The sequence below is a fragment of the Aulonocara stuartgranti genome, assembly GCF_965226115.1.
Source record: "Aulonocara stuartgranti genome assembly, chromosome: 6".
In the NCBI taxonomy this organism is placed as follows: domain Eukaryota; kingdom Metazoa; phylum Chordata; class Actinopteri; order Cichliformes; family Cichlidae; genus Aulonocara; species Aulonocara stuartgranti.
The window spans coordinates 5,543,346-5,611,325 of NC_138944.1; the positions used below are offsets into that span (position 1 = coordinate 5,543,346).

Consider the following 67,980-nt stretch of genomic DNA (forward strand, 5'->3'; position numbering starts at 1 on the left):
CTGCTCCTTTCCCTCAGATGCTCAAAGAAGTTTCTGGCTTCCCAGCTTGAGGCGCAGGATTTGTTTTTGACCTACATGGGCGTCCTAGGCCTCGTGTTCCCTTCCAAAAAGCAAAAAAAAGAAAAGAGCAAAGAACACATCTGAAATTCACACTAGGCTACATTCAGCAAGGTTACAGTATCACCACATTACAGTAGATAAACAACTGCAAGTGTGTGTGTGTTTGACTGTGGATGTGCGTTTGCACCATATAAATATATATATTTCCATTTTTTATAATTGTGAGCCAGGACATGGATGATTATCCACAGTGAGATGTAAGCCTGTGAATGAAAGAGTTCAATAATCCCAGATGGAAATTGAGTCGGAGCATCTTCACTGAAGATTTCCCATTAGAAAGAATCTTAGTCCAGGATTAGCCACAATTAAAACTGTTTTGATGTTCCCACGCATTCACACAAGCGGGCCTTTCATATTTGCGTTGCCATATAGAGACGAATCAATTGCCTGAATACAAGAAGAAGTATTCGAGTGAAGAGACACGTAGCAGCTAGGTTGGATGTTCGCTTTTATTTCTACGCCATGCCATCCAGAAAATGGTTCTATAAACTGTCGTGTAACGGGAGTGAGACGTCCAAATTTTTTGATGGCTTTACTTAGCAGGTCTTAGATGCTATAAAGGAAATAACTCGTTTTAAAAAGACTCAAGAACTCCTCAAGCTACAAATACTGCAGATAAACTGCTATTTTCATTTCTTTCAGATTCTTATTTTTGCTGATTGGTGCGGAGGAATTACAATTGTTCTTCATATCTCATTGCACACTTAAATCAATTTTGCTTTTTTTTTATCTACAAAATGTAAAGCCATCATATAGAAACGTTGATGATGAGTATTTGGCAAAGTCCCTTGAAAAGCAAGTCTCACAACTTGACAGTCATCATCTGTGGACTCTGGGAATTTAACTTGAAATCTGTATCTAAATAAATCTGGTGATAGACATCATTTTAATTTCAGTGGGCACAGCGACATTGAATCTCCTGTCAGATCTGATAACATTTCAAAGGTTTCTGTCAGTTTTACCTAAGAATCTGGTCTTTAAGTGATGGCATATGAACCCTGCTTCTGGGTCCAAACTACTCTGCATTTATTAAGGCTATTGTGTTTTTAACATATTTTAATGCTCTGTATCCTGTACAAGCCCCTAAAGGTCAATGATCACTGTCCGCCTCTATCAGATTTTATTACTACTGTTCATTTTAAAGCTCAGTTTTTAAAACCTTGCGATGTAACCACAGCCCAGCATGCAGCATTATATTAATGACTTGTGGATGGATTATTGTTCTCCTGACTGAAGTTTGGTCCGTTTACAGCATCCTGCCATGCAACTGCATTTGTCCCTAACCGTCGGGAATCCTCGCGATAACTTTTATCAGGTGGAAAAAAGTTAGCGTTCCTCCAGCTTCACTGTGTTTATATTATGCTAACATAGCTGTGTCGGTAGCCATCACGTAGCACATCATTATATACCAGCCAGCCTATGGTGACCAACCATCCTCTTTCCCCCAGACACTTCCCCACTTTTAATGTTCTGTCCGAGGCGTCCAGGCGGATTTTCGAGATTGATGAAAATGTCCGGGTTTTCCTACAGAGGACTCATATGTGTGATGTCATCCCCGAGCTGCTGCTTTGTGAGTTGTTGTTCTGCAGAGGTTTTTCAAGTTAGTTTTTTGCCCTTGTTGACTTGTAAAAGCTTATATGACATTTTTTGTTTCACCATTCATTAACCACACAGAGAAGGCATCATTTAAATATGTTAAAATTTTCTTCTTCATGTTCTTCATGTGTCCTCTTTTTTGAAAATCAAAATATGGTCACCCTAAGCTTGCCAAACTTCAGTAACACTACAAACCTCACTGCTGTTTAGTTTTCTGTCTTCATTTATGTTGGAAGCAAAAGCAGAGCTATACGTTTTAATTTTTTCAGAGCGTGGCATATTATGCTTGGGTGGAAACTAGCGAGCTAACTTCCTGCTAACTTCTAACTCTGTTAAAATCTGTTTTTTAATGGATGCCTGGATGTTAAATGACTGAAACTCTTCCAGAGGTGCGCCTGTGTGCATGCTTCAGGGGAACAAAGAGTTAGTGTATTTTTGTTTCGACCATTTTCTTCTTGATGGTCTTAACGAAATGTTAGCGTTTCAGAACTTTGAGTGCGTGCCTTATCATGTCCTCCATATTAAATGATATATTAAATACATGGATACACAACATAATGAGCCAACATCTTCTTTTAACTGGTACAGTATTTGTCTGTCCCATCCAGTTCTATATCCAAAATCACGACTTTATGTAACTGCTGTTAAAGTTTCCTTACAGGTTGTGTATTAATATGACTTGTTTTGTCTAGAGATGGACCGATCCGATATTACGTATCGGTATCGGTCCGATACTGACCTAAATTACTGGATCGGATATCGGAGAAAAATAAAAAAATGTAATCCGATCCATTAAATATCACGAAAGCACCTCACAAAACTTGCAACACGCCGTAACTCGCCTCAGAACGTTAGCACTCGGAGCAGTATGCATCACGTGATAGAGCAGCTGTGGCATGCGGGACCTGTCGGTGGTCTGGATAGCATGTGGAGCTTCGCTAGCAACCCGGCATTTCATCTCCGATAAAGTTATCCCGAGAGAAGTAAAGCAAGTGTGTAAGTCCATCTCTGAATGTTTGTAAAGCATTCCTGCGTTAAGCTTAACAAACGACTGCCTCTTCTTGCTGCTACTTCAATCATGAAACTGCTTAACGATCAGCTGATCGGCTTTTCTGTCGAGTCTGTGACTCTAGTTTGCTTTTGGCCCACTTTGCACCAGAAAGAGGAAACCAGCGGCTGAACAACAGCAGCACGTTTAAGCTTGATCAGCTATTGTTAGAATGTATTTAATATTACTTTCTACTCCAGGATCTTTTTCTACGTAGCTGACGCTGGTAACTGTGCAGGGGCGGATCTAGCAAAGTTTAGCCAGGGGGGCCGATAGGGCATTAACAGGGAAAGGGGGGCACAAAGACATACTTTTCTTTCTTATTCTCATTTAAAATGTCTAGCTTTTAATAAATAATTATCTGACACCCAAAGTTTTAATTTGATGTAAAATGAATAGAAGTCAATTACTGTATATAGTAACTATTAAGTCTAATATATATACCCTAGTAAGCTATAGTACTTTTTCCTTTGGGAAGGTACCATCTGTGCAGTCTGCAATTTTGTTGAAGAAAGATGTTGAATCTATTTAATATTTCTTGAAAAATAATTGATTTCTGTGCATTTTTTTTTCACACTGCATCAAATTAAGGTTGATTACGTCGATTAAGCATCATGAGGTGGAGCGTGAGGGGTGGTTCCCTATTTTTTATTTATTTATTTTTGTTGTTGCTGGGAGTTGGAACTCTATTAGTTAGGTTGCTTAATATATATGCTAAGTACTCTTTAAAATACCAGAATAGGGAGGATGGTGTAGGTTTAAGTTTATTAGATTGATCAGTATTGCTGAACTATGAAATATTTTTTTTTTGCATACAGGTATAACAGAATAGCTTTAGTGTAGTTGTTGTTTTAAACTTGAGTATGAACTTATACAAAATGCAGCAAGATATTTAAAAAACAGTTTTGGTGATTAAAAAACACTATATCGGATTCATATCGGTATCGGCAGATATCCAAATTTATGATATCGGTATCGGTATCGGACATAAAAAAGTGGTATCGTGCCATCTCTAGTTTTGTCTACTGCTCTGTGCAGACCTTCTTGCCGATCTTGTTGTCATCATTGTCAGCCCAGCGTGGCTATGTGGCCCTTAAGCCATCAAACAACAACAGATGTGCAGGGGGAAGGTTGTTGGCTTAAAGAAGACCCCAGTCCAAATGCGTGTGCAAATACTGTAGCATTACTGCGTATAGCAGACAAAGCTGTGTCTCTAATTACTAAGACAATTAAGTGTGAGCATGAAGCCGAGGAGGGGAACTGCGGTTTAGAGTGAGTGGGTGGTTCGATGTGTCTTCTTTTCCCAGACCCAGTTCAACTAATATGAGGAGTTAGCCATGAAAACAGGTGTCAGAGCAACAACAGATTGTTTCATCCCACAGCATGACTGTGGAGGCAACCAGTAGAGTGAAGTCTCAACATAAAGACAAGCTTGTCTAAATGTTTTTGCTCAGTTCCACAGTGTTTCCTCCTCCAACAACAGCAGCTCTAAAAATACACATTCGAATGCACCTCAAAACACACTCTGATGCCTTTCTTGGTAGTTTCCCCTTCTTCTTCCCTGCAGCAGTAGAGACCAGATGCATAATTACACATTTTAAATGATCAAAACTGTGCAGTCTGGTGAGTCTGCTAAATACAGCCAGTGTTTCATAATGCCAAGGAACTCGTATTAGGAAGACTTTTTTTTATTGTGAATATCACTTCACCAAATGCAGTAATATCCTGACTTTGAGTCCCCTCAGACTGGACTTGTGTTATTTTACAGAAATAACCTGCGACACAGACCCAAAAAAGAAAAGGAAACTGATCATTGTGGTGACTGTGTACAATGTTAGTAATTGGCATTAAGGATCATTTGTGCTAAATCCAAATTAAATACCCGATATTCTCCACAATTGTCTGTTTTTCATGGTTATTTGCTGGTGGAAAGAAAAAAAATGTGTGACAGTAATTTGTATAACAGCACTCAGAAATATCAAAACATTTTTGTCATCACACAAGTGCCCAAATAGCAATTAGCTTATGCAAACTGCTGATTGAAGCTTGGTCCACATACTGACTCCTGTTGCCTAGGTAACGCTCTAACGCTAAGGGTGCAACCCTCCACAACAGTCCCAGTTTCTCATATGACCCCTTGGGTAAATTAATTGCCCAGCCCTGATGGAGCCCTGCAATGTATTTACCACCTCCTCAAATGTAGCCTCTCCTGTAATTGGCAGTGCTTCAATTGCCCACCTTGAAGTTGAGAAAAGTTTCAAAACTTCACATCGCCAGCGGTTACTTCTCCTGTTGCTGCTTGAAGTCTCTGAATGTCATTGATTTTCTATGGTCTCTGGGCCCACGTCGCTTCTGGTTGCTTGATATGTGGACACCCACTTTAGCTTGCCTCGTGTGTGGTGTCACACGTCAAGCATGCCCGCCACAAAGAATTGAAACAACTCATAGATGTGCACCCTCTAAAAGCTCTGGATGTTCAATATCACACAGCAAACATTACTATTTCATGTTTTTTCCTTTTTTACTAGCACCATACTGCTCCGTAGAAGCTTTTTCAAAATCAGAACGCAAGATTTTAACAAAGGCTGACACAAAAATTTGTCTAAGCCTGAGTTTTGGATAAACCTTGATGACATCACTACAACACAGTTTGAGTAAAGAGAGTAAAGAGAAGTGCAGGGAAGAAATGGTATTGGAAATGAGGAGTGGATTCGCCATTTTAAATGTCAGAAATAAATCTTTGATTTTTGAATACGTTTACATATTTCTCTTTTTTAAATTGTACTCTTTTAAAAAACAGGTTTTGAAAATCTATTTGGGGTATTGAACTGAGGTTTTGAACATGCAGTTGGTGGGGATAGGCTAATTGGTAACTCTAAGTCTACGTCTATGCTAATCAGGATAAGTGAAACGCTCCACGTCCACACTATCGTTTTTGATCGTTTTCATCCACACTGAAAACACTATGTTCCTGTACTGCGCATGCGTAAAACGTAAGACCATTTACCTGCATCATTTCCGTCTGCGGTTTATTTACTTTCCGGCTCTTTGAAACGTCGCAGCAAAATGTTGAGGAAAAGTGCCAAGTTTTGAGAGCAAACAAAACAACTGCTGTACAATGCCGTCCACCATCTCAGTTGAATTGGTCACATGACTGCATCATTTGGCTAATATGCATCATCGTTTTCGAGAGCCTCCGTTTTCGCAGTCCACACTGCAACGCGAAAACAGCATTTTCTCAGGTGTGAATCTGAGTGCGAATGTTTGTCTGTGGCTACGTCCACACTAATGCGTTTTCCTTTGAAAACGCATCGTTTTCTCTGCGCTTTGGCCTCCCGTCCACACTGAGACGGCGCTTTCCTCAAGGAAAAACGCGGCTGTCTCGTTGCAGCGTGGACACACAAAAACGCAGACTTTCTAAAACGATGATGTATTTTAGTCATGTGATGCAGTCATGTGACCAAATATACAAAGATAGTGCAGTGCATTATACAGCGGTTGTTTTGATTGCTCTCAATTTTGACTGCCCTAAAAAAGATGAATATCAGTTTGTACATGCTCCAGATAGCTTTTTTTCAAATTCTTTAAGTTTCACTCACTTTTGCGCATGCGCAGGACGTAAGCGTTTTCATCTGTTTCATTGTGGACACACGACTCTGTGAAAACGACTGAAAACGCTAGTGTGGATGCGGAGCGTTTTCAGATGAAAACGCCGTTTTCAAATCTATCCGGGCTAGTATGGACGTAGCCTGTGTCTATATGTCAGCCCTGCAATAGAGGGGCAGCCTGTGGAGGATGTATCCTGCCTCTTGCCCTAAGACAGCTGGGATAGGCTCCAGCTCCCCAGCGACCTTGGAAAGGATAAGTGGAAGAGAATGGATGGGATGGATGGGTTTTCATTTTAAATTAAATAATAAATTACTTTAGTAATGTTTAAATAAATAAAATGATTAAAAATGAATTTACTGTTTTAATACATTATTGAAGCACAAAATGCTTTTGGTCCTCCAAACTTTGGAGTCCAAATCTAAGGCGAGGCTCCTAACAGAGGGATTTCAAATGCTTTTTATGCTCCTCAGGAGTATCTGGCACTTTTATTTCACCCGTGCTCTGCCTTTGGTTTAAAGTCTATAAAGCTATAAAATGAAACTCTCAGAATCATGATGTAATAGGATTATGAGCTCATCCTGCCTCCTAGAACCAGCTGAATTTGCATTATTAAAGATTTGGCTATAGATTATATAGTGAAGAAATATTTGAGTATAGTGACTGTTGCTCTACTCCTCTGAAGTGAAGAGTGTGGGATATACTATTGAAAGCTGTGCTCTGAGATAATATGCACAAATATCAGAGCACACACGATTGCTTTATCAAATGGCATCACTGCACTGCTGCAGTTAAAGTTCTTCTGGTCTGGGACTGCACGCATGACTGTTTTCTTTATTCAGAGAGTGTATTTCTTTCAGCAGTACCAGGAACACTCACACAAAAAACACTCTCTCCATTCACATTCTGCACCCCCTCGACCCCACAGCCCCGTGTCACTGTTTACCATTTTGCTGTCCGCCCTCTCTCTTGACCCCGTCACCCTCTGCTTGGTGTCTGGCAGCATCAGCGTCTGATGTTCCTGACATCATCTGTCACAATGACTCCGCTGCCACCTCCAGCTCTACTGTCCATTGTCCGCCTGACAGTGAGCGGCCTTGTTCGGGCCGAGGACGGCGCTGGTGTGGCACGCTCCCTCTGTAAATGATAAAAGAGAGCGAGGGAGTTGAGCTGAAAGCGCAGGCCTTGTTTGGCCGATCGCGCTGGACGCACGATGGTGAGCTGATCGGAAGGCGCCTCTCTCCCCTGACAGTAACTTCTCTGATCAGTCAGATAAAAAAGAAGAAAGAATTTGTTTGATGTTGCGATTTGAATAAATACCATGATGTTAATCGTTTTACAGTGTTAATCACATTTGGTGATAACACATCTGTGGTTTGTGTGTGTGTGACTACATTTGTGCCAGCATGAGCACATCAAATCTGTAAATATGAGAGAGGTTATATGCATCAGCTTCAATCTGATGTTTACATTTTTTGACACTCTTTGTCTCTTTTGAGTAACAAAAGTACATTACTAAGTCACATGTGATTGAGATCCATGTATAGGCTTGGAATTGTCTAAAAAGTTTGCATTCAAGAGGCCAGTATGGTGCATCTCTGTCAATATTCACTGATGATTGAATCTTACCCAGCTGATTTTGAAGCATACAGTTTGAAACGTGCAGATGAACAGCTTAGTATTTGTTTCCTGGAATTCCGCAGGGATCCACATCTGGAATTGATTTTTTTTCTTTTACTTTTACTGCACTATGAAAACTCGGGAGTCTGAGCTGAAAGTCGAAATGAGCAGCGGCAACTCAGACGTTGTGATTTTACCCAAACCCTCTGACTGTCAGGTAGCCTGGAGAGAAGCTTCAAGGTGGTAAACTTGCAAGCATCTGGCTAAGCCTCTAAACAGCTCTGAAAAAGTATAGGAAAAGAATGTTTCTGAGCCCCAACTGAGTGTTTTTAAACCAGATGTCTTGTCCTTCTTTCATGATCTGTTCTATTCGATATCAATGTTTGATATATTTGATCTGACGTGTCCATTTGATCATGCGTTACACCTTAACCGGCTGAGACAGTTTGGGGTCTTTTGTAATGTAAATTCGACATCCTATGGCCCATGTCCTTTGAAGGATGGAAGAGACTCAGACAGACCTAGACAGAGAATTTTCTCAGGAATTCACTGTAGGTGTCACACAGACAAAGCGTGCCCCCCTCCCTCCTCAAAAAAAAAAGAAGAATCCTGCTTTCTGCCACACCATATGGAGAATTGTCCCAATTTCTGTTCCTTTAAATCAAATGCAGCACTTCTCAAGTTAGACCTTTTGTAGCAGATACCACATGCGATTTGGGCTCTTGTGTGGCGACGCAAACTTTGTGACTTTTTGATATCTTGGTGAGTGCTGTCTGACAAGTTTCTGTCACTCACGCTCTCTCCTTTCTCTCTCCCAACCAGCAAGCATATTTTCTACACCATCGATTGATTAGCATACATCAAGCCCCTGTCGTCATAGAAAAACTTCATTTGAATCTTCAGTACTTTCTCTGTGTCTTTCAAGCAGCAGCTGTCAGCCACATCAACACTAGACATGCTCTGCGCCAGACAAAGTTAAATTGAAGCACACTCTAACACTATATATAGATAAAATGTCACTTCTTTCAAGAGACAAGGCACCTTCGAAGTCGTCAATACAGACTGCTTTATCATGGGCAAAATAACTTTGAAAGCGGAGAAGAGAGAAAAGATGAAACGATTATTCTCTCTTCCCACTTTGTGCTTGAAAGAGGGAAAAGGCGCGATTATTCTAAAGTGGGTAGAAGCGTTTAAGGGGCTTGCTTTTTGATCTGCCTGTCCATCAACGAAAACGAAGAGCACCTCCTGATGCTTCTGATCGTTAGGTGTCCTCAAAGTGTCTCAAAGTCTCTTTGTTATGGCTGAGTGCGTCGATTAAAGGGAGGAATATCATTTATTCATTTTGCCATTGAGCAAAAGAAAGAAAGGATTCAAGAGCTTAGCGTTCATTTTCGTCAAACTCTTGAGGTGCGGTGATGAAGTCAGCTTTCTTTTCAGAGACGAGCGGAGTTGAGGTAAAAAGATGTGGAGCGAAAGTTTTTGCTCGGCAAATTTTGAAAGGCCCCACTGATCTTTGAGATAAAGTAAATGGTGTTCAAACTTTATTAAACTTTTCTTTTAGCGGCACGCTGCAGGATGACACATCTGAGGAGGATTGTGTCTAACAAGGTGTAACTGACGGTTGTGGCTAATGCATAAACATATGCCCATCACCCCACCCACACAATCTCTCTCCTTCTATTATGTCTGTATCCGTCTCATGCTGCACACGCGTACACAAAGGCACATGCCGACCGAGGAAATATCGGAAGATTAAGTATATGTTTATTGGGATGTGTCAAATGGATTTTAAGCATGTGGGTACACAGAGCGTGCTAGGGTGTGTCTGGTTCGTCTTTTCACCAGAAGACAATGCTATATTCATCTTTGCTCCATTTTTCAGTTGTGGTATCTGATTTTTAACATGCCTCTCGGTCTGGAAGTCCCTTCCATTCCTACTGTTTCGTTCTTTTTCTTCATTTCTTCTTTTTTTTTTTTCCAAATGCTCAATCCTGTTGCGAGGTATCTCTTAGAAGTTGAAAAGTTCTTTTCAAGCCCAAAGTTTTTGCCGTCTTCACTTTTCAACTGGCAAGATGAATATCGGTGGGACAAAGCGTAGAAAGGAAAGGCTTTTGACAAGACTTCTGAAGGCCCACGAGCTCGTCCTGTCTCTCCCTTTTGCAGTTTTCCCATAACTGGCTTTCTCGCACGGCTGCTGAAAAGACACAGAATCAAATGCAAACTGAGAAGTCGCAGTCTTTTAAGATACATCAGTGAGGCCCTTGTGGAGATGCTGCTCTGCTTAGGTTTTTCACAAGTTTTGAAAAATGAGAAATTGGTGCATTCTCTCTTGTGATATCAGAGTGGCTGACAGTAAGTTCATGTTCTGTACGTGCAGGAAGACAATGCAATGAATACATGACCTGGAGCAAAACCGAGTGCTGAGGTGCAACCTGGATTTATATGTCAGCTCTTTTAAGTGAAACAACAATTTTGCTGTCATGAAATCACAGAAGCAGTGCTTACTTTAAATGAAACAGACCTTTCCCTCATTCATAGGACTGTGTGTGATACGAGAGCAATGAATCAGCGCACTTATCACGTAAAGCAACATAAGTACTCGATACTTTCTTTTCTTTTCTGACAGCCGTGCGTTGCTCTATGCAGCTTGTGCTGTCTGGTCAGTCTGTGTTAGATATTTGAAGTCTAAACACTCAATTTTTTATGTTCACAGAAGATGGGTGTGGGTGGGTTGGGGTGGATTGGGGGACTGTGGTTTAACACTTTCAAGAATCACTTTGTGGGGCGACATCGCCGGGCAGCCTCGAGAAAAACCTGAAATAGCTGAAACTAGACCTCTGTGCAAATAATCACCCTGGGCCTCTGTAAACCATCATGTTTATGCATTGTAAATTGTGAAAAGGAATGCTTTAACATTGTGTGGCGTATGTATTTCAAGGCTTTGAACATTGGATGGTATCCGAATTTCACCCACACAACCACAGGCTTTTGCTCTCGCCTTTGACTGAAATATCATTCAGATTCCAAAGAGACTAAAAAAGAGCAAGATTTTTTTTTGTTGGTTTTTTTTTTGAGGCTGCCTAAAGAATGTGTCTGAAATTATTCCCAAGCTGCTTTCATGCATTTAGCTACCACTGCTGCAGGTTCAGAAACCCTCCACAGGCTTCTCGGTATTCTAAGTTTTTCTTTGGTGACCATGCATTTTTGAAATTACACAACATGCTTGGGAAGATTTGTGCCTCTGCTTCAAAAATGTTCTGAATCCAGAGAAGACATAATCGTTCAGTCCACCAGTTCCATTAAACTAGACTTACATAGTGAGAACGAGGTGCTCGTATATGCACACAAAATGAGATATATTTAGATACTAAGAAAGGTTGCAGTCATTGCACCGGTCATCTACGTCCTATCTTACTTAATTTGCAACACACCTCCTCATCTAATGTATGTTTAGGAACCCTCATGGACACTTTTTGGAAACAGAAACCTAAATGTCTGTCAACCAGTGACTGAGAGATTTATAGGTTTTATCTTCATAACTTCTCTTAAAATTTAGATTCATTGGTATTTAAGCAAATTCAGAAGTCGATTGACTGAACCCAAAAACCTTATTCTTTTTAAAAATAATACATTTAACATTTTCTCTGACTAAATATGTCCATATTTTGAAACATTTTTGTTTTATTTACAACATTTTACACCCTTTAGTAGCTATCTTGGCTAATGTCTGATAATACCATCAGATTTGCTGTGTTGGAGTTTACAGTGCCCCACCTGTCGCGTTTTGATTTCTGAGGCCAAAGGAAAGCTGCCTCTTCACTTGGTAAATACTCGGCTACATTCAAGTCAAGTCAAGTGGCTTTATTGTCATTTCAACCATGAGCAGTGGTACAGTACACAGTGAAACGTACGACAACGTTCCTCTAAGACCATGATGCTACATATAACAGACAATCAACACAGGACTACATAGTGCAAGTGTGAAAAAATTGCAAAAAACAAAAACAGTGCAACATCAGACAGAACAGAACGATACAGAAACAAGACAGTGCGATAGAAAAGTGCAACAATGACTAGCTAGTTGTCTGGTTTGATTGGGTGTCATTTGGTTTCAGTGGTCATAAAAACAGTTAAGGTGAACCCTATGAAAATGACCTAAATTTGCATCTAATTAGTAATGCATTTATTTAATTTTATTTATTTAATTTTTTTCATCAATATGCCACAGATGGTATGAGCCATAAACTCTTCCGAAGTAATAGCAGCCTAGTTGATCACATGGTGATATTGTATTTAAGGCCCAGAAATCCAAAGCTTTAGCTCTGACACAATAATGTCCTTTACACAGTGAACATATAAAGGTTTTGCAAATATTTTGTGCATCAAATATGTTTGTGGCTCACCTACTCTTAATGCAGTCATTCACGCCAACTGCATAACTTTGCTGGACAAATGAATTTAGTTAGTTATTTTGCTCCAAGCTCAATTTTGTTTTTGTTTTTTAATGCGAATAAACAGATCGGTCCAATCAGATCACTACATCTGGCAACAAGTGGGCTCGTATCTCAGAATGTGCACTGGTATGCACTGAATATACAATGATGTGGACCGAGTAAAATAATGCTATTTTACCTCAGACTCAAAGCTAGACACTGCTCTGGGTCAGTCGGCCCTCTGAAATTATTTCTCTGCCTCAGATATGATCCCATCTCTTCTAACAAGCGTTCAAACTGCCCAATGACATCTTGAAAAATGTATGAAAGAGTTCATGATACAACTCCTGGATCAAAGCATTAAATTCTCTCTGCTGCTGAACTTCTCATGAGATGAACCCAGAATCTCAGTTTATTACTTTTCTTGTTTAGAAGCATTAGGACCAGATCTTCATCACTTGATGTTGATATCATTTTGTTTGCATTTTTTTAGGATGAATTTTTCGCAAAACACAATCTTCTCTCTGTTTATATACATTTCAGGACAAGTATGTGTCTGAAAAAGTCAGAGTTTTGTTTCGTTTTTTCCCAATGTGCTTGGTGAGTAATGTAATGATGTCTAAATCTGCACGTATGTGGGTATTTTTTAATGGAAATTTCCATTTTTCTGTTTTCTGCAAAAAAAAAAAAAAGTGAAGCGTTGTTAAGAGCATGCCAAATCAACAGCAAAACCCTTGGCGTGTAGCAATTTTAGCTCCTAGCTTTTTCTGATTAACTTAATACCAAAATGACACTCTTTAAAACCTGGTGGACAGAATTTCACCAGTGCTTATGCACATGAGATTTGTTAAAGTATTAATTAATATCAAAAGTGCCTATTGATTGGTGCATGTTGGCATGGTCTATTGAGTCCATGACTGTGTGCTGTCTGCACATTGTCCTCAATTTCCATTTGTCACAACAGGAGACTGTTCACGAGAAAAACACTGGAAATAATCATTTGTTCACAGTTACCTTTAACTGCTATGTTCTCACATTGACTTAATTACACATAATGCAGTCTGTACTCATATGCTGGGAGGTTAAAGTCCATTTAATGTCAGAGCCAACTGATTCATACATTTCACATTTATAGCTCCACGGGATAATGCATGTCAGACTTGGTATAGCACAAACCCTGGCAAAATATATTCTGTTAAGATCATGAATTTGTACATCTTGCAAAAAGTATGCTCAGTACTGTCCCAGTTTAATTTTAGTTGATTCAACTGCGTTCCGCTGTCGAGGAAAAAATGGCCGAACCCACAAGTGCTTTTGTAACTTTGTCTTTTATTAACTATAATGCTCTAAGTAAATACTCACCATTCAGACAGACACCAGAGAATGTACTGAACTTTTGTTCGCGTTAGATCTTAAAACTCAGTCATGCCTGCACTGCTTTGATCTCGTCACACTGATAGATGTACACATTCATGCATTCCCATGAATGCACATGTATACACTTACACACGCCCAGGTCAAATCCTCTTTTTTGTGAAAGAGCAAAGAGATTTTTATCAGGTAGAAAAGCACGTAGCGACTTTTTGGAACTTTGAAACTCGAAAGGGGGCACCGAAAGGAAATATGATAAGTTATGTCTGTGGAATGTCTCTGCAACAATGTGCAAACATTTTGAACTCTCACCTCATTTGCTGGCTGCTGAACTCTTTTTGTAATCGCTCAGGCATTCCTGTGCATTTGAAAACTTGAATCTAGATTTTCTTCAAACCCTCAAGTCTGTATAGTATCACAGATTATCTCACAGCTCAGTGTCTTACAGAAGCATCTACACAAGGCCTTCTATATGGGACTACCTTTGATAAAACATGCTGTAAGCAAAAGAGCATTTTTAATTTGTTCTTGACTGTGTTTGTTTTTTATAGGTGTCGGCTAAATTTGGGGGAAGACGTCATAAGAACTGAACTTAAATGCTTCAATAGGTAAGTCCATGTCTATGGTTTTTCTCTGGGATTTGAAGTTGTTGTCACATTAAGATGCCACTGGCATTCAGTCTTTGAGACAATTAATTTGCATCATGGGCCCTTTTAAAAAGCTTATTTCTGGAACATGAATTGTCATCCACGTTATATGCATCCGTTGTCACGCTGACAAATGAATCCCCTTCATTCTCGCCAAACTGCACATAACTGTTTAACCCCTTTGATTTCAATTTTGGAACTACAGTCATTCTTCGTTGTGCTGCTGGTTTGCAATGAAGGGACGACGTGAACTGAAGGGGAGAGAAAGATGGTGGATGACTCAAAACCTTGAGTTTTATAATCAGCATTTTAAACCCCAAGGCTGCCAAGGATGCAGTACAGTCATTTGACTGAAATGCACATTATTAATATGCTTTTCACAAATTCTAACACAGATGAATTTGACATATACTTTTTTGAAGACTACCACATTCCCCTGTTGTTATATCACAGTGCTTCAAGTCAAGCTACAAACTTTAAGTATCGTACAAACTGAACATTTCAAGGTTTTTATCTTGATGTATGAGTCCATTTTATCTTATGTTGGATATTGTTGGGTATTATCATATTTTTAATTGTATCTTGCTTAATTGGGAAAAGTTGGTAAAACCATTATAAGAAATCCACTTGTTCATACAATAGACCTATTGTTTCTGGCCTCCACTTTCAACTCATAGAGAGTTCAGTGTAGCTCTTCCCAACAATTAATTGGAGCACCTGGGCTTCCATTGAAAAAAAAAAAAATAGTTACACGTTAGCTTAAAGCTACTTTTGGGAACTTTAGGAACCACAAGTAGGCCTGAGGCCTCTGAGGGCAAAGTACTCCATTAGGATAACATACATATGAGGTCTGAGATGATGACATGTACTACCAACTTGTCAATCACAAGGTAGGCCCACTCTAACCACAGCCCTTTTGACTTAAATGCAGACCATTGTTTATAAAATGAAGATTTTGATAAAGGAAAGAAAGGCTTGCTTCCCCATAAGCTTCTATACAACTAGACTTATTTTTGCAACCACAGGAATTGTCAACTGAAACCATTTTAAGTAATCTTACCCAAAAGCTACATCCATGTTTCAATAGATTAGTTCGCAACAGTAACCAACTAAGACTGGAAATATATAGAGTGCAGTGTGATTTGATGATGTCGGTTGAGCTTCAGGTTCTCAAATATTGGCATTTGATTCATTTCTTTGTCATATTTTGAAATGATGCTCAGTCCAAAAGAAACCTTTTCAAGCTTTTATTTGATGAATAACTGGCAGATTTGAGGTAGTAGTGTCATGTATTACTAATATTAAATTATGATATAACTGTTTTGTTGACTACAAAGTAATAACCATGAGACATGATGGCCAAAAATATGGCTCAAAGGTTACAGCTGTGCTAAACAAGAAATGCTTTCTAATAAATGATAAGTCTGGAATTTTGTGATGGAAAATGTGCAGGGACCCTGATTAAGAGGATTCTTACAGGCGTGAGTGCACACACACACACACACACACACACACACACACACACACACACACACACACCATTAGTCCCCAGAGCTCCAGCTGCCCAGGGCTCTAAAGTCACGTTGTCCCAGTGTGATTGAAGGTCCAGCTGGTAGACCAGCCCTTTTGATCCCTTTCCCTTTTATGAGAAAGACAAACAGCTCCTCGTAGTCACCCACACTGGAGTGATTGATACACAAGCACACACACACACACACACACACACACACCCATGCACACACGCACACACACAGAAGCACACACACACACAGGCACATACACACACAGGCACACACCATGGTTACATAGAGGCAGACACATATGCAGACAGGCACATGTGCACACAGGGAAAGGGACATGCAAATGCACACACACACACGGGTGGCTGTAGCTCAGGTGGTAGAGCAGGTCATCTACTGATCGGAAGGTTGGTGGTTTGATTCCCGGCTTCCCCTAGTCTGCATGCCAAATATCCTTGGGCAAGATACTAACCCGAAATTGCTCTCCGATGCATTCATCGGAGTATGAATGTGTGTGAATGTCAGATGGGTGAATGCACAAGTTGTGTAAAGCGCTTTGAGTGCTCAGAAGAGTGGAAAAGCGCTATATAAGAACCAGTCCATTTACCATTTACACAGATATATATGCACATTTTCTTAATGGATGGCCTCTCTTCCACTGTAATCACTCTGCTAATGACCTGCTTGAACTCTGAATGAAACCCAGAGGGTGAGAACAAAAGGTGGGGAGAGCTACAGTTGAAGTCATGCAGCATGTGAACACAGCTGGCTGGAAAGATTTATTGTGGTTTGTTGTTAGATTTTAATAATCTGAGAGTTTTGGTGGTACTGGCTTTGTAATTGGTTTAGATATTTTACTCCATCGTGTATAATCAAGTCCCTGCCAGTTGACAATTTGGCTAAAGTTTGAATGAATTTCCAACACTGGAAACCAGAGACAGAGGTTTTATCTTTTAAAATACTACAAGATGAACACTGAACTGTTGAATCACCAGCTGAACTGTAGCATGCTTCAACCTGGACTCAGCTTAAAAACAATACAAACTGGTCAACTTTTAAACAAAATCAGATGATTGCTGTTTACATGGGCGTGATTAAGTGCGTGTAGAATGTCCAGCCTATTCGGTTAGGGAGTGTTATCATCACAACAAGATTCCTTGTCTAATCCCAATCAAACAGAATATGGTAGTAATAACTAAAGGGATGAATCATCTGAATAATAAGAGATGAATTTGAAAAAGTCATGCTGATTCATTCATGTCACCACCACAACCCCCACTTCTGAACAAGAGGTTTTGTTCGTATGTAAATCTGTGCAGGCTACCCATTAAGCATCGTATAAGGAAATGTAGAAGCCTAACCAGTATTACTTAGAAAGTTACAGCCATATTCCAAAAAGTGTATCATGTGATTGCAAAATCATTCATTAAAATGTTCTTATTTCTTGTCTGAAAGCCCAGGAATCTTTTTCTATTTTACTTTAACTAGAAAGATCTGTTGCATGTATTTTAGAAGTCATCAGTTGCTTGTGTTCATTGAGCTGTCCAGATTTTGTTGTGTGGGGCCAGAAAATACCTGATCTTGATATAACCGTTTTTTTACTTCTAGCATTATTTATCTGGTCTGCTGCTTGTGGGTTTTGTCTTGAATGAGTAACTTTAGCCTGTTGGTAGGTGGGTTCTATGCAATGTGATGGCATCATTAAACATCATGCATAATTTAACTTTTGTGGATACAAATGAGATGTTGTTGTGAAATTAAGACAATGCATAAATGCTAGTCGACACGATGATAATATACTGTCTGATATAAATGAGAACCTTTAGGGACCCGTGTACCAAGTTTGGTTGCCCAACTACTGATGAGAGACACATTTGATGTTTCATATTGAGTAACAGAGTAAAGGCGCCATAGCCAGCACCTTTTTCCTGTATTTATTTTAGTTGTTCCAACCCCCAAAAATGGACTGAACTTTTCTAATGTAGTTAAACTGATTTGGGCTAGCGTAAATTAATAATAGGATATAAAAGGTTTTATACTGAGCAGCAACTTTAGAACCACAGCACCAGAAAGATGCTTCTAATCATAGTTAAACTATTTTAAATTTACATTTACTTATAATGTGAAGCCACTGAAAGAGGAGGGCAAAACGTGCTCCATGGAAACAATGTTGTGTAATAAATTTAAGAAAAAAAAAAACATTTATTTTGATAGAAAGTCAACATATGAACCACTTAACACATTGGCAACCTTTTACCTGGTTTCAAGATAAAACAATCTTGTGAGCCAAATGACTTGTTAGGATCATTTCAGGCTACTTTAACAGATGAAGCGTTTAGCATACGGGTCTGGAGCTTTTGGCTATGATATAAACACAGTTAAGCATTAATATAACTGTTTATTTTATGTGGACAGCATGGATCCCTGTATTCCTAACCATGAGTCATTCTGTGATTTGCAAGGTAATATCCAACCTGAATGTTTAAAGTGGGGTTTTCCAGTAACTGCCTTCTTTTTTTAAGTTGTGCCCCTTGCGCCTATTTTCCCCTTTGGCAAACTGAGAGAACAATAGAGGGGACAAAAGCTAGACGATAATAAAGAAGAAGAGAATGTGCAGCCGAATCTTCATTTCCTTGGTGTCTACTGCCCCAGAGGCCGTTACAGGGCCTCCTTATATGGGACCAATCCACGCATGGGATTCAGAACTGAAATGAAACTGAACTTTGATGGGATTTCCCTGCAGCTAAAGTAGTGGGCACTGCGCGGTGGATGACAAAGAGCTTCCGCACGGTGTCATCCTTCTCATTTTTGCACCACAGGGCGTCAGGATGTCTGGGTTTGTTTTTAGACGGGCAGTTTGTAATGATAATCTGAGTGAGCAAAGAAGAGACTAATGCGCTGATGGTTATTTCAGAGTGTATATATAGAAGAGTATGAGAACTCAAGGGACGGTGGCGAGTAGATGGACAGGATGAAGGACAAATGCAGACAGAAGCAGAATATAAATAAAGATGGAAAAAATGAGTTGGAAATCCACAGGCAGACAGAACGGCAAAGGAAAATCAACAAAGAGATATGGGAAAGCAGAGAAGGACAAATGAAATAAAAAGGACAGAGATAGAAATAAAAAATCTAGATACTGGGAGTCCTTAGAGGTCAGACTCTTTTTCTCTCTCTCGCTCCGTTTCTCTTACGGTAATCCCTCTAGTAGCAGTTAGTTGTCAGGCTCCTCCATAAATCAACGTTTGTATGAAATACCAGCAGGAGCCAAAGGTCAAAGGAGAAAATTAGCAGCTGTCTTAGCTGGGGGGCTAATCACCAAGTGCCGCATCAGCCTCATTTCCACTTTAAAACAAACTCCCCCGACAAGTCAGGGAGGAGCTGTTTGCCTGCTCTTACATTTTATGGCACCGGGTTTTATTCTGAGATCGAGGAGGGGGGGGATTGGTGGTAGAGGAGTTAAGGGTGAAAGGGTGGGCTCCTATCCCCCAACCCCACCACACTTTCTCACATCTTTTCTCTTACTCCACTTTCACCTATCACATCGTCTTCAGGTGTGGGAGGGCAAACAGCGGAGCATGCTCCTTTCGCACTGCTTTGTTGACACATTTGAGGTGCCGCCGGAGGAGCAGTAATAACTGACAGCCTGCTTTCCCCTCAGCTCAACTCCAAGGTGGTTTTGCTTGTTGATATGGGTCCCGGTGAACCTTGATGACCTTTTCACTCCCACAATCTATTATTCCCCCAGCTTACCGTTAGGGCTTCCCAGTAGTCAAAACGTTTGCATCTTTGGAATAGACGTGGCATTACTGGCTAGCATTAGTAGACTGAAAGTTTCAGAAGTGTTTCCAAAAATGCTGAAGGGTGAAGTATATTAATTTATTTTTGTTCTTCAGGAACTGGAACGCATTGAAAATAATTTTCTTACTGCTGTTTTTCTCTTGCTGTGCCCTTTCCTCTACTGTGTTTATTTTTTGTTGTATGTTTTTCTCTGTACATGAGGTGGACAAAATAATAATGGAAATAGCGGCAAAGTTATATTCAGCCTTTTTTTTAAATAAAGCACACAGTCTCTTGGCTCACATGAGTACAATTATGTTACATTTCTGTGGGATGGTCTATTATCCGATGATAAAGTCATATTAAACACAGCCAAAGTTTCAAGTAATGATGTCTGCTTTTTTACAAGTACTGATTATGAATCATAACTTAATTTTTACTTGTGTGGACTCTAAGGAGAGCCAATAACAGTTTTGCAAGTGACCATTGTCAGTTTCTAGTACCGTATTTATACTTGTCCCAATGTGCCTCTGTTGTTCTAAACTAGTTGGCAGTGGAGTTTGTCATGCTTGACCTGAAAACCAAAACCAAAACAAAAAGCATCCAGACGTGCACAGGAGGGAATAATGGTACAAAACGGGCCAATCACAGTGATTGATAGCTGCATCAGTGCAATGTGTGCGTAAGTAATAGCACAGCGTTTCAGAAGGGTTTGTGGTTATGACATACCTACATAGGTGTAGATTTAATCCAGCAGCATACATCTCCTGTTAGGTTTCAGACTGCTCTAAAAAGTCTGTCTGGATGAGAACAGATATCTCTTATATGGTCATCTGAGGCACACGGCTCTACTGGTCACCCAGAGCCTCCACCCTTCTGCTATTAAAACCTTCTTTTTGTGAGGAGCAGCCAATCAGGAGTAGGCTGGAAAGAAAGTTAAAACAGCTTGTTTAATAAACAGGATGACCTGATGGAGAAAAAAGGAGCAATTTAAACTGTCAGTCATGGAAAGCTCCTTTATTCAGGTTTCAGAATAAATGGAGTAGAATAGAGTAGCATATATATATATATATATATATATATATATATATATATGGGGTGACCAAAAATGCTTAACAAATGTACTAAACATCAGTGTTGTTATTGATCAATCATTTATTCAAAATTCAGGTCCTAGTATCTCAGTCAGTTATTCATCTGCATAGCCTGGCTGGCACACACACACAAACAAAACAGAAAAATGATACCTAAACATGTGAAATGGAGGATCATTTGATTGTTGGATGACTCATTCTACCTCCAGCTGCTCCTAAGTATTTCACACTGCCTGAGCAAAACTGAGATAGATAGATCTATTGATCGATCGATAGATAGATAGATAGAGTCTCATTGAAAGCAAAAAATCACAGGCTTCAATAACATTTGCTTTTATAGCGTTTTACATCAATATCAGTGTTTATATATTTCTCCTTCCTCCTCCCTGCTGTTCTCCTCAAACATCAAGTTTCACTTGTCTTCTGGAATGACATGTACATTGTGATGCCAGATTCGCTGTAGTTAAAGCATATAAACAATACATAATACATGAATAAGAGAAGCAGACACGTTTCTTCTCATTTTTCTCTCATTCTTCCATGCCTTCCTCTTATTTCTTTGGCCCTCTCCCCCCTCTTCCTTTCCTCTGCCTTCACTTTACAGCTTTTTTTTCTTGCTATGCACCCTTTCTCCATCTTTTTTTTTCTCTCTGTGGGAATGTTTTCCCTATCGGTTGTCAGAGCAGTCAGTGAGGTGCATAGCAGCAGCGCTTTGTTGATGTTCCTCTTTGCCTATCTGCTGTGCAGTGTGTTTTGAAACTCACCCTCCCTTTGCACACCTGCTGAGAAGCTGCATGACACTGGGAAACATCTCACAAAAGGGTCAAAACACTTTTATCTTAGTTTTGGTTATCGGTTTAGAAACTCTCTCAGGAATAAATGAACAATATGCAGCTGGCCAGAGTTGAAGTCCCAGACGATCGCACTCTTTTGCTGCATCTGGGACTTCCTTTTTTCACAGTAGGTGGGCTTAACTCTTCATTTAGTAAAAATATTATAACCCCAAAGGAAACATTCAAAGCCCCGAATATTATAGTGAACCCAAACACAGACTTATAGAGAAAACTTCATATGCACATATGTGTGAATATGCACACATATGTGCAAGTGACCATTGTCAGTTTCTAGTATTTGTGTAAACATCACACGGCCTACTTATTGTTAGTGATCTGTAGCATAGACTGTATATAAAAGAAGGACATTGCCACCGGGGTTATTTGGTGGTTTTTGTCGTGTTTTGAAGCCATTGTGGACTCTATGGGAGACCCACATTTAGATCCAACCTCGAGTGGCCATTGGAGGGACTGCAGTTTCACATCTGGTAATCGCTATTTCAACATGTGGATGTTTTTCCTGATTTCTTTCATCACTTTGTGAACAAAGCATTTTTCCTCTCAAACATCCTCCAGAAAACTTGCTTATTATATAATCAGCTTTTCATTATGACTAATAACATGATCGTCATCCTCACAGCCTTCTACTAAGAGCTCTAGCCTTAGTGGATTTGATTTCCACTGTAATCACGAATTTCAAACCAAAAAAAAAGGAAAAGTTGTTTTTCTCATAACATTTTGTTTATGCACATATGACTCACAGTGGCTTCTTACTAAAAATGACTGAATGCTACAAATTAGGCTTTTGGGTGGCTTTGCTTTGTAAGTGCACTTTGTGATTTAACTTTTGGGGACTTTCAGAGTGTGAGGCACAATCTTAAAAGAATGTGAGTCACACTGAAACCATGAAAGCATGCATAAGCACGATAAAAGCTATAGTTGAAGGAATTTTGTTGTTGTCGTTGTTGTGTTCTCTAACTTTAAATTTGATGTTACGGCTGGTGAGTTTATGCAAAGTTTAGCACACAGGCTTATATGTTACAGTGGAAAAAAAATCAGCATGTGTTACAGATGTGCTACTTTCATGCATATTAACACAAACCCTCAGCAACTGCAATGAAAATATGTTTTAATAAAAACAACCTGAAAAGGTTTTAATGAAATCTAATCGCTTTTCTAGCAGATCATGGTGAAAATATATTCTAGGACAACTAAAAGACAAAAACCATCATCACATGATTGGCAGGTAAGTCATTTCATAAGCCAAAATCTCTATTTGACAGCTATAATAAATCACGGATTCTCTCTGGCAAGCGTTTTTGTTTCTTCATGTTTTATTGGTGTAATTTGCATTTGAATGAGAGATAATCAGAGACTTACGTTTCTGAGTTTCTGATCTCTTGTACTGAAATATTTTTTCTGATTTTCTCCTTTTTTTTTAATCTCAAACGACTTTTGTTGAACACTCAAATGCAACAAGGCTGTGTTTTGAACAGCAAAAAACAATTTGGAAATGAATTTGCCCAGTAAAACTAGAGACTACAGGCAGAAAGTAGTACTCCCTTTATGTACTTCAGAGCACAAAGTGTGTTTGAACTCTCCAAGCTGCTGAATGGGTTTACAGCTTTCTTGCAGTAGTTTGCAATCTGACATAAAAATGAAAGTGTTGTAGTTGCCTAACATTATGCAAATGACTGAAGCCATAATTTTCCTTTACTTTTCACTTAAGCCACTTTTGTAGCTTTTAACCTCTGAGGGCCAATGCCTTGTTTATTACAATTTCTATAACTGATATATCAATGAAATCAAAACAAATCAAAACATGACAACCACACAAAAATCCAGAAGTGCACAACAAGTCGAAACACCAAAGCAAGGCTTGTCATCTTCAGTGAAGCTGCAATTTGCAATGGCAACAACTGCTGGCATAAATTGATCTTAAGTCACTGATGACAATTGATGTTTCTTATATATTTGATACACCAGCAATTGTTTTTCTAGTCTAATGTCAAAGTATAACAAACATCCCCTCAAAGAAGTCCCCAAAATATATGTGGTTACAGTTACAAACAACATTAGTATAATAAGTGCCATTAAAAAAAAGTAATTACGTTGCATTTTTTGTGGAAGATTCTAATTTTTCACGAGATCAGATCATGCAGTGTCGGTTAACTTTCACATTAGCTTATCAGCTAACCAGCTCGTCAGGTATCTGTGTTACAACTTGTGGTTCATGTGTTTCGGAGTTTAGGTCCTTTTTCATGTGGTGTTTGCATTAATGTGATCTTCAGTAATTATGCTCCCTTAAATCCTGTGAGTGCCACTTTCGTTGCTGTGACAGGCTTCGTGACAAACAGTAGGAAGGAGCTCCAACCTCGCAGAGCTAAAAGTAGAAATTAAAAAAAGGGTTTTAATATAACACCAGTCCTTCACACAGGTGATGAAATATTTGTCTGGTTAATGCTAAGCCACACTGAATTGTTTCGTTTTGCTGCAGAGTCTGACACTGTGTTAGGACATAGCCATACTTGTCTGTTGGAGCGTGTCGGTACTGGCAAGATGTGTATGTGCTGAAATCACAATGGCTATAAATGTTGTACATTAAACAATGAACTGCTGTCACATTTCTCTGCTGGTTTTCTTGTGTACTGTTGTCTCTTCTTGCTGTTCTGCCCAGAATTCAACAGCCGAGTGCCGGATCTATGCGGCAAATTCATTTTCCTTATCAGTGCATTGAATTTGCTGTCCAGCAGAGCCTCGGTTAGTTAGCAGTTGTCAGTTTGAACTAGCATTTTATTTGGCCTCTAATGGGTCTTAGTGCTCGTTGCTATCAAGCACTTTTCAGTATCATTTGTCTGATGCTCATTAAGGACGGCTAAATGAGCTCAAAGTGAACACTCAAACATTTGCCTTGCTTTCGCAGTCACAATCGAGAATCACTTGATTTTTCATGCATGATAAATTAACAAACATAATTAATACTCATGAAATTGTTTTATGGAATTACAACTGCAGGAACAACTGACACAGCAAATTTAGCGCAGTATGCACAGAGTGTAGCATCAAGTCAATTAAACTTCTGGGATATTTATCTGGTCAGTTAAGTAGCAGAGGAGGTTGTTAATCAGTTTCAGCTGCTTTGATGTTAATGAAATTAACAACAGGTGTACTAGAGGGGCAACAATGAGACAACTGCCAAAACACAAATGGTTTTCCAGGTGGACGCAACTGACATTTCTTTTCTTTCTCAGCTTTTCTGACTTTTTCTTTATTAGTTCTGCATTTTGCAAAGCTCAGCGTCACTACTGAGCAATACCTGCGCTTTAATGTGGCCGAATAGGTAGTCCAACTCCTCAAGGATGACACATCAATACGTGCCTTTGCCAGAAGTTTTGGAGTGTCTCCCAGCACAGTCACAAGAGCATGGAGGAAATTCCAGGAGACTATCCTCTATTATAGCTGGACTTTAACCCATCAGCAGGACTTGTATCTGCTCGTTTTTGCAAGGAGGAACAAGATGAGAACTGCCCAAGCTCTACAACATGACGCCCAGCAGGGTACTGCTGTGAATGTCTCTAACCAAACATTTTCAAATATACTTAATGAGGGTGGCCTCAGCATCCTCTCCTGGGCCCTGTGCTCACTACCAAGCACCATGAGCCCGGTTGACATTTGCCATAGAATCCTAAAACTGGCAGGTCCCCAACTGGTGCTCGGTACTTTTCACAGATGAGAGCAGGAGAACACTGTGGAGAACATTAAACTGCCTGTAACACTGTACAGCGTGTCCAGTTCGTCAGTGGTCAGTGATGGCCTGGGGAGACATATCCATGGAGGGACTTAAAGAGCTCCATGAGCTACGCAACGGCACCGACTGTCATTAGGTATCAGTAGAGATGGGAATTAATAAGAACTCATCGATTAGATTCCTTATCAATTCTGTTATCAGTTCTTACTAGGTTCTAATTAGCTCCAATTTGAGAGTTGCCGCTATCTCTAAGCAGCACATCAAAGACATTACATTTATGCAAATTAACTGCATGTTATGTTGTCACATGTTTGTCCATGTTTGAGTCTTTGCTTTCTTTGTTGTGATCAGTGTTAAGGTCATTACTCCAAAAAGTAATGTATTACACATATTACACAGAACATTTTTCTCAAAAGTAATGCAGTACATTATTTAATTACTCCCAGGAGAAAGTAATTTGTTACGCTACTTGTTACATTACTTTTGCATTTCTCTGTGCTGCAATGAAGTAGCATGCCACATCATTCTTTCACATTGTTTTTTGGGGTACCTTTGAATTCACCCCTCTATAGATTGATAAATTAATTTCCATTAAACTATGTGGCATCTTTCAGTTCCCAGTTCATATCAGTATAGATATGACTTCTTTCCACAAACTGAGATCTGATGTGATTTCAAACTGTCCCTTCATTATTATTTATTATTGTTTTGGGGGGTTTTTTTTAGCAGGGTAATTTTTTTATAGTTCTGTAGACATTTATAACAAAGCAATCCAGCAAGCAGATTGTTTTTCTAGCTGTGCAAACTGTCTTCCACCTTAGGAAGAATGAAAGAAACACAAACAGTCGCACACTCTGTCCGTCTGTACAGACTGGCTTGGCAAACATTTGCTCACATCAGATAGAGTTTGGGTTACCACAAAGGTTTGCCAAGCCAAAACGGATTAGGCCAAGCATCACAAGCATTGTTTCTATACATTATTAAACTTTTAAGCCACCGAAAAACAGGATTGTAAGAAAAAAAACGGGGAGAGTGGGAAGAGAAAGTAATTATTCATCCTCAGCACTCACATGCACCCCACAGCTTCTATAGCAAATCCCTCACTCAGCTTTCAAAAGATGACCATTCAAGTTTTATTTCTTATTTTTTACCTTGTTGGAAGCCTAACCTGATTGTTGTCACCCTTGATTTATTTAGACTCTTCCCGAAGTTGAAATTAAAGTTTATTTTCTCAAATTGGTTCTTTTTAAAGGAATGGTCTTAACAAGCCATAACAAGCAGATGAATGGCTGCCTTCTCAAACTTTAAGGGTGTTATGCACCATGTCCGACTTCAAAGCCCGTCTTAACTCCACACTTTAATTGTATCTTCTTCAAGCCTGTCTGCCTGACCGCCATCTGATTCTGCTGACAACTACATTCTTCTCTCTTCTTCATGCTCATCCTTCTATCGCTGCACTCTTCTCTCCGTCTTTCTCCATCTGTCATGGCAGATACAACTTTGCAACCCCCCACTTCCAGCTCTTCCAAAGTCTCCTTGCTACAAGTGTCAACTCAAGCACGAGCCCCAAATTACTTTTTTTGGATGAGTGTTGACATCTACCACTCAGTCATCAGCTCATTCACACTGAATGATGCTATTTGCCTCCCGCTCATCCGCTCTATTTATTTCTCTACTGCCACTTTCTTTCTTTATTCTTTTTTTTTTTGGTATTTCTCTCTGAGCCTACAAACAGACATTCACGCTTCTCTCCATATGGGCTTTAATTTGCCATTGTCCCCCAAGATATTCCTCGCTCAGGCTTGAGATAAAGGGATAATCACTTCAAAGGGAAGCTGAGGGGGAGACTGCCCCCTCCCTCCCAGCTGAAAGGAGAAGTGGACAATACGCTAATTGAGAGGGGGAACTGATCACAGGGTCTGTTCAAAGGGACGCCTGGCCACGCCCCCTCTTTCCTCCGACGCACTTAATTTTATTAGTGTTTATGGTGATGCTTCAGCCAAAATTATCACTCAAACCCACCACAGCCTTTGAACTCCCAAATATTGGGTTATTTGCAATTATCCTCCCTCTGTACTGTTTTTTTTTGTTTTTTTTTTTTTGCTTCTGTGCTATTTTAGCTCAAGTGTAGGATTTTGAGTAGAGGAAGGAGGACTAAAAATGAGCTGTATAGAATTTATTGTTCGCTGTGATGTGATGCAAATCCAAAGTTTCTTATGAAAAAGCGACAAAAAGTGGGTATAGAGGCCTACTGTCTGAGTGATGCAATTAATGCAATGAAAAGCTAAAATAATGTTGTTTTAGAAAAATCATTCCTTAATTTTCACTGTCATAAATTTATGTCCTTTTTCCTGTGAAAATACATACCTTGTCTCTGCCTTTAATATGAGCTACAATTTAAGATGATCTTCATCTATGTTCTATGCTGATGCACCAGATGCCTTTAATTTCTTCGGAACCACGAGCTCCCAATTAGCCTCCAGGTCACCCTGTTTTATTGGGGCTTTATAGCAAGTCAGTGGCAGCACTCTCGTCCTGTATTGTGCTTTTAAAGCATTTGGATCTTCCTGTGAAATGGTTAGGGCCTCAACAAAAGGGTCAGGGCAGGGTCAACTTCAAAAAGGGGCTTCTTGCGGCCACTTTACAGCACCCTCTCTCTCTTGACACTGCTAAGCAGAAGAGCGCACATTCATAAGGTCAGCAGGTGTGGTCTCATGGGCTTAGAATCTCATGACACTTGTCAAATGAATTAAAGTAGGCAGCAGCTTGCAGTTTTTCTTCCATCTTTGTTGATCACAGCAGTCTGACTCATAGAAAACGGATTAAAAACAAACAAATCTTCAATAGCCTAACATTGCACGTCATTAAAAGTAGACTTAGCAAAGCACGAGCAGGCTCTCGGCCTGTCAGCAAAAATTCATTTTTTCATTTTTTCTCCATTTCCCAGTGAGATGTGCGGCCTAATTTAATTTGAGTGAAGATAGCATCTTATCCAAAATGTGAAATATCCTACTTTTAAGATTGTCCTGCACTTCAAAAATTACATTTTATAACCCCTCTATATCACAATTCTCCTTTCAAAGCTGACTTTAAAGATGTCAGTGTGCAGATAACACTACGGCTACATATTTCATGGCTTTAATTTGGACCTCACGATCAGCCAAATGTCACTTGAACGTCATAGTGCCAATGCTGCTGACCTATTTCGCGTTCCATCTCGCAGACTGAGGCACTTATGGAGCATTTTGGGTGCTGGATTGTTTGGATTTGTGCAATGTTCCATTTACAGAATCATCCAGTAGTAAACTAAAAGCAATGATGAATGACCTCTTAATATTCAAACTGTCTCTCTCTCACACACAGACACACTCACACACACACACACACACACACACCCACAAACAAACACACACACACACACACAAAAGAGAGAGACTCTGCTGTCTGCTGTCATGCAGCTTTCTGATAACACCAGTGAAAATTTCCTAAAAACATGCAACATTCAGGAAGTGGTTGGCAGGATGTCAATGTAATCAGCTGGACTCCATTGCTGTAAAGAAAAAAAAAGAAAGTACTAGTTTTCTGTAGAAAGCTGAACTATTTCAAAAATACACAACACAATATGTCAGAAACAAAATATCGTTGCAGGGAGCAAGTATCTATAACAGAAACAGTACGATCTTATACTACTGCAGATGGATGAATGGAATTATGATACAGTGATTTTGCAATACTCAACACACGACAAAAAAATCATTTATGATATAACCTATGATATTAAAAATGTGTCATTTAAAATAATTACTTCTCCCGTTTGCCATTTTTCACCCATTTTCTTCTTCACTCCATATTACAGCCATGCTGCTGTAATAAATGCACTATATGGTTTAGTTTGGTATTGTCTTGCAAAAATATGCAAAGTCACCCCTGAAAAAAATGAGAAAATCTTGCATTAAAACTAATTTATACCTTCCAGCAATTATGGGATTTCCCCAGATGTGCAACTGCCAATTCCATAGACACTAATGCGCGCCCATTCAGCTTGCAGAGATGCAAGCTTTTGAACTGAGTGCTGATAACGAACCGGAGGGTCCCTCTGTTATTTTGTCCAGAGAACACAATATTCATGTTTTCCAAAAGGATTTTAAAATGTTGTCTTTCCAATTTTCCACTTTTCCCCAGTCCATTTTAAACAAGATTACAGTGTTTCCCCATACCTCTTCTTTGCATGATAGAGCTTTAACCTTTGTGACACAGTGAACTGTGTTCACAGACGGTGATTTCTGTAAGTGTTCCTGAATTCATCCAGTGATTTAAATGACTGTTTTTTTTTTATGTAGAACTGCCTAAAGGCCTGGAGATCAGGAGCATCAGGTATTGATTTTTGGTCTTGTCCCTTGCGCACAGAGATTTCTCCAAATATTTGTGATATTATTTACTGTAGTTGACGAGATATTCAAAGGCTTTGCAGTCTTACACTCAGCAATATTATTCAGAATTTCCCAGTTTGAAGGTTTTTGCAGATTGGTGAACTGCTGCCCATCTGTACTTCTGAGAAACTCTGTCCCTAAGATGCTCTTTTTATACCCAATCATGTTAATGACCTGTTGGTAACTGTGCTAATTAATTTCAAAAGGTTCTGTGTTCAGGAAATGTCTGTTTCTTTTTTACTTTATTCTGCATTTTGTTGCACCTATCCCAACTTTTCTGAGACATTAAATACCATCAGATTCAAAATGAGCTACAATTTTCACAAGTATTATAATGTATCAGTTTAAGCATTTGATATGTTTTCTATGTTCTATTGTGGAAAAAAATCTGGGTTTGTGAGATTTGCAAATCATTGCATTCTATTTTACACAAAGTCCCAACTTTTTGGGAATTGGGTTTGTACATCCAGAAACCAGCAGGTGATGTCTTGATTGTCACACATATACATATCTATACATATGTTGTCTTGGGTTTATGGTTGCTGATCTTACTCAGCAATTAGTAATGCCAACTGGGAACATAAATGAATGTAAATACAAAAGACATGCAGACACAACGGTGAATCCACATGGGATCTGGTACAAAGCATGCTTATTTCCCGATGTATGACATGAATTAATCACCACTTGGGGACCTCAGAGAAGTTGGATTTCATTACTTCTCTTGTCCTGTACCATCATGAGAGTTTTGTGAATTTGAATCCTCTGACTTATATAATTATATTCTCCTTTAAAGTTGATTTCCAACATCAAAGGGACAATATAGCCTTTGAAGTACCATGGGATTGGATCACTGTCTAACCCACTCTTTAAGATTCTGTCACAATGACATTAGGGAAGTCATGTGAATTAAAAGACTAGAGAACAGCTCTTGCCTTTGCTCTGTGTCCAATTTCAATCAAAATGTCATGCTGTGCCATTTTAGCTGAATGTGGAACTGGCAAGTGAGTTAGGTTGACATCTTTGTGGCTAAAATCCTGTGACTAATATGTAAATTATTTGACAGTTACACTCCGTGGGATTATCAAAGCAGTGCTATAACCCAAAAGAATAAGTTTTAAATCATCGTGGACATTGTTTGAAGTCATATTTAAGCATAACTTATTTACTGTCATTCCCTGTACTCTGGGGAATCTGTCATTTAGACGGAATATGGGAAAAACTGGGAGTATAATAGTGCCACAAACTGGTGGAATAATTAAGAAATATCCTGCTGTACAACAGGTGATACATAAAGGCTGCAGCAGTATGCACAGAAAAGTATTCATTATAATGGCTTCTGCTACTGCTGTCACTCCAAGGAGCCACATACAACAAAAGTATCGCTTTTGTTTGCTTTGTGTTTCTGTTGAAACTTTGTGTAGTAACAGACAGACTGTGAGAGTAACGCCATTGGCGCGGCAGATCACTTACTTCAAGCTCCAAAGCCTCGGGGAGTTGGCTCGAGATTGCTTGTCTTTGATAAGGTCCTGGCACACAACTAAATCCCGTCCCCGTCTAGAAAAGTTTAATAAACCTTAATAAACGTCGAAACGCTAAAGTCTGCTGATTAAGAGCAGCAGAACAAAATACACGATAAAATTATCAGACAATCCCACTTAACTATCCGTCTTCCTACTCGCTTTTATTTTTTTTATTTTGTTGAATATTGCGAAGCCGGAGCGCTGGGTTTTTATGTATCTTCCGGGACCAGGCCAGCGGTTCATTACTTTGAAGTCCACAGTTAAACCTTTAGCCCAGTTGGTGTAGAAACAGCCCGGAGGATTTCTACCGCCTGCCATGATTTCTTGAAACACTACCTGGGGAGAAAAGTAGAGAGAAAAAAGCTCTTCTCCTTTATTCGCATTTAAGGGTAAAAAAAAACTGTCCGATGTGACGGTACAAGGAGCAGAGCCGGGGCTGGTTGTATATATGCGCAGCCTGTTGTTGGGACTACTTTACTTTCACGTTTTCTAATCGAAGAGGCTACTCGGGTACATGGATGGTAAGTTGTAGGAAAGCTGTTCCACAGGCCCCCTCTCTTGGCCGCTTTGATGTGCTGCTGCTGAGCTTTGAAGTTGAGAAATGCGGGCTATGTTTCTTGTTTGTGGGCGAGAAATACGGTGAGATAGATAAGAAGCTTATGTGTGCGCGCGCGCGTATGAATGTGTAGCCCAGATAAAAACCGAATATTTGTCGGATGGTGCGTCTTCTGACTGGGGAGAAAAAGTGGGATGCATTCGTCAGTCGGAGCCCCCCTCCCCTCAACCTCCAGATTTTGACACCCCCAGTGATCTACATAGGGACTGAGCCTGCCTACTCTGAGGTCAGTTGTTGAATGGGACAGGGTACATTAAACTACGGCGCTTGTTTTGCGGACACATGTGGCATGACTTGAAATAGCACGACGTTTTATCTCTATTGTGCTGGATTACTGTTCGGGGAGTTTTTGGAGTGTATTCGTCTCAACTAAAAAATGGAGTAACAGTTTAACTTTTTAACGGGTTTCACTGTGTTTGGATCTGTCTGCGATGGTATGTTATTTTACGCTCGTTAATTCATCCATTGGATTTTAGTGTCGGTTTCACCGTGGTGTATACACTGGCTGTTAAGACTGTAAATGATTGTGTAGCACTTGCAACAGCCTTTTAGAAGTTTGTCATTTATGGTGGCAGTGCTTTAGTAGTCTGCATTTTTACGCTCAGGCTCCGATTAAAATCTCTGGCACGGGATCAGTTTTTTTATTTTGTTTTTCCCCCTCCTAATATTAAGTGTTTCTTTTCGTGTTGGTAGTTTAAACACGTTACCGGTTCTGTGGCTTTATTAATGTGCTGTAATAACCTTCTAGATATTTAGGCGACTGATCGCTTCCACTTACGCATGGGCGACCGGATTCTCCCGCGGGGCTTTTTACCTCTCGCACATTACAGCGTTTTAAGGTCATTGTGGTGCAGATCAGGTGCAGTTTGGCTGTTCATTTCTGGGATAGTGAGGACAAGTGTGGAAGTGAGTGCGAGTGTGCGTGATGCAGGCAAGGGGTACAGTACGGTCGTCCGAAACAGATTGGGAATAAATTGGAGTTGAAGCCTGTGACATGGACTCGTTAGGAAAACACGTGTAAGCCACAGTTGTGAGAATACGGTTTGGTGAAGAGTGTGGCTGTGTGAGATGATTATTCTTGTAAAATGTGTTTTGATGTGGCAGATCAATGCACGTTGAGAATGTAGGCTGCAGTTGATCTCTCATTTAGATTATAAATAGATAAATGAAACGAAGAAAGCCTTTCATATTTCCTTTCTCTGTGAACCCGGCGAGGTTTTTTTGAAAGGGACTGTTTACTTGATGTCTTTCTTTGAAGTTCAGCAGGATCTGGCTTTGATTAGATCAATACTTTGTGTTTCAGAGTGAAGAGGAGCTGAGAAGCTCCCCTGCTGCTTTTAGAGAGTGAGGAGGATTAGGCTGGAGCTCAGTGGAGGCACGACGGCACTCTCACACGGCAACCAGAGCTGGAGCCATGAGCAGGGCGCTTACGGAGCACATCAGCAGTAGCTTCCGAGAAGATGCTCCTCGTCCTCCGGTACCGGGGGAGGAGGGAGAGGCGTCATGCTACAACCCCAGCAGATCTGCCAAAATGAGAGCCCAGAGCAAGGTTAAAGATATCCCCGCCGCCTCCGCTCCTCCCGGCTCCACACCGCGGAGGAACGAGGATGGACTCGGGGAGCCAGAGGGCAGCGCGTCCCCGGACTCGCCTCTAGTCCGGTGGACAAAGTCGCTGCATTTTCTCCTGGGCGACCAAGACGGCGCTCACCTCTTTAAGACCTTTTTGGAGCGGGAGAATTGCGTGGACACTTTGGACTTTTGGTTCGCCTGCAACGGCTTCAGGCAAATGGACTTAAAGGATACCAAAACGCTGCGAGTTGCCAAAGTTATTTTCAAGCGGTACATCGAGAACAACAGCATTGTCGCAAAGCAACTGAAACCGGCCACAAAGGCCTTCATAAGGGATAGTATTAAGAAACAACAAATAGACTCGTCCATGTTTGACCAAGCACAGACGGAAATTCAGTCCAACATGGAAGAGAATGCATACCAGATGTTTTTGACCTCTGACATATACCTCGAATACGTGCGCACCGGCTGCGAGAACGCGGCATACATGAACCACGGCGGTCTTGGCAGTCTCAAGCTGATGTGCGGATACCTTCCTCCTCTCATGGAAGAAGAGGAATGGAGTTGTAACGACCTGAAGGCAAAAACGTTAGGGTCTGTGGTCGGACTGTCTGCCAAAAACCTGAGGGCTACCGCTACCATCCGGACAGCAGCTGAAGTGCTGGAAAACAGTTGCAGGTAAGAGCAGCGCCCACCTAGAAGTGCATGCCTGTGTAATTACTTCTCAGTGCTTGTTGCTTTATTGAGCATTGCTTACTGTGGTCATGATCCCTCATTAGTTAAACTACACTGAATATGTGGCAGGTATTTCACAAATGCCTGCGAGAGAGGTAAAGGAACTTGATCAAAGGGTCTCAGAGGAACATGCCTGTATATTTGTGCCCTCCTGCCTTGCAGTTAGTCAAGGGGTTGGAGGGGTGGAGGGGCGGGGTGGGTACAAAACATCAATGCATCTGAGCCTTCCTTTTAAGTAAATGGTGTCTTGCAGGCAGCCCTCTGCTGGCTTGCTCAAGTTTCCTGTGCTTTGAAACCCTTCCTCCGGTTCAGGAATGAATTTAGACACCAAACCTCATGACTGTTACAGCTACATTAAACAGTATGATGTGCTATTGTAAAGTTTTTCAGCTTTTTTTTCCTTCTTTGTTCTGCTCCATAACCCATAGAGCTGGTGTATACTGCCACAAAATCTCATTTATACATAGAAATGGTAATAGAGAGTTAAAAGAACTGTGCAGTCAGTCTTATGCCAAGCGGAGATATTGTTCTCTTGGTCAGAGATGAAAGAACTGTTTGTGCAAAGTATTTGTGCTTTTATCTTAAGAGCTCGTCCCACACATTGTCCAACAGCTGAAATCTTTTCAAGCCAGGAACATTTTCAAAAAGTGGATTTTATGCATGAACCTCCATCAAAGGGTACTTATTTTTTCCACTCAACTACTTTGTCCTCACATCTGGAGGCAATTATTACTTAGAGGTTTGACAATGTCTTGTGGTTTGGTAGGAAAAGTGCAATTTATAGATAATCCATACTTTTCCTGTCAAGTTATCTAAACATTTAATGAGCTGAGATAAAAATTGTCTCAAGCCCAACTTTTTTAATAACAGTGTACAAAAATAATTGATTGAGTGCAATAAGTCTACCTAAGGACTCCCTCGAGGGTTTTAGCCTTCATGTGAGCAGATGTCAGATAACATCTTAGCACAGTTGCTCATTTGCTTGGAAGTGACCTTGTTGGGTTAGGAACCAATAAGCACGGGTTTTGTTGACATGTGGGCATATCCTGCTCTCCTGGTGTGATCCCCTGCATTCTTGTTTTTCACTAAAAGAAAAGCAGGGGGGAGAGAGAGCCCCTTTCTCCCTTCCGTCACCCACACTCTCCCCCTTTCCCCCTGCCTGCCCCTCACCATCCCTTTAGGTCAACCAATTTCCATCTCAAACATGTGGAACTAATTTTGCCACTGCACAGATTCTTTTTTCCCCTTCTTTTTGAGAAACCTCCAACACTAAACTCCAAAGTGATACAGAAACACAACAACAAAAACATCCTCAGCTCAGTTCCGCAGCTTCAACCACCAATCCCACTCTGCCATAGATTGTGTGTGTCAGTGTTTTCCTTCCTCTTTCTTTTCTGCCCAGCACTTTTATCTCACCTCTTTTAACAGAAAAATCTGTCTGACAGAGACTAAGCATGCTTTGGAGGGAGACATGGAGAGACAAGAGGAGGGAAAGGGGGGAATACAGGAAGGGGGGGATCATGAAAGAAAGAAAAGAGATGGAGAAAGAGGGGGGGGGGGGGGGGGGTGAGGAGCCAGCTGTGCTAAATACCTGACTCTTTGCGTGGACCTTCCAAAGGTCAGGGTTGTGCTTGGGGCCTACGGCTTTAGTCATGCTGGGGTTCTCCTCAGCACTGCCGGCAGAAGGCATTCTCATAAAGAAAGGGGCCCTCCTTCCCCCTTTCCCTCTCTCCTTCTCACTCCCCCTCTAAAGCTCGTTCCCCCTCCCTCTTCTTCCCTCTTTCTTCCTTGTCCACCCCCTTCACTAGTGGAACAGGAATGCAACACAGCAGGAGAGAGTAAAAAGACAGAGAAAGAGAGAGACTTTAGAAAGGAAAGCAGGGGAGAGTTGGTAGAGGAGGGGCCCCAGACTGGATGATAGCGAGAGAGAGAAAGAGAGAGATAAAAGAGGGAGGGTATGGAGGAGAAAACACTCCAAGGAACAAGAGTGGAGTTTCAAAGTGGAAAAGAGCAGGAGTATGGCGAAAGAGTAGAGGGATAGCAGAGGAGAGAGAAAGAAGGGAAACGCTGGTGTTCATTCACACACAGCACGGCTGCTCATTTCACCCACTCCAACCATAACCACCCCCCAAAACTGAATGCTTGTATTTTAGGGAGGCAAAACATGAAAGAGAGAGTGATACTAGACGAGGCAAGAAAAAGAGGACTTACAGCTCCATCTATTGCACTGTTGTCACATTCCTCAGGCCCCAAACTCTCAGTAAAGTGACTCAGAGATATCTGCAGAGAAAGACGGCAAGACAAAGTCCAAGCAGACGCAAATCATTTTTATAACTATGATATAACAAACAACAGCAGGAAACAGCAAATAAACACAACCCCCATACCCCAGGGGTGTCACCTCTTTTAACTGTATTGATTTGATATCTAGAGACATCACAATAACTCTAGGCAAATGTTTTCCCGGATCATTCACAGGTCCCACCGTCGAGGAGACCCCGCCAGCCCGTACTTTGTGAACTCTGGCTACATTTTTGCCCCTGCCACCAGTGCCAATGACAGCGAGATCTCCAGCGATGCCACAACAGATGATTCCATGTCGATGACAGACAGCAGTGTGTAAGTGTTTGCATTAAAAAAAAAAAAAATTGGAATCAAAACCCGTTCAGTTTCATTTGAAACCCAGCTGGCTCTGGAGATGTAGCAGCTTCAAAAGCTCATTTCCTTTCAACTCACAGTGGCCAAAGGTCTGGGAATTTTCTTATTTCCACCAGTATCTGAACGTGCCTGGTCCAGATTTCAGTCATCAACTTTCCAGGAAAAAGTGTAGGGGTGTGAAGAAAAATATTTGGCCTTGTACTTCAACAGAATCAGCTTTTCTTGGGGCCAGGGGACTGCACTGTTGCAAAATAATGGTCTGTAATTTATTTCAATTATCCTCTATGATTGACTCCAGGTAATTCTATTAATGTGCAGTTGTTGCTGTGGCCTCCAGGGAGATAACTCTGGGAAAGTCATTATGTCTGAAGACCTTTTGAAGTTTATTCTGATGTGTTACAGGCTGTAGAGAGGAGAGGAAAAAAATGAGAACGTCTTGATGTGGGTGGGGGTGTTGCCTCATTTTCCTCAAAGTTGATATGTATCCATCCCACCCACCCTTCTGCCACAACAGACTTGTTTTTTTATATTATCTAATCGCTTTTTCCCTTTGAAGAGCTGAAGGAGAGGGGGGAGGGAAATGGCCATTCGGGCCTCAAGACAAACTCATTGAAAAATGTTGGCACCAAATGAAAGAAGGCTTACTCACATGGTGGGTCGGTTTCCTGCCACTGGCCTCTGTGGCGTGCTGAGATCATGTGTCTGCGAGGCTTTCACAGGGGTTACTCATTTCTAGACCTTGGGACAAGACATAAGGAACCCCCCCGCCCCTCACGGCCAGGCAGGGACACCCCTGAAAAAAAATCACCTCCCAGCGCTTCACAGCTTCTCTCCTCCACTCTCCAGAGCCAATAGCAGGAGTGGTGAGGCTCGAAGTGCAAGGGAGTGAGAAAATAAAGTGCACGGAGTATAAAGGGCTTAACTGAATCGCTTTCAGCCTATTGTTAGGTGAGGGGAGCTTAGCGGGATAAGAGGGTGGCTGGCTGCTTTGAAAATGACTTGCACAACTGAATAGGAGATCCCCATAAAGTAAGGGCCCATGAAACCATGAAAGAGTATGTTTTCTCTTCTCCAACCTGGACAAAGCGCTCAGCCATCACATGGTTCGCTGGGGTGGGGACAGTTTGGATTGTTAAAAACATAGTTAGCGAGGGGGAAGTTGGCGAGCTTTGTTTGGGATGTTTTGCCTCTAATTTGGGGGTTCTTGTTAGCTCACGAGTTCCTCTGGGCTGTTGAGTTTTACTTTTGAAGAGTTTCCTGTGTTTCTTCCTGCGCCTTGAGGGATGATGGCTTGTAGTCTCAAGGGTGCAGTTTGTGAAGCATTGATTTTGGAAGCAGGCCCCTCTTACAAGAAGTTCGCTGGAACACAGGTGATATCGGCAGCCTGGCTTCACTGTCTGACTCTTCTTGACAATGTCACACTGAAAATCTTGCACAGAAATGCAAAAAATGTCTAATTGTTGAACAAGGATATGTGTCAAAGTCATCTCCTTTTAACAGTTCTTTACAAAGTCTTTGACATAGAGATCTTTCTGGTTCTTGTCCTGAGCTCTTGTCTCTCTCCGGCTCTCATTCGAGGGAACAATTTGATTGTGTGTCCTTTTATAGTGGTTAAAAGACACTGCAAATTTGAATCTCATTTCCCAGATAAAGAACAAGAAGAGAAGGATTTGGAAGGGGGTGGAAGATGGGGTGGGAGGGGGATTTTTTTCTTCTCTTTTTGCTTATATCTTATTTATGGATTTACTTGGACGCTGGGGAATGCTGCAGCACCAACTTCAAACATTACCTTATCTTACAAACCAGCCTTTTGATGTTGCTGAGATCAGAGGCTCACAGCAGAGCGCTTGCCAAACGAAGATGGCAGCGGGTGCATATGTGCATGAGTGTGAGATTTCAAAGAGGCAGCAGAAAAAGTAGCGTTTGGGCTAGGTCAGGCACTTCTGAGCAGCCAAAACGGCCAAGATAATTGGCCCAGCTTAAGTGGCAACTGACTGGAAAAGCAGACAGAATGAAAAACGGAGAATGAGATTCCCAGAATAAATGCCTAATTGTCCCGAGACTTCTAGCATTCCTGGCTCTATCTTTATTTTCATGTTAATATATCACAGTTTTTGCTAGGCTGCTTTAGTCTGTTGTACTTTCTGACTCTTAACAAGTTGCTCAGTTTGGTGATAATTGTTTTGCTTTTTGAATAACCACAGTCAGGGCTGACACGAGCCAATGTAATCTTATCAGTGGGGCTCTTCTTTTGAAGCCTACAGTGAGATGTTTTGCATATCCCTGCCATTGTCCTGGTGAGTTTTGTTATGTGTTTTTTTATTTGTCTTGGCTTCAAGGGGTCCCTGGCCTTTTGATTTAGCAGTACTTTGCCCAGTGAGTGATTTCTGGGTGGTGTCAGTAACTTCCATGATGAGCTGCTGCCAAATGGCCCTCCTCCGCAAAGACGGGCTAATAGTGCTAATGCACCAGTGGTTAATGTAGAGGTAGCGTGACATGTGTGATGAGTATCGGCAAACTATCCAAAACCGGGTGGATGATTGTAGTCAGCGACTTCTAAATAAGGATATTTTGTGTGTTCTTCATTGTCTTTTATTAGTTAATGTAAATGTATGCCGTCTTTTTGTGTTACAGAGATGGAATCCCTCCTTACAAGCTGGGTACCAAGAAGCAGCTTCAGCGAGAGATGCACCGCAGCGTCAAGATCAATGGCCAGGTTACGCTACCCCACTTTCCAGTAAGTCCTACTTCCTTAAGTTTCGCTTCCTGTCTTAGTGTTTCTTTTTTTGTAATCTGGTGAACTCAAACTTTTACACAACTGACAGACAACTGGGTCCTAATCCCCTCAAGGAGTTGCACTTTATTTATGTATTTATTTTCAGAGCTCGCGTTGTGACAGAATACTATATTTCGTTCCCTCGCTAGTTTCACATTAAAGGCGGCAGGGTTTGCCTATTACTTTGCTTCTTCTTCTGCTGTTTCAAATCCCCCTTCTTCCCACATCTAGAGTCACTTCTCTGGGGCTGTTAATGTAAATGCTGTCACGTCTCTGTCACTGTAGGTCACAAAGCTGATAGTGTTGTATGTTTTCTGGAATAGTAATAACTGTACGGCTATTGAAACTACGATTTAAATTCCAGCACATGAATAGGAGACACATCACTATTCAGTTCCAGTTTTGCTGTATTCCCATCTTGTCCCATCAGTATTTGGGTCAGGTTGTGTGCGCTGATGAATTCAAGATATATTTTTTTTGACCTTCTGAAGTTGTGAAAAGGTTTAAGGAACTGGGTCAAAACAGATTGACACAGGTTAGCAGAGGCAAGAAAATAAATATTCAATTCTTTTGTCTTCATATCCAAACACAGGTGTGTGTTTGTGTGTGTGTGTGCGTGTGTGTGTGCATGCATTTGACAGTAATGCCCCCCCCGCCCCCACACACACACACACGCACACACACACGCACTTTTCTCTCTTCCTCTCTGTCTTTTTTCTCTCTCAGTCTCTCTCTTTTCCTTTCCCACTTGCACTCCTTTAATGTCTCCCTCCTGATTTGGAGATGGCTCTGTCTCCCATGATGCACCAGCCCCAGGCAGCGGGGGCCCCGTGCAGGGCTGGCGCTCCTTTGCCAGCAGCTCCGCTTGCCTTTCTTCTTCTTCCCTTCATCGTGTTTACAAAGAGATGAGAGGAACAACAAAAAAAGAGTCAAAATCAAGAAAGCCAGTGTGCCAAATAACAAAAAAGTAAGAAAGGGAGAGAGAGAAGCCGGCGCATATAGTTAAAGAAAAAGGAGGATAATGTGACTAGAGTACCTCTGAGCTGCCCTGCATGCAGCCGGGAAATAAATTACTACTTCCCCTCAGATCTTCCCAGTATTTGACTCCTCTATCCTCTCCCTCCCTCTTTTCCCTCCTTCTCTGTCTCGCGCTCTCCCTCTCTCTCTCTGCCACCATTGCCACTTCACAAATGTACGTCTCAATCCTCTTCTTTTTTCTCACTGTTAATTTTGTCCCCTCTCCCTTTTCTTCCCCTCTCTCCTCGCTCTCGCTTCTCTGTCGATATCTGGCTTTTATTCGGAGATTTAAAGCTGCATGTCCCTCCCACCCCTAGTGTGCGTTTGATGTTTGACAAGGGCCCTTTGAAGTGTGCTGACTTCAGAGGCTGCCTAGCTGATGGCTTGGTCGGGCTACAGAGGGTGCAGGCAGGGGGCCTCCCCTCCGAGCGAGACCAACTGCTAACCCGCCATTGCTACCCCCTTCTCTCCCCCTCACCCAGCAGCCTGGCACTGCCAAGGGCACTGGGCATGAGAAGATCTAGGGAGGGATGGGCAGCGGAGAAGGTTCAGGTTAGCTCGAGGGCAAGGGCATGTGGATTAGGCCTTTGGAATAGTAGCAGGATTTTTGGAACAAGATAGGATTAGGGCAAGGGCAGTGGATTAATGCACCATATTGCATCCATCAGAAACACTAAGTCGTTACACTAGCACACACTCTAAAGTGTCCTCTTCTCTGTCTTGTGTACCCTGCAGAGGACACACCGGCTGCCTAAAGAGATGACCCCCGTTGAGCCCTCGGCCTTCGCTGCCCAACTCATCGCCCGGCTGGAGAAGCTAAAGCGAGAGCAGGAGACTATGAGCTCACTGGAGGAGAGGCTGCAGCAGATCCAGGAGGTATGGATGCTCTCAAAAATGTTCTAAGTCGTGACACTTCCACTTACTTCCACTTACTGCTATTTGGAAATTGTATCTTGTATCCAAGTTAGCTCAGGCAGTGGTTCTGTGCTGCACTACAAAAGCCTTTACTCCAGTTTGAGCATGTTGAAGAACGGGGTACAGACCAAGGGATTTAAAGTCTGTCTTGGTTTAGTTGCTACTTCGCTTTTCCTCCATGTCCTCCCCCATTTCATCTGGAGGAACTTTCAAACTTATGTTTCTAGACACACTTGAAGTTCCTTCAAATAGTTAGTACTTAGTTACTCTCCAGTGGCACGTTTGCTGAATATGTGTAGTGCCAGTCTCTTTGTGCAGCACAGGCACACTCTGCATTATAGATGAAGCGCACCCAAAGCCTGTTAGCGAAGATAACAGTACGGCAAAAAGGAAACTCAAATCAAGTTATCCAGGCGTTTGCTCTCCCTGACTTCAGAGAACGATAGATATAAGTTGGTGTAAGCTGAGACATGAATTTCTCTGCTGGCTGCATTTCCCACATGTGACTGTATGAATGTTTTGTCAATTGCTTTAAATTGTAAAAAATTCTCTTTTCATTGTCCAGGAAGAGGAAAGGGAGGAGGGCAATGACCTTATAAGCAGCACCTCCCTCCAACACCCCCTGCTCCCGTCTGCGAGCCAGTGTGAGGAAGATCCTCAAGCTATCCTAGACGAGCACCTTTCACGTGTCCTCAAGACACCTGGCTGCCAGTCACCAGGAGTGGTTCGCCACTCGCCACGCTCACGCTCGCCAGACCGGACTGGTGCTGTGGTGTCATCTGGCCACGGGCCCTTCTTTGGTGCTTATCCTGGGGCTTCTAAGGTGCTGATGACAGGCAGGCAGTCTACAAAGCACATCCACCACCACTACATTCACCATCACCACGCTGGGCCAAAGACCAAGGAGCAAATCGAGGCCGAGGCGGCTCAGCGTGTGCAGTGCCTCTGCCCTCAAGGGGGCGCCAATTACTCCGACTTCACACCTGCGTGAGTTTTACTTATAAGCTGTCCCTTAAATGTTTCCTGTGATGAGCTGCTCTTCCTCTGATGCTAATTTGCCTTCTTCCTCCAGTCGCTGCAGCACTTTGTCCAAACGGCCAGTGAAGGCCTCCGATGAGGGCGTGTCTTCACCACGTCTTCCTCTAGTTGCCACCGACCGCTCTCAGAATGTTTGGCAGTGGATCCTAGAGAGTGAGAGGCAGGGAAAGCACAAGCCACACAGGTAAGTGTCTGTTTGCACGAAATGATCTTTAGAAAAGTGCACTGAGTTCTCAGCTCAAGAGGCTGACCCTTTATTTGTTTTAACAGCACTCAAGGCCTGAAGAAGTCCAACCCGCTCGACTCCAAGACCCTGCCTGGTCGAACCTCCTCATCTTGGGGTGGTGGTGGCATTGGCAACGGGGCTCACCTCCGTGGCCATCACCCAGGCCACCCTTTCATTCAGGACCCAGCAATGCCACCCCTACCCCCTCCCAACACCCTGGCACAGCTAGAAGAAGCCTGTCGCAGACTAGAAGAGGTTTCCAAGCCACCAAAACAAAGGTAGGAAACCTTGTAGACAAAACAGTTGTGCACTTGATTTGCTACAACACAACACTCTATAAATGAAGTCCAGTTTCTTTTCTTTGTATTTATACGAAGAATATTGATTTGTCATTAATCTTGTGATTTTCACAGACATTCAACTGGAGCCAGCAACCTTCAGAGAGACAGGAACCACCCGGCAGCTGTCTTCCCCACGGGAAGCAACTCTTTAGCCAGCCCTGGAGTCCAAGCAGACGAGTAAGAGCTCTTTTATTTGTACTTTTGCTAAATCCTTTGTTTCTAAAGCTCAGTCTTTATTACTTTCACAATTACTTTCTAGTTTTCCAAACACCATTACTCACTTATTTTGTAATTCTGTCATTTATGAGTTTTCACCCTCAGATTTTCATTCTCCTCTCTTCTTAGAGAGTCAGCTTTGCTTTGTCTTTGAACTCCTTTCTTAAAGAAAAATAGGATTAGATGTGACATTCTACCTCTCTCCCACATTGCCCAATAGCCCCTGGTTCTTCAAAATAATCAGCCCCCTTCATATATATGTCAGTGAATGTGGTGGATTTTTAAAGCCAACTGAAAACAACCAAGTTTTAAATCTTACAATTTTGATTTTGCATGTTCAGGTCTAAGGAGCTGGTGGTCACCTACTTTTTCTGTGGAGAGGAAATTCCTTATCGCAGCATGATGAAGACCCACTGCCTCACCCTGGGCCACTTCAAGGAACAGCTTAGCAAGAAAGGCAACTACCGGTAAGCATGCGCCACTGGAAAGTGCGCACAGATCACACTTGCAGATACATGCTCGGATGTGTTTAGCGTCACGACAGGGCTAGTCATCTGTGTTTGGATGGGCATTTGTTATTGTGCTTTTATGTGCTTGTCTGCTAAGTGGGAGTGTGAAATACTGGAGCCTGATAGTTGAAAAGAAACTGGGCTGTATTCTGTATTCGAAGCTTACAAAAATCGGGGAGGGGAGCAGAGGGGATATTCTGCAGCAATTTTTTTTCTCACATCTGGTACTGATTTCCATGCTTAGGCAGCCTTAATAAATATGGCTTTGAAGCCTGGGCCATTTTATTTTGTGCACAAAGACCATTGCAAGGCCCTCAAATTCCTCCTCCACACTATTGCATCAGGCATTAGAATCAAATGCTGGAGGCACCTTCTTCTTCTAATGACAGTTAATGCAGGAGAAATACCTCCTGTTTGAAATGATGAGGGGAAATTCCTTCACATAGTGAAGACTTAAGGTAGTTTCAAAAGTAATAGACAGTTTTAAAGAAAATTCTGAATCAGGGGTTCCACAGTCCAGGAAGTTCAACCTTAATTTATCAAAAAAGTTGTTCCAGTGCCTCTGAAAACAAATGTAGCCTTGCATGCCCGTGACATCAACATCAGGTTTTAGTCACATCTGCTTGTTAGGCAAGACAGAAGAAGAAAAAGGCCTGCAAAACACAAGTCGTTGCACCCCTGCTATCCCATAACTCTTCAGCGAGCGAGTGAAAAGGGGGGGAGGTGGGGATGAAGCGTCTGGCTTCAATGGCAGCAGAATGTGTGGAGTTGGTTAATTTGGACATGGCAGCAGTACAGCTGAGAACAGTACGCCGCAGCTCTGCCAGACGATATTGGTGCCAGATGTTGTGAAGAGAGAAAAATCCTGCCACATAAAACATGTTCCAATGGAAAGACTCCTGTGTCTCTCTGTCTCACTCTCTGCAACAAAGTGATGACTTTGAACTATTTGTGAGTGAAAATGTAGCGTTTTCTTCTATTAATAATTTTAAAAAAGGGTAACACGCTTCGAGAGCTAGGAATGAAACAATGAATTAAACCAGAAAGTTAAATCAACAGAGGAAACGTGTGCATAAATGTCAGATGATTAAAGAAAACTATCGCTGCTGTCGCACCTCTGCACGCTGTAGTACAGTTTTAAGTTTTGCAGCTGTGATAAAGCGGGCCCCTCTCTCTTTTATTTGTGTGTAACAATCAACATGGAAAGTAGGGCTGCATGTGTACATTTTTGTACGCCCCTCTGTACATGTGTTGTTTGAATGACTCTAAGCTGAGCTCATAAAACAGTGAGCCGTTTCCCCCTTTTTTCTCCTTTTTTATATTCTGAACACAGGCACACATGGGCAAAATGAGGCATTTTTCCATTACAAAGCTTATCATTATATCCCCTCCTGCTGATCTTTTGCTGGGTTTAAAGTAGAGAGGAGAAATCATTAGGAGCTCCAGGAGACTTCACAGTCACTGGAACCAAGCTATACTCTGTGAGTTATCTCTGCTTGAGAGAAGAAGAAGAGTGGGTTAGCTAGGTGACCCCTTGACCTCCAGGAGCCCGTCTGAGCAGTCGCCACCGTCCCTCCCCCTTCTAGGGTAAAGCCCCTCAGTCTCGGCACGCATCCAACCCATCACACCCACTCACCGAGCCAGGGAAGGCCTCTGCTCTGCTTCCCCCTGCTTTCTTCCCTTCCTGTTGCCTCTTTTTTCCTCTGTTCTCGGCTGGTGATCGGAAAGGTGCCCGAAGTGTGTGTGCATGTGCGTAACAGGGAAACATAGTACGTGTGTGTTTACGTGCAGACAGCAGAGCGCAGTCTTGCAGTCACAAGCAGACTCTCGGGCACCTGAAATGTCAACCTGTGTGACAGAAATGCCCTTCATTTGACAGCCAGCCCAATTATAAGCCATGGAGACACAGAGAGGGAGGAAAGGCACTGAAGAAGAGAGAAAAAGAGAGAGAGAGAGGCTAGGGGGGGGGGGCTTAAGACAGCGTCTAATTAACCCTTCAACTTTAATAAGGCCTTACAGGACAGAAAGGCATTTGCAGAATGGCTAGCAGTCAGGATGAACAAGTGGATGAGCACACATAGATGAACACGCACACAAACAGGCTTTTTCTAGCAGCTTGAATTATCACAGGGAGTGTGTAAACGGAGGGTTCAACTCTGTTTGCGCAGCGGTGTGATGTGGAGTCAGGCTCTACCTTTGAAGTGAGCAGGGATGGCATTGAAGGCTATGACTAAGTTGTTTTGAGCAGGATCCATTTCTGGCTCTCAGAGTGTGTGTGTCTGTGTTTGATTTGGACTAAAGGGAGTTGTGCGCGAGCGTGTATATGTAAGTAGTCGTGTAGGTGCCTCAAAGCGCTTTAAAACGCGATGAAATACATCAGATGCATCCTGCTGCCACTCTGTCAGGTTTTGTTTGAGTTCTCACCTACGCTCCACGTTTTCTAATCACAAACCTCTCTTTTTTGTTTTTCCCTTCTCAGGTACTACTTCAAGAAGGCGAGTGATGAGTTTGAGTGCGGTGCAGTGTTCGAGGAGGTGTGGGAGGATGCCACTGTGTTGCCCATGTATGAGGGCAAGGTCCTGGGCAAGGTGGAGAGGATGGACTAAAGGCCACTTTGTGCCAACCAACTAATGCCCTTCCCCCCACCCAACCAAAAGCTAAATCACTTGAGCAAGAGACTGTAATTTACAAGAACACTCTGGACTCCTTTTTTTTGGTTTCTTTGTTTGTTTCTTTTTCTTAATATTAAGCTAAACAGAGTTAATATATCCAGCACAAGAGGAGCGATTGAAGGAAGACGAGCCAATGAAGTATGCCGAACACAGAGGAGGCGCTGCCCCTCCCCGACTTTCTCAGCCAATCAGCCTTAGAAACACAAGGGAATGACAGACCAATCCAAGGATGACGACGATGACCGGAGGCCAGTGGCGGGCGCGAGACCCCGCCTCTTCTTGAATATAACCACTGAAGATGTAGATGACTGTTGTCTTGTGATGTGTGACAGACTGATGGACTTGCAGGAGGTGAATGCGCAGCGCCACCGACCTGCTCTTAACATTACACTCCAACATCGTTACAAAAACGTCCATACGTGTGCATATACATACATGCATATATGTATATATACATGTATTATATATATAGATGCTTTTTGTCATGAGTTGAAAGTTTTTATTAAGTATTTATTGAAAATGACCTTCCCCCTGTTGTCCCCTCCCCCGAGTCTTCTTAAACCTGTGTTCCTCGCCCTCCCTTTTTTACAGCCAATGGGTAAGCTGCTTTGAATATTGGGAGAATACTGTGGTGATATAGTTTAGTGTTCTAAGTTACACAGAGGACGTGACGCTAGCCTAGCACTTCTTATAGCCTTGTAGCCACGTCTCTTAGCGGTGGTCTTGTCCGAGGCGCACTCCCTCCACTCTTTTAATGGTCAATCCCAGTCTTATATGCTGCTGATAGTTTATAATAAGCAAGTTTTTCACACTAGCATTTCCTCTCCCTCGTCCTCTCGGCCTCCCTCCCTCCCCCTCCTTTTCGCTTTGTCTCGATCGACAAAGTTCAATCTTTTTTGTTGTGCCTTTGTTTGTAAACCGGGCATTGCACAGGGATGGGGGGTAGAAACCGTTGTAGATTACACACAGAGACGAGACCCGGAGCACAAGTTGCACCACCTAATAATGGCAGTGTTTACAGCCCCCACACCAAAATGACTTGTGCTAACGAGAACCAGTTTGGGTCACCGAGAACGACTTCTTTGAGGAGTTCAGCTAGCGTGTCAAAAAAGACAAAAAAAAGACAAAAAAAAGTGAACGTTGAAGAATTATGGCTCCAATATCTTTTGAATGTTGTTACAATAACACCGTATATAGCAGAGCTCCTGTATACATTGTAATTATGCATTCTGAAGTATGGATACCGACACATGTGATGCACACATACACAAACAAAACACGTACAAACACACGATCGCTGGTGTTTTATGAGTACAGCACCTGTGCCTACATGGATGCCATACCATGTGCTACCCTGTTTCAGGGTTTTAATATATATCCCTTGGTTTTCAGAAGGGTTTTATGTTGAAAAGATATTTTTATGCTTTTAATATCCTGTAATCATGTTTTGGTGTTTTGTTTTTACACCACAGCCTTTTTTTTTGTTTTGGTTCATTCTATCTAAACTGTAAATTATACATTATATAAAGAGTTTCATTTAAAGATTTACATGGACCTATAATTATTGTAATTATTGAGAGATGTAGCCTTTATTAAAGTTTTATATTTTTCAAATGAAAACTGATGTGCTTGGAACTGCTTCTTTCCTGACTCAGAATAACTTATTTTTATTGCTGCGCTGTGAAAATGACTTATTTTCACAGCGTAGCCATATTTTTCAGACAGTTATTTAGACATGATACAAGTTGACTGGAGTGTTTTGTCCACTTAAAGAAAATTACAGTGCTACAGTCGGTCTGGGACATGTGGTAATGCATAAACAGGGGCTGTTTTTACACATGAACCTCGGACAGTGTGAAGGGAATTAGGTCGGGACATTGTCCAAGTTGCTCTTTCTCACGTGTAGCGCACAGCAGGAGAGCATCTGCTTCTGATGCGGACTATACTATTTCTAGTCAAGTATACTACTAGAAATACTCTGTGGTTTTTTTGTTTTGCTGGTGTTTTTTTCTCAGTGTGTGCTGCCTAAGTAAAACGTGCAGGAGGCAGCACGTTGCTGGCCTTGTCGTTCGATAAGAAGTCAGTTACCTGCTCTATTCTCACATGGCCTTTGTACCTGAAAGCTGGCAGGTCAAAGAACATGTAATAGGCGTTCCCATTGACATTTAGCAATCTCTCAAAGAGATGAAAATGGCCATATTTACATAGCTTAGACACCGGGCTTTTTGAAGCTGTGCTCATTGAAAAACTCAAAACTGAGTAACTCGGCACCTTCACACTTTTAAATTATCGTATAGTTTACCATTTCTACCCCAGAGACCCCTTCACAGAAACCAGGCAGTAACTGTTAAGAAAGTGAAACCACTCCAAGAGTTCTACTGTAAATAAAACGGGTGTAGAATTTGTTGTGCTTCATTTCGGTTGAATTACATTTTAGCATTGTTGCAGTCGAGAGTTGTGAGAACTGGTTAACATCAGCGTTCGGTTCAAAGTTCCCCCACGCCCAAAGGTCTTTATTTTGGCCTCACAGACATGAAACCGTCATCAACTGAGTTTCTAGATGTTTTTGAGGTGACAAGGTCAAAAGGTAGCCTTAGGCTCAAGGTTTTAAAATCGCCCTTCAGGGTGTTTGAGTCACCTTGTAGTTTAACACGTAACAGATTCTAGTCAGAGACCTTTGTTGCGTGTCATAGCTCTGCATGTGAGGTCAGGTCAAATGTCACACTCGGGTCTTTGTAGTTTTCCTTCCTGCTTTTGCTCTTTGACTAGAAATAGAGAAAATGTTACTTAAATAACAACCAGTGCTGGATAAAAGAAAATCTCACCTCATAGCACCGTACAGTTAAATGATGTACAACGATGATGGCAGGATTCCAATAAGTAGGCCAAGAGTGTGGAACCTGTTGTTAAATACTCACAAAAATGAGTCTTGACAGTTACCTGCCTTCTCTGTAACCTTCACGTCTTAGTAATGAAGAACATAAAATGTTGTTATCACCATCAAAGAAGTACAGTATCGTAGCGCTGTGATCATAGCGCGGTGCAGACTGAAGGTGGAGAGGTGACTGAATTTGAGCCGAAAGTAAAACAAAATAAACGAGTTATTCTTGTAGTCTCTTCTCAGACGCATCACTTCCAGGAGTTTCAAAAACCTAAAAGACACAATTTTGTGCTGAAAATAAAATACAACTTTAAATTCACAGATGCCAGCTGCTAATTCACAGCGCAAACAGAAATCATTGAAAGCTTGTAACCTTTTGATGTGCTGCAGACCCTCGGTGGTTAAATGTGTGGGTCCCGTATTCAGCACTTAAATGGAAGACATTAGGCATGGAAATGAGGGCATGGGCTAATTGGTCCTATTAAAGAGCAATGAGAACCAGCGCTACTCTCTGACAGTCAACACAAACATTAATGAAGCACCCTGCATCCCCCATCAGAGGGCCTAGTCATGTTTGCCTCAATTAACTGGCGTTATTTCAGCAGTGGGGGGAAGGAAAGAAATCATTTAATACCAGGAATAACTCGATGGTGGGGAACGCGTCTGCCATGTGCACACTCACTCACTTGTTACAACTCAGTTGAAACTGTTGACATAAGCAGAGACTTGAAATGGTCAGAAAGGTAGCCACATAACAAAGATAACAACAGTCATTACTGACAAGCTTTCACTTCTCATTAAATGATCTTCTCATTTTTTCCCCCCTCTGCAGAAGGAAAACAGACAATGCTCGCCACATCTGCGAGACACTGCTTTTCCTTTCCCAAAGCCCCTTTCTTTAAACGACATTTCTGCAGCTGAGCAGTTTGTATTTTTAACACCGCAAATAGCAGATTAATTCTCCAGCCTCATCAAAGGCACTGAGCTGTGAAACTTCAATACATAATCAATGCATTGCATACTCGCCCAACCTTGAAATCAATTCCTCCATGCTCTAAACTCCACAATAAGGAACTGTCTGGAACGGGGCAGGTGTAAGCCTCCGCCCTTCTACCCCCGCCCTCGCCGACTCTTCCCAACTCTATTTTTACAGCTTCTTGGGGCTCCGGCTTTGAAGGGAAACCTATCCAGGAAAATTGCTTGCATTTTTCCCCACTGAAGCGCTGATAGATGGACATTGACTGTCGCATTCCCTCTCCTGCCCATCAGGAGCCCCTGCTTCTCTTTTCCCTCCCTGTCATCTTCGCTCAGCCTTTCTATGACATTCCAGTTCTAATAGTTGCTTTGTTGAAGTGCTATGCAGGTTATACGGGCTCTGAAGCTTCGGCTGTCACAGAAACTCGCCTTTCTTCTGCTGCTTCAGACTTCTTTAACTCAAATTTTAATTTCGTTGAAGCGTGCAACTCTTTCTATCTTTTCATCAGCGGGAAACTTTTCTGAGTTGTAACTTTGATTTTGGTTGGCAGCACTGCTTTTCTTTCCCGCCACCCTGTACGCCCTATATGTCCCATACGCTGCTACCTTCATCTCCGTCTTTTCTCCAAACACTGGCATTCGTGTCTCCTTGCATTGTCGTAATTGGCATAGCACGGTCGGGGCTATTGTAAACATGCCTGTGTGAGACTGGTATAAAGAGGCACCAGTCACTCCCCAGGCTAAGCTAGTGTGTGAAGCAGGCAGGGGCTGCTGCCTATTGTGCTGGTGAAGCCTTTGTAGATTTGCAGTGGGCCCCATTTTAATCGCCTTCTCATACACCGCCTGCCGACTCGCTTTGCATATTTAATTGCCAGGTAAAATCATTTTGTCGACAATCCGTTTAATTATTTGATTGTACAGTAACCGTAAAGAGTGAGCGAAGGGAAGTGGAAGGGATAAAGGGGGATAGAGAGAAGGCGAGAGACAGAGTGAGAGAGAGAGCAGCAGGCAGCGGAGAAAGAAAAGGGGTCTGTTGCCAGAATAGACATCAAAGCCGTGCCTTGATGTTGATGTTGAATGGGCATTAATGGTTTCTGAAGGCAAGAGATTGCAGAGAAAAAAAAAGAAAGAGAGAGAAGAAAAAATAAACCCTCCTTTTTCTCTGACAATCCCGCCAGCCATCTCAGTAAATGCATAAACACTGAAACCCGGTGCCAGATAGAAGGGGTTGAACAGAGAGAAAGAAAGTGAGAGAAGCCAGTTGGCTTGTTCACTTTCACTTTCATTTCCTGTAATGACTGAAGGGCGAGTAATGAAGAAGAGGTGGGTCAAATGGACTGATTGGAGGTGATTAGGAGACTGTCAGCACATTAAACCTTTAGGTTAAAAGACCAGAAGATTCAAATCAGCGTCTGCTCACTTATCACAAGTCACAAGGACCCAAAAGAACAATACATTGGGTTGTGTTTCATCCCACAGCTAACTAATGTCCTCGCTTTTTCTTTTCCCGTGCACTGATTTTGCAAATCCATAAATGCAGGGAATCTTCTAAGGGAGCACTTTAACTGTTTGATCCACATTTTAGAACTTCAATAGACTGCAATCAAAGAAGTGGACGTAGCCCGCAGGTATGAAGAGTGAAGCCAGTGTGTACTGCTTTCCACCTGCATCCTTTAAATTCTCAGGAAGAGAATCTCTGATTGCAAAAAGACGTCTGTACAGAAAGAGAGCATATTGCCCTTCCTGCTACTAGATTAATTGCCACAGTAAAGATTTTCTGTAGAGTTGAGTGCTAATTTCAGGAAGCTAAAGTCTTCTGCAACACAGTTTGATGTGTAAAGATTGTTCCCATTTAGACTAAACTGGATAAACAGAGCATGCTTTGGGGTGTTGTTACATTGTGATTGACAAGTCACTCCCACAGCAACCTGTCAGTCAGGTTTTAGGCACTGCAGTGCCTATCATGACAATGCTTACATTTAAAATAGCCCTGAATAATTTTTTGGCTTTTCACTGTGCTTTTGTTTTAAAACTCACAAGTGTGTTTTCAGTTCAGCAGGGTTGACAGAAAACGTCAGTCGCTTGATTTTCTCAAGACAAACTCAGCATCTTAGTCAATATCACAGCTAATGTAAAAGTAGATGTAGGTGTATGTATATAAAATGCAGTAGAGTATAATTCAGAAGGATCCGGTATGGCAAAAATGTTGCACACCTGTTGCAGAGGAGACTACACTTGTGCCTCCTAACTTCAGTCAGCTGCAAAGCCACACTGACACAAACATAAGTCCAGGAATGTCAGCTAGTTTGCCTTGTAAGCGACTGTAATTGTGTTCCACTGGTGTTAGGGCTGGTATGTAATAACAGCTACAGCTGCAAACTGTAACCTAATAGGGTTAAAACAGTTCTGGCATTTTTAGATTAGAGTATTAATCTCTTTCTTTAAGTATTTGACATTACACCTGATTTCAAAAAAGTCAAATGAGCAGCAGCCACTTATGTGCACTCACTGCTGACCATCACAGCTACCTAGAATATACAAGGCCCTCTTATATCCTTCAGAACAACCTTAATTTATGGCACAGAAAGGTGTGTTGCACCATAATGACTTTAATATTGTCTCACAGTTGTCAGCTGCGCATCCATGATGGCAATCTTCCATTCCACTGCATCCAAAGGTGCTCAATTGGACTGAAATCTGCTTACTGTACAGCTAAGTTAAAGGTTTGTATTTTTTTTAAATTCCATTTTGGTTTTATGGTTTTAATTAACTTTAGTGAACTTTAGTAAACTAGTAATTTCTCAAAAACTCCATGTGTCACCTGTTTAAAACTATACCTTTTGGAGAAGTTTGCATTAAATAAGCTACAATTTTTCTATGCTTTACTGCTGACGGCTGAAAAAGTGGGTGAATTGTGAAAGCATGTAAGAAACCACCGACTGTGCAGCAGCAACAGATTTAAAATCTTGCTTTACTCATTTAGAAAAAGCAATCAAAATAAACAAATACGATTTGGGGATTTTTGTTTCTACAGCTGGCAACATTTACACACTGGAAATGATATGAAAGTAGGAAGATTTTGGCATCAAGTCAGTGGAGAAAAATATGAGACTACTTCCTCTGCAGGACTTAACAATGCAACATTTGCATTCGTGAAACACCCCAAACAGTGGAAGCTGTCCTCGCTGCTGTCACCAAACACCTGAATGCTGTCTCGTGTTTCATGATGTGTGCGGTGGGACTTGGCTTTTGCGTGTGAACGGTCCAAGCTAGCAGCTTTAACTGCAGCTTACCTCTGAAATTCATCCAAGACCACCTTGATCCTCTTTTGGCTGGCACTGTCGGAGATCTCTCTCTGTCTCTCTTCCAGTCTGTCTGTCTGTCTCTCTCACCCACTCTCCTCTTTTCTCTTGTGTTGTCAGGTTTGCTTATCTTCCCAGCTTCCCTGAACTATCTTGTTTCTCTGTCATTCTACTATGAGGGTGATGTGTATGTGGGTGATGAGGGTGTTTCTGTTATCTGGAGGGAATATTTAGATTCAACATAACCTTGACTAGCAAGTATGCCTGCTGAGCAAGTACATAGCCCTACTTTATTTACTGACTTAACCAGACCCAAAAATAAATCCTGGTATGTACAATGATGTGAGAAAGACAGGAGGCTAGAACGAAAGGGAATTTTTCTTGACTGTTGATACAATCCTTTTTTTCTAGTTAAATAATAAACTGGTAGTCCAATGACACCCGGATTTATAGTTCATTAACTACCTGCAAGCAAATACATTTTCAGGAAAATACAGAAGCCTTAACGCAATCTGTAAGCAAGGTGGAGGTGTCAGAGTCCACTTCAACTGTGCTGATGTGCTTCATTGGTACAGCCAACCCCATTTCTAAATAATCTATCTAATTAAAGGGATAATGAACTTTTGATATTATTTCACATAGTTGTTCTACTCACGTGGCGCACAAAGCAGGAAATAATAACTTTAGATGCACAACTGGGAATACTCTTTGTGCTTCATGCCAGGATGCTGCCAGAATAAAGCATGCACACAATCCCCAATTGCTAGTAGTGAATGCACTACAATATTAGCTGCCCCACTCACTCTTTGCAACAAACTGACATCCCCCGGCCAGAGAAAAAGAGCTGCTGACATTTTACATGCACCTCTGTCAGATAAGTCCCAGAAAAGTTCAGGAGTGCATGAGATAAAACATTTTGTCAGACAAATTTGCTGTCCAGAAAGTCGTATTCTGATCTAAGAAAAATAAAAAGCTGATTCAACAGTTTTACAAAACAGCAGATGATTAGTAGCTTGATGGACCAAAATAGCTACTAACCAACTTTTCTGAAAGTTTGGGCCTCAAAGGATATCCTTTATTCGCTACTGGAAAAGATACAAGTATGAACTTTTTGTCCTTGTAAGAGGAACTTGATATATTTCTTTTCTTGGAATTTCTGGAAGCCTGAACCTTAAATGCAATTACAAAAATTCTCCAGAATTCTTTTGATGGCATTAATTATCTCTTTCTGTGCCTACAGTAATCACAAACTCAAAGAAGTGTATAGCAGCTTTCCGGCCCACTCGGCTCGGATTTAAGAGCATTCTTTTTGGATGGCATTCGTTCATTTATTTTGGGCTCATCCATCCGTCTCTTTCCCTTTCTCTCTACCTGTGCCAACTCTGTGTCAGCGGTGGATAGGCATTGTCTATTTTGTCTAACTATCCCCTGTTGGGTCTCAACCACCCCCAAGGGAAGCCTGTGTTCTTTGGGCAAGATACAGCTTCGGGCCAAAACCACTGTCAACAAGGGGAACAATTTGGCTGGCTAGGGCCATATTTACAGATTGGTGAGCCACAGCTCCATTTAGCAATGTTCTTTCGTCAGTAAACACCACAGGACGGTATCTTTCTCAGATCTCAAAAGCAGAAACAGATAGAATTATGCCATGCGGCCCAAAGTTGGTCTACTCTGACCGCTGCTTGGACCGCCATTGTTTAGAAGTTCAGAATGGCCAAATGATCCGATAACACAAGTTAGTCATGGCACGTAACGTTGTCCACATTCCTCAGTGACCGAGGAATGCAGTCCCTCGAAAGGCTTCGCCTGTGGCCTCAGTTTGGAGGGTGTGTGGTGTATTTTGAATCCGTTGGACTCTTTTCTTGTACCGTCCTGAATATTGGGAGGCACTTTTCTAAAAATACATTGATTAAGGTATTGTGGTTTTTCACATGAACGCTTGACTCAAACTCCCTTAGGGACGCTGTACATATACAAAGTATGTTAATGTGTCAATACATGGCAACCCAGAGTCTTGTTATCACATTGGCCTACATTACACAGTGGGCAGATTGGTATGCAAACAGAGAACTGGTTTGGAGTTTGGGGTCAGAAAAGGCTTTGAAGCTAAACATATTCTTACAATAAAGACATATTTGGGATGGATGCGACCCATAAACCAGTACCAGTCTGTCGCCTATGAAGTCTGGTCATGAATTGGTGGTGTAGACAAGAAGGAAAATGTCAATCCTTTACGGATAAAAGCTGCTTCTGTGATTCTAGCAGCGTTTTTGGTTGACAAGTAATTGACAAGTAATCACTTGTAGAAAATTGTCTTTGCTGTAAGTTTAGCAGAAAAGCTGACTCAGATGTCTGTGACACTCATTCACTTGTCAAGAAGCCATTAAACTTTAGCAACAATAAAACTGCGGTCTCTTGGACAAGACTCGCTACATTGTTGCCGTTGTGGTTGTTGTTTTGTTTGTCTTGCAGACAACTCACAATGTCTTTTTCTTCTTTTTGTTTCTCTTGCTCTTTTGTACAAACAATAGACTGTATAAAAAAGATGGACACAGCCCACTGGTTTGATGACCTGCTTGAAATGATCATCTTGGCTGTTGCCATCTTGCTCATAAGATTTTTTTCTTTTCTTTATTTTCCTGGTTATTATGTTTGAAAAAACTGGGGTGGTCTTGCATTTGAGCACTAGATAGAAACATGTTGACAATTATGGTCAGAGCACTGGTGTCATTAAAGATTTTGCATCTTTTATAGCCACAGAGGAAATAAATGAATCACAAGTGGAAACAAGTTTGTAGAATATCTTCAGCTCATGGAGCAAATCTGTCAATAGCCATAAAACCCAAACTTTCTTACCCGAAAAGCACCAGACTTACTTGATAAATCTGAAAGAAAAATGTTAACAGCTTGAGAAAAGTGCTTCAAGGCAGAGGAGGTGTGAGAGATGTGTATGGCTGAAAACAATAAAATATTTATTCAGGTTATGAAAACCCATATATTATGTTTCACTTGCATGAGAGAAAAGAGGTCAAAGATGTGGACTCTTCCACTTCTCTATAGATATGGCAGTGCAAACTGGTTTTCTTCTGCTATCATCACATTACTACTATGGTTTTGCTTACCTTTATCAAAAGTGCAAAAAGCACACAATAAAACAGCTTGTTCTTCGCATATGTATACTCACACATTGGTTGTACTACCTGTCACTGTTTCTGTTTTGTTGAGCTGTTCAGGATGGTAAGTGGTGTTGGCTAAAGTTACTTTTAAAAGGTAACTTGTTACATGGTAACAGTTCTGAGAGCTGAAAATAATCTGTTACATTGTTACCAACTGAGAAAGTAACTCATTGGAGTTACTTCTGAATTACCAACAGTTAATGCCCCTTCATGTGTTGGTGGATTTTGTTTTCATCCATCCGTTCTCTTCCGCTTATCCAATTCAGGGTCATGAGGAGCCTGTCCCAGCTGCTATAGGGGGAGAGGCAGGGTACTCGCTGGACTGGTTGCAAGTGTATGGCCGGACTAACAAAGAGAAACAAACAACCATTCACACTCACATCTATGGGTATCTAGAATTATGAATGTACCTAACCTTAGACTGTGGGAGGAAGCCAGAGTACCCAGTGAGAACCCACACAAATGCAGGGAGAACATCCAAACGCCACACAGTGTTGGTGGATTTGAACTCAAGACCTTCTTGCTTTGAGGGAACGGTTTTATTGTTGGGCTAACATACACAGACAGACAACCATTCATACCTATGGCTTGTTTAGAATCACCACTTAATCTAACATACATGTCTTTGGACTGTGGGAGGAGGCCACAGTACCCACAGAGAACCCACACCAACACAACAAGAACATGCAAACTTGACACAGAAGAGCCCCAGCCCGCCTGTGGATTCAAACCGGCAACACAACTTACCACCATGTGGTTGTGTTATTTATCAGTTGCACATAAAGGAGGTTACCATAATGCTTTTGCTCTTAGAGCTTTGATGTTGTATCCACAGCGGTGGATTGCTGTTCGTCGACTGAGCACAGTTTGCTCTTTAATGTCATGTTCTTGCCCCTTTGCACAAAAAATTAACAGTAATTGTCTCTCTCCCCAAGACGAGGATTATATACTCGGTTGGGGGCATGGACAAAGACAGCTGCAGTCACCATGGACGAGAAGTCATTCCTGTTATTGTTCTTTGAAGTCCACATGAAGGACATATATTTGGAGCCTCTGTGGATGAGTCCTCACGGTCGTAGAAATTAGTAAGCACCATCTGATGAGGAAAATTTATGTCCCACAGGCCCAAGCAAACCTTGGCATAGTCATACATGCAAAAATGATTGAAGTTGTAGATGACTGTCATTTTTGTCATCTCTTACATGCCGTAAGGTCAAGCAATGGCTGCATCAGTGTACACAGAACAAAACAAGGTTGTTGGTTGTTGGTTTTTTCTATTGATCCATCATGTAGAAGACAGAAGAACACAACTCATCGATTAGTAACTAGAATATGAGTACTAAATTTAGTACAATGCATGTTACTGCAGTAACACCTCCCTTGAACACTGTTGATAAGTAGCATAGAAGAACTAAACACTGATGCGGTCACGTTCTAGATTTACAAGTCAAAAAACTTTGTGTTCCAAGATCCTGAGAAAGAATCTGCAGCAGCGACCAAACGTTGTTGTCCGTACATGTTGTCTTGCTTGGGTGTGGCTGCCTCAGAAAATATTGAACTGCGCTTGTTTTTAGAAACTGGGGAATTTCTCTGCTTTCATCCTAAGACAGCCATAGTCCTTCAGTGTTGTGCCTCACACATACCTTCAGGTCCGCAGTCCATTCCCTAGACGGCTGTGGGAAATGTGGTGAGGCCACTCTAGGTTTGGAAGCCTCCCAGAAACCACAGGGATTAAAAAAAAAAAACCTCTGTCATGTGATGCAGTCATGTGATTCTTGCGGAACTAGAGTCCAGCGAAGAGGGGAAAGACCGGGCAACAAGTGATTTTCATCAACTTCCTTAATATTATAATCTACAAGAAATTCTAGCACACACAGATTTGATCCTTGTTTAACAGTTCCATGACACTTTCATCTTCTGTCTTTTGCCTCACACTTAAGATTTAACTTGTAAAATATCTAAACTTACCTTTTAAATTTATTTTATCACTGATTTTCATCATCCAAAACAAGTTAAGCCACACTAAGAGTTTACACATGCCTAAATGAACCTCTGAAAGCCACCTGCGTTGCGAGCCCTCAAGCCTGACTGTTTCCCACCCTAAACACTCTGCCTGGCAAAGCTCAGGGCTTAGCCACCATTGTTTACTCTTTACCCACAGAGCCCAGCACCTGTTAGAGATTGAATTCTACACAACCCAGCTGCAAGCCATTTTCATCTAACACCCAAGAAGATAACTACCCCTGAAGCACAAACGATTAGGCTAATCGGCCCTGATGATGGGAAGGGACTAAGTTAGATGAGAAGGTAGAAAGTTGTGTGAACAAAATGGCTGTCTCTGAAGGAATCTTTCTTTGTCCAAACTAGACAACAGTCTTTTAATGAGGATTGCAGTGGCGCTGTCTTTTCTGGTTTATGTTCCTCGTCTCTCGCGTAACTTACTGATGGACCAGCATGGACTCCTTAGTTTAACGAGAGTCCACCATAGTGAGGAAATGGATCTAGAGTCAGCAGGAGCCCAGAGCAGCCCTGTGTGATTTTTTTATTTATTTATTTTTTTCTCTCCTCTCTGTCGCCACTTTGTCCCTCTTCTCCTTTGCTTTTCACACACAGGCAGTTAAGTCAGTTTCCCAATGCTGTGATTGCTCTACCAACATTCTTTGTTCTTGTTTTTGTCCGATTCCTTTAAGTTTATTCTCTCTCGCCCGCTTTCTTGCGGGTTGGTTTTGTTGGGTGAGGAGGTCGAGGCTGGGGGTGGAAAACAGAGAAGGGGTGGGAGCGGGGGCTGCATTTCCAGCTTTATGACTAACCACATGTGTTTCTAGGTCTTAGTATTTACATGTTTCTCATGGAAAAGAGGGCGGTGGAAGAGGATGACGGAAGAAGAAAGACAGGCATATGGTTCTTGTTTGTTGAATTAAATTCAGAGCCGGACTGTTTGTTTCCTGCGATGAGCAGAGGGAAGTACGTTGGCCTAATCATCTTCAAATCTGACTTTTCCCCTGGCAATTGATAGAGTCGTCCTTAATGTGGGATATTTGGATTAGATCATATACATGTATGTATATCTTGTTGAAAGCACCCAAAATTTAGGTTGTCACTGTTGAAAGACATATTTTAGTTTTATTGTGAAGTCAACATGTTTTCTTATCATGAACTCTGATTGCTTCAGTGTCTCTTTTTCGCTCTCTGGCTCAAGTTCAGCGGTTCACACTCCCCTGCTGTAATCCTTTCACTTGCCTTGGGCACCTCAAATTGCTGGCACTGGCCTTGCCATTAAGGAGCCTTCATGAGAACCACACACTTTTCTCCTCTCCTTCTTCCTCTCCTGTGTCTGAGGTGTATCCACACCAGTCGGTGGTGGTCCAGTTGCCTTGTAGGAGAGGTAGTGAGAGTCGGGGCGTGGGAGGCATTGCTTTCTTCCTTTGTGCAATTGGCTTGTAATCTGCCGAGGACCAGACTTTACATGCAATGAGATCCTTTAAATCGATTGTGGGAGGTAAAGATCTTGGATGCCTGGTTTCATTCGGAAGTGCAGCCTTGAGCATTCCAGGTGTTAGTGTTGCAAAAGTGTTTGGAAAGCTGCGTAATTTACCCTTTACCTACTGCACTTCACCTGTAGCAGTTTATGATTCAAAGTTCAAGATCCTTAAATCAAACCAGATTTCCTTTTTAAGTCATAACCTCTTAACCGTGTGGCTGTTTTGCATCATTTATCAAAATCAATACTTTTATTGCTTTTTATTGAGTTCTCACTTTATCATTGTTAGACATCAAAGCACAAATAACAGTCAACAAAAGTCATCCGTTCTTGATTATTGATGTCTGAAAAGCTTTTATTTGTACAAGTGGCTTTCAGATGAAGTGGAAATATGTTTTTGGACCTAGGCAAGAGAAAGTGTTTGTGATTAAGAAATCATTAATATATCCATCAGTGTGTCGGGAGAACTAAAAAACAAATGTGGTATATTTACTGTTTCAGGAGAGTCTCTTTCTTGAGAGAAGTGGTGATGGGCTTGTTCTGGCACGTATGGCTACGCCTGTCTTTGTTGCCTTTGTTAGTAAAGCTTGTTCAAAAGAGGGCTAACACACTCACAAAAAGGCATATGTTTATTTTTAAGATATTGATGAGAAGCAAAAGCTGTATGATGCATGGCAAAGTTGCAGTCACATTTGTCAGAACTGTATGCATGAAATTATTGCAAAACTTCTAATTTGAAATGAGAATAAAACACAGATTTCACACCTGCTAAAAAATATAGTTCTTTTAAGCAAGTATTTCATTTTGGCTTCAAAATTTAGACAGTATAAAATTACTACTAGAGACTGAAAGGTTTCTGTGTTATCTTTAATGACCAGCAGGTGGCCTCTTTTAATTTTATTCATTTTTACTAATTAGCAGGTATTTGTGCAATGCACATCTACATCCATCCTTTATATACAGTCTTTGGCTGACTATTGTGGGAAAAGCCCTAATAGGTCATTGCCGATTAACAGTACATTGTTTCCAGGTGTAAAATACTTACCGTAATTTGAAAATGATGTACAGTCTACAATCAGTCTACACTCAGTTAAGCTCTAAATCTGCAATCATTTCAACTTGTCAAAGTTTCAGTTTTTGGCAATGACAGTAAAATCTTTTGGACCTGATATGGAACCAACCTGGGACCTATTTCACTAAATTTGCAGCATGAGATGATTCTCCTCATTTTGACACATTCACAAATCAAAACAAACACCAGAAATGCAAAGACCACAGTGCAATCAGTCATTTGTGAACAGTGATTTTCATCCATGCACATGCAATGCTTATTCTGCTGTTTCTAATGATTGTTTTTGGGGAATCTGGCAGGGTTAAACATCTCCGTGCTCACAGCTGAAAGAACGTTTGCATGCAGAAAGATCCATGATGATTGAAAACAGATGATGACATGTCAGGCTAACAAATGTGGTACCAACAGATGTAAAAGGGGGAAAAAAGAAGAAGAATTTTGAGCTTCTTACTGATAACAGGTGAATGCCTTTGCCTTGTTTGAATTAAAGTTGTGAAAATTCATGTAGTGTTGGTTAATAGCAAATATCTCTTCCATTACTTTAACAGAGCTGATACAGAAAATTTCAAGAACTTTCAAAGTTTCCTCAAGTTGAGTGTCAGAAAAGAATAAAACAGTGCGATGAAGCTGGCTCAAGGGCCACAACTAGAAGGACAAGTGTTACCTCTGATGAGAAGTAAACACCTCAGATTACAGCCCAAATCAGCTTTCCACAGTTAGTCGACACATTAACTGTTCAGAGGAGACTACACGGATCGGGCCTTCATGGCTGATACTGCTGCAAAGACACCACTGCTGAGGAAGAACAAAGAAACTGGAGTGGACATCTGTGCCGGGGAAACATGCACTTTGGTCTTTTGGTCTAATTTGAGATTTCATGTTACAGATGCTGCGTCTTTGTGAGAAGTGGTGAAGGTTAACGTTTGAATATGTAGAATATGTAGAGGAGGAGCTGTGACTGTTGGTTAAGGCCAATTTAAGGCAGCATTTAACTAGTATGGCTTCCACAGCACCGCTTAGGGATGCACAATCCCATCTAGTCTGAGCTTAATGGGACCATCATTAGTTTTCCAGCACTAAATCACATCTCAAAGCTCTGTAACGGCTATTTGTGTAAGAAGCAGAGTATTGAGGGCTGCATGAGATGACAAGGCCTCCAGGATTACATAGCCTGAATATAAGTGAGATAGTTTGGTCAAGAGTATTAAGTCATTATTATGACTGAAACACCAAAATTTGGGAAGTATTATACTGCTTTAAATAAATGTATAAATCAAATAAAAGTACATGTCCAAAATAATACTTTATTTGAACTACAATTGGGATTATTTAAAATCAATTTGAGAGACTGAAAGAAAAAAGTAATAAATCCTCAAACAGTGATGTGAAAAAATAGAATTTAAAAAGTAAGTGCATCCTGTGATTTAGCAGCGAGTGGAACCACCTTCAGCAGCAACAACTTCAGGTTATTATTTCATCACTCTTACGTTATTGTGCAGGAATTTTGACCAACTCTTCTTTACTACATTGTTTCAGTTCATTGAGGTTTGTGGGCATTCACCTATTTACAGCCCATGCCAGAGGATTTCAAGTTTAGGTCTGGACTTTGACTGGGTCATTGCAACACCTTGTTTCCTTTCATTTTAAGCCATTCTGTTGTACTTTTGGTGGTGTCTATGGGATAATTATCTTGTTGCATGATATCCTGTTATACTTTGATACTGAGTTCATAGTCAATGGCTGTGGCTGCAAAGCAAGCCCAAGTGTGTTGATATGCTGTAGGGCCTATTTAGAAATCCCAAGTCATCCAAGAGACTTAATCTCTACAGCATGTCTGCCTTTTACCTCCTAGTCTCCTGCTAGCTGGAAGTCCTTCTCCACCGGGAGGTGTTATTCTGCGGCAGGTAAAATTGGACTGTTTCATAGGTGTTGCTTGATATCTACCTTTGAAATGAGTTAAGTAATCATGCCTGTCCTCCTGTGTTTGTTAGGTGGTTCAGCTGTAACTCAGCAGAGCTGCTTGTCCTCTAGTCAGGACTAGCTGCCTTGTTCTCAGACGTACAGGCATTTAAATAGAGTTTGTCTTGCAAACTGAAAAGTTGTCTTTAACTTACTTACTTATTGCTCTAACCTGCACTGTGGGAAGATGTTACTGCAGCCTGAGACATTTCTTTGTGATTCACTTAATTTCTTAAGTTTCCATAGTTAAAAAAGTGGCTTGACTAGCAACTACATATACACATGAGGACCGAAATGTGCAAAAGTGAGTAACTTCAGTTATTGCAATATGTAATATTCAACAAGTTTGTTCAAGATGCTTGCTTGTCTGGTTGTTATTGTTTAAATGACTCCAGTCACTGGAAAATTACTGTATAAAACAATAGAACTATAAAGGCATGTCAAAACTCAGCCGAACATCAAAGAGACGTGTTCATTCAAAACAGTTCAGCACCAAATGAGTCACAGGCATCTTTCAGGAGGGATGGCCTGCGGTTTGTCGAAATGGGACGCTGAAAAGGCAAACAGATTATTTATTCATGTGTTGATTTGGTGCTTGTTTTTGTCCCTCTTGTCACACTTCCATTTCAAATGTCAAAGGACCTCATTTGGGCTGTGTCAAAATGCACCATGTGGAGACAGGGAAGAAGTTGTCAGTCGCTCTCGTGGATAGAGACGGCATTTTCAGAGGATCCAAGTTTAGCATTAGCCTTAGCTGTAAACTCTTTGGGATCCCTTCATGAATATGGACCGAGTTGAGATTCTATCTATCGCTTGGGATTGTTAGAAGTGCAAAATGAAAGTGAATGAGAGCATGTGCAGCGAACAGAGGTGGGCGGTCATATGCGATGGCGGACGAGCGCAAGCCAGGAAAGATATTCAGCAGTGCTTTATTTGCCTGGGTGTAGGCTGATGTAAACAAACACAGAGCTTATGCGAGCTTTTGATCTTGTGAACCGTGAAATCTTCCTGCTGAAAACAGGAAAATTAGGCCTCACTGTAGGGAGGGAGGAGGGGCACAGTGGGCAAAGGCTCATGGGAAAAGATATTTAATCTTGAGTCTGGAGTTCCAAGCTATTAAATGAACTTCCCCCTTCTGACTTAATTTGATACAGCTTAACACTGTTTTCCCAAAATATTTAACCCGGAGGAACTCATAAGGATGCGTATTGGCAGAATTATTGTTCCCTCATCAAAGTGGTACAGTTGTAATCGAGCCCTTTGTAGTTTAATTGTCTTCATTCAATGGCATGTCCTCGTGGTAAAAGACCATTCAGAAGGGGCAAACTGTGGATAACGCGGCCAATAACCAGGCGATTAGTTCAGTTTCGTGATAGATGGGGCTCATAAAGAGAGATCTCATGGAGCAAAGCTGATTTTCATCAGACGGCCATATTCTCAAACTCAATTTTGTTGACACTGCAGTAGCAGCTCAAGGGCATGGGGGTGGCGTGGGGCAGCTGGGTGATAAAAGGAGATGGAGGGGGGCTACTTGAGAGACAGAAAAGAGGGAATCAGTTGGTTTGCCCATGAGCTGCGCTTTTAATTTTTTCCCCCTCACGTAGCTCCCTGGTAGGATGTGTGAGTATGGTACAGAGGTGAGCACGCTTCCCTCCCTCCCCCCTGGAAAGCTTGTGCCCAAGAGCTATCCATTTGAACTTCAGTGAGAGGCAGCCTTCTTGTGAGGACTTGAAACAGGCATCTTTGGGAGGCTGTTAGAAGTGCCCAGGCATGCCTTCTTTATCTGATGTGATGTGAAGCTCACTTTTGTTTGATGATTTCATACATAGATACAAACTGGTATCCTTGGCTGGAAAAGAGTGAGAAAAGGAGCAGAGAGGGGAAAGGAAGATGGAAAGACAAGACAGGTCTGACATTATAGCTGCACCACACCTGTTACAGAGTGTTGCTGAGCCAAGAGTAGAAGGCAAATACGATTTAGAGGGAAAGCTCTGCTCCTCCCCCACCAACAGTCACATATGTTGAAAGAATTACTAATCACTATAATCATTTGTCATCTCCATATGGGCCTTGAAATATTCCTTTACTAATGAAATTATACTGTAAAATAGCTGAATACAAATGCTTTGCTTTGTTCAGATCAGGCAGCTGCAAGACTTTGTGAGCTTTATCGATGACCTCCCCATCCAGTGACCGAGCAGGAAGTTTGCTCCCTCTCCGTGGCTTTGTAAGGAAACACTGTGACTTAAAAAGGAAAGGGGAAAGGAAGTGAAAGGTACCCTGTTCTCCACAAACAGCCCAAAACAATCCAGAAGAATTCATTGCTGGGGAGTTTTGTAGCTTCACCAGTCAATAAAACAATTTACTGTGATAAATGAACTCCAGCTTGAACAACAGATCTATGAGTATGAAGGTTTTTCAGACAGTAAAAAGTCAGTTTTTCAATAAACTAAAAAGAAAACACAGCATTTAATAAATCTGGAAAAAATTTCTATCATTTGATCACCATGACTTTTCGCTATAGAGAAAAATACCGTGTTGTCCTTAAGAACCAGGAACACACATTTGCATATATGCCATTAATATTTGTTCAATATATGTGAATGGTGATGTCCATGATGCATCATTGGAGTAGTCTGTTGCACAAATCATAGACTGAAATGATGTCCCATTGTTCCTAAAAATGGAGAAACCCTCTGAGATCTATCGTGTCTGTGGAGGTTCTCAGTCATCCAGGTCATCCAAGCTCTAGACGCCTCTGAGATCTACATTGACACCGGTAACGACTCCAGGCTTAACCCTGTTTCGAACCCTATGTAGTTTTCTTCTTCAACAGTTCTCCCAAATCCTGGAAATCAAGGAACAAGTACAATGATTCTAGGTAAGATAAAAACTACTCACATTTTGTTTTTAAAAAAGCCAAAAAGTCACAGTTTTCACATTCTCCAAAGTACTGGATTAGAGTTGCTGCCTATTACAAGTTGGACCTCACTGGGTTTAAAATGAGAGATTAATCTCTGTACTGCTATTAAGGAGAAAAGTCTGATTTTTCAGCCTACATAAAAGATTATAATACATCTACATCTATTGTGTGAGCATTCAGTCTTCACATTGTGGTTAGATAGAGTTATGGAAACTTGACTGAAAGTTTGATGTGACTTTCTCTGTTTCAACATCCATATTTTCCTCTGATACTGAGATGATTTCTCTAGCAAATGTGCGGCAGATGTCTCAACACTCCATGCTGAATACCTAAAATTTCACAGTGCATTTAAGGTTTTTTACGGCCTTTGTCTGCAGCGGTTGCTGTTCAACTTTGCATGATAATATATCAAAGATTTCCCAATCTAAGTTTGTTTGCCTCTTGAAATGCAGTGTTTGTCTGTACGCTTTGTAAAAATTCCCTTTTGAGAGGAGAAAAAGTAGCCCTGGGATGACAGGCATCATGTTAAAATGGCCAAGTAGCAAAAATGTCACCAAAAAGCGCTTTCTGCGTTACTTTTGATGGAGATCCGCCTTTTAACAAGTTCTGCTTTTAAGCTTGTTTCATATCATAAAGAGAGAGAAAGGGCAGAAGACAGCAGACAAAAGACCCAAACGCAGAGACTTCACTTCTCTCTTGAAGATGTTAAAATTAGTGTCTTAAAAAAAAATCAAAGGCTCAACATTAAACGCAGAAAGATGCTTGAAATGTCGACACTGCAGTGTTTTAGAAAAAAGGACATAAGATGAGAGATACTTGCAACAGACTTTGGTGTCACTTCAAAGCCTGCGCTTTAAGAAAGTGGGCTAATATAATACTGATAGGAGAATCTTTACCTGGCTCTGCTGACCCCGTCTGAAGCTTCTGACAGCCCAGCCGCACATCTCGGGACAATGCCTTCACACCATGAGGTACGGGAGGAGGCAGGGGGGGATCCGCGAGGGTCTCTGGGTCGAGGGGGCTAGGTTTGACGTGTAACCCCGGAGGTCGTTTTGGTCTCCTGCTTTGTGATGGCCTCTTTCTTTTCTTGTTATGCTTAGAAAAAGATGGCCGCCTTTGAACTCCACAGTAGCTATAGAAACGGCTGGAGTTCCTCCACTTTAGCGCTTGGCTGTCAGTGTCTGACTGGGCTATCGTGATGGGCCAGCATCATTAGAAGCTGCCGCACATAGGACACACATTGATACATTTGCTGAGACAGGGTGTATAAACAAGGCCCCGTGGACGTATGTATGTGCGAGTGTGTTTGTTTTTAGGGGGGTAGGGGGGTCACTTTAATTGGCTTGGCCTACGAACTTACGAGCATCAAAGAACCTATGAGCAACAGAGGCCTGATGTGTTTGGACAACTGAGAACTCACTTTTTCATGTCAGAGATTTAAGACTTTGCCAACAAAATAAAAGTTTCACATCTCTTGTTAGCGTTGAATCATGCTGAATCAGGGACAAAAACCCGTGGCAGCATATCTAAGCCCCCATAGTTTAGCTCTGCTGC

The 67,980-nt window shown here is 41.5% G+C and overlaps 1 protein-coding gene across 5 annotated transcripts; it reads left to right on the plus strand.

Moving 5' to 3' along the window:
* The first annotated feature begins 2,476 nt into the window (after positions 1-2,476).
* On the plus strand, positions 2,477-48,243 carry LOC309708458 (axin-2-like). Of its 5 annotated transcripts, XM_082536528.1 has the most exons (12): positions 2,477-2,712; positions 14,346-14,402; positions 33,289-34,232; positions 36,768-36,908; positions 39,582-39,684; positions 41,476-41,616; positions 42,221-42,642; positions 42,728-42,877; positions 42,964-43,197; positions 43,333-43,437; positions 43,818-43,943; positions 46,465-48,243. In XM_082536528.1, the coding sequence occupies exons 3-12, from the start codon at positions 33,400-33,402 to the stop codon at positions 46,589-46,591; spliced, it is 2,382 nt and encodes a 793-aa protein (XP_082392654.1). In that variant the 5' UTR covers positions 2,477-2,712; positions 14,346-14,402; positions 33,289-33,399; the 3' UTR covers positions 46,592-48,243. The 5 variants fall into 5 exon arrangements, with proteins under 5 accessions (XP_082392654.1, XP_082392652.1, XP_082392653.1 ...); XM_082536526.1 differs by lacking the exons at positions 2,477-2,712; positions 14,346-14,402 and adding an exon at positions 31,641-31,890; XM_082536527.1 differs by lacking the exons at positions 2,477-2,712; positions 14,346-14,402 and adding an exon at positions 31,914-32,211.
* Positions 48,244-67,980: the final 19,737 nt, after the last annotated feature.

What these genes read in the sequence shown, in the direction of transcription:
- LOC309708458 (XM_082536528.1), top strand. Translation starts at nt 33,400, where the DNA reads ATGAGCAGGGCGCTTACGGAGCACATCAGCAGTAGCTTCCGAGAAGAT. An exon ending in TCGATGACAGACAGCAGTGT is followed by an intron (nt 36,909 to 39,581) that starts GTAAGTGTTTGC and finishes TTTGTGTTACAG; the next exon opens with AGATGGAATCCCTCCTTACA. An exon ending in TCCAAGCCACCAAAACAAAG is followed by an intron (nt 43,198 to 43,332) that starts GTAGGAAACCTT and finishes TGATTTTCACAG; the next exon opens with ACATTCAACTGGAGCCAGCA.